This window comes from Ornithodoros turicata, chromosome 1 (assembly GCF_037126465.1).
Source record: "Ornithodoros turicata isolate Travis chromosome 1, ASM3712646v1, whole genome shotgun sequence".
Lineage (NCBI taxonomy): Eukaryota > Metazoa > Arthropoda > Arachnida > Ixodida > Argasidae > Ornithodoros > Ornithodoros turicata.
In genome coordinates this window covers 190,745,746-190,806,693 of record NC_088201.1, presented here as the reverse complement: position 1 = coordinate 190,806,693, position 60,948 = coordinate 190,745,746, and the positions used below count along the sequence as shown (strand labels likewise).

Sequence of the window (60,948 nt, the reverse complement as noted above, 5' to 3'; positions counted from 1 at the left end):
TTGCTTTGTTCGCGCGAACTTACTTCGAAATGCTCTTCTCTACTTAATTGTGGCTCATCTTCCTTATTACCTGCCTGGTTCCCAGGGGCCGATGAAGCCTCCCTTTGTTTTGAAGGGACGTGAACGTGGAGGACATGCGCTGATTTCTCTGTGCTTTGGACACCAGTCTCCAATATTCAGCACAAAGTTGCAGAAAACTTACCCGTCACGAAGTGTTTGCATACATTTTACATACTGTTAAGAGCTTAGCCGAATCCTGGCGTCAGCATGCAACAATGAAGAACGATCACGTGAGAGGAGAGCGATCATCGCGATCGGCAGGACGCCGACATGCAACACACTTTCGTGACGCATATGTAACTGAAGAATTCATTGTAACGTGAGACGATTAAACTTTTCTATTTTCCCAACGACCATGGACGGCTAACATGGCGACGGGGATTACGAATCACAATGGTGAGAACAACGGCAACATCGATACGACTCAAGTCCAAACCGAGAAGGCATGGTCGGACACCACGAGGAGCGACACCATGGACGACGCACCGTTCTTACGACCGCCACACCAAGTAAACAACGAAATTCCGGCATCGCAAGTCATGGCTACCCTCGCAGCGTCAATGAACATGATTGCCCGTCTACTAGAACGGCAAATCACGCCGATAAACGTAACCACGGCTCACGATATGACATCGACGCTGCCATTGTACAGCGGAACGCACAACGACAACTTTGGCGAGTGGTGCAACGCTGTCGAATCAATGCGAAACCGTTCTTCATGGAGTGAGACAGCCACTTTGAGCGCGGCCATATCGCGTCTGAGGGGAAGAGCGTTGGAATGGCACCGTACAGAAGGGATGCAGATCGCAGGTTGGGACAAATGGAAATCGGCGCTGAAGAGTGAGTTCGACAGGCCTTTACTCTTTCGACAGTGGGTCGAGCACCTAAATTCACGACGGCAACGCCCAAACGAGGACATGGTGGACTACATGTACTCAAGGCTACAATGGATAAAGCGGGGAAAATACGCATTGTCCGACGCTGACATTGTCGACTGGCTTATCGAGGGGATTTCAGGAACAGCCTACAAGCCAATGCTGTCTGCATTTCATGATCTCAGGAAAGGCACTGTTTCTGATTTCCTACAATATGCAAGACAACTCGATCGCCAAGATGGTAACCCTACAAACAACGTGGTCAAGCCTTCATCCGCCGCAGCGACACCACAGCAGAAAAACACAGCGACGAAACCACCAACCTGATTGTCACCAGACACCTGTGCCAGATGCTATACCGCAGGCCACAGGGCGAAGGATTGCACACAGCCTGACCTACGCTCTGAAGAACAGAAGGCAGCAGCAGCACTCCGCAGGCAATATCGGCCTCCGCATAAACCTCAGAGTATGCCACAAAACGAACAGAAGGTGCACAACATCGTGGCCACATGCCAAGAATCACCAGTGAGAACGATAATGTTACCGGCAAGAGTAAACGGCGTCACGACACCTGCGTTGTGGGACACAGGATCAGCAGCTACACTTATAGCTGAAAGTTCCGCATTGGAGCATAATTTCGAAATCGTTAAGGATCAGGACACCGTTCTCAAAGGTCCATTTGGCTAGGCACGTCAACCTGTCGGATGCACACAAGTCACAGTCACGATCAGCAGAGCCACAGCGACCATCGAAGCACGAGTTGTTGGCAACCTGCAATACTCAGTTATTGTGGGACTGGACTGGCGCGAATGCATTGCATTCACAGAGGGCACAATTCAACAATTCACAGAGGGCAACCACTCGTTTCAATGGATTCTCAGGCAACAAACGGCAAAGGGAGATGGAGAAACCAGATGGAGAACTCGGTCTGTGCTCTACGGTCAAGCACACCATCGTGTTGACAGACGACAGTCCTGTAAGAATGCAACCGTACTCCACAAGCGAAATGAACAAGAAGTTCATAAAGGACCAAGTGGACGACTGGTTAGCAAAAGGAATAATCAGGAAATCTAAGTCACCGTACGCGTCACCTGTAATTGTGGTGGACCAACCACAGCACGAAACGACTCCACGAAGGCTATGCGTGGATTATCGCTTTCTGAATGCGAAAACTCTCAAGACAACCTACCCAATGCCAAAGATCGACAACTCGATCAGACAAGCCTCGGGGTTCAAATTTTACTCGAAACCCGACGTAAACAAGACATTCTTGAACATCCCAATCCGAGAAGAGGATGTACCCAAGGCAGCATTCATCACAGACCATGGACATTATGAACCTCTGCGAATGTTGTTCGTGTTGTGCACAGCACCAGCCATGATGCAGTATGCCATGAATGAGTGCCTGAATGAACTGATCGACAGCGGCAAGGCCACCTTGTATATAGATGACATCTGCATTTTCACAAACACAGTGGAGAAACACTTCTTGATGTTGGACAAAACGTTGCAATCTCTACTACATATAGGACTCCGTATCAACCTCAGGAAATGTGTCTTCGCTGTTCCCAAGATCGACTTCCTTGTCGTCATAATCTCAAGCGATGGGATAACCCCAGATCCACGTCGCACAGCGGCCATCGATAACTACAGCGCTCCGACAACAAAAACTCAACTTCAATCATTTCTTAAACTGGCATCGTACCACAGGAAATACGTGAGAAATTTCTCACAGATCGCACGTCCATCCCTGCAGGGGGCATCAGCGTACGCTGATGTTTGGTGAGTGGCGCCACCACGGACCCTAGCCCCCAGTCCCAAGGTGTTATCCGTACCGTGCCGAGGGGATGAAAGGCCAAGGGTAGAAGCCTTGAACGGTGGCGGTCAGGGTCTCGGTCAGGCCCTGGCCGATGGGTTTTCTGAAAACTCCGGGACCTTCCCACATGTATGGGCATGAAGTGTGGGTGACCTTGAGGAATGCCTAGTTATCAAACCCGTATGGTTAAATATTTCTCTTCTTCTACGATCGGGGCCGGCAAACGTCCCCGGACCGAACTTTCCAAACCAAATGAACAATTTTTCATGTCCAAATACATCGTGTTATCTTCCACTTCCTCGGAAGAAGAAAAACGTGTGCCACTTGGGAAAATTTCACCCTTCTTCATTGAGAAGGCGGTGTCTTCCCTATCGAAAAACATCACCGAAATAAAAAAACTGCGATCTGGTGACCTTCTTATCAAGTGTACGTCAGAGGCTGATTGCAAAAAGATCCTGAACACAAGAGAAATGCTTGATGTTCCGATATCTGCTTCTCTGCATAAGACCCTCAATACGTGTCGTGGTGTGGTAGCTATCGCAGAGTTGATCGATGTCCCAGTAGAGGAGATCCTTATGAACCTAAAGGAACAGGCTGTAATTGATGTTCGCCGTGGGTCACCATGCTGTGCTCGTTGTGGCCAGCAGGGACATGATACTAAAGAGTAGAGGGCCTGATTGTTCTGTTAACTGCACTAGTGATCACCCCTCTTAGTCGAGATCCTGCCCTAAGTGGAAATTAGAGAAAGAGATTCTACGCATCAAAGTTACTGAAAACATCAGCTACCCCGAAGCAAGGAAGAGAGTATCCCCTTTCATCACACAGAGCCTTCTCGGCAGTGCTTCAACAGAAACCAAAGATGGTAACTGTAGACACGCAAACAGATGTTCCACATAGTAACTAGAGCCTGAAGTTTTCGGGAAATATTTTTTTCTAAATTCGGGGAGTAAAAATCGGGTAAATAAACATGGGCTCTAAATTCATGCAAATTCGGGTGGAAAAACTTCGAGTACACTAAATTCTGGGACAAATCGGGCTCAGTTACTCAAACTAACTGAATTAGTTCCGTAGAAATGGTGATGTAACTGCATTTGCTGCCAAACAAGTTAGTGTGCATTCCTACAGACATCTCAGTGAGGGCAATTTGCCGGGTAAAAATCGGGTTTCACCCTAAAGAGGCAAACTTCAATTCGGGGTGCAAGTTCGGGGAAGAATCGGGTTAAACCCTAAAACTTCAGGCTCTAATAGTAACCAACTATCAGCAAGTGAAGATGGGGTAAAAACGAAGCCCCAAGATGAAACTACGGTAGTGACTGCGACAGCAGTCCTACCCTTATCATCACCCTCCATGGAGACGGGCTCTATGCAGTGTGACGATGATTCGAGCTCGGAGCTCTCCTTGGGGAGCACGAGCTCACCATTTCTGACACCCGCAAGAGGAAACCTCTCGAGGAGTGGTTCTCTCCCCGAGATATCGGAGAAGGATTTGGAGGAGGTCAGAAGAAAACCCCAGAAGCCAAGGATTACTCCTCCCCAGAGGAGTCAGACCTAGGAGCCATAGGTAATTGAAATCCTTCTTTCTGGTCGACATAACAAATAGTTGGACGCACTTTTTCTCAGTTCAGTACTTCTGATGGGCCACACAATCCTCCAATGGAATTGTCGCGGGTTGCTTTCCAACTTGGACGATATTCATGATCTTTTTGGAAAGTACAATGCAACATGCTTTTGTGTCCAAGAAACATACCTATATGCACATACACAAAATCCATTTCGAAGGTATAACATTTTCCGGAAAGATCGAACTGACACAACCCGTGCATCTGGTGGAGTAGCCATCATTACCCGTGGGGTTGTTCCAGCAAAAGAGGTCCCTTTGGTGACAGATCTGGAAGCTGTTGCAGTACAAATTTGCCTCGATAGAATTTTAACAATATGTTCGATTTATCTCGCACCTGCAACAGCAATTACGCAAACACACATTGAAAACTTGCGTGGCCAGCTTCCGTCTCCTTTTATTCTTGCTGGTGATTTTAATGCTCATAACCCCCTTTGGGGTGGTACCAGAGTTGATACCAGAGGAAAGATATTAGAAAGGATTCTATTCTCATCAGCGCTTTGTCTACTGAACACAGGTTTACATACCTATGTACCGCATTTGCACGATTCTAACGCGCACTTTTTTCGGCAAAATTGGTGCTCAAAACCAGGTGCGCGTTACAATCGGGTGCCAAGAACTGGCGCCTAAGTCAAATGCTAACGAGTACTCGGTGAAGGGCGGATGGCCCATCGTCATCGGCACAACCACCTGGTCACATGATCACGCGTTAGCTGATATCGGATATCTGTTACACGTGGTTTCGGACGTGTGACAACGTGCTCCACGGTGCCACAGCACCGCCGTCATTATCAAGCTTGTTTCAAGCGAAAAGTAATCCAGTCCGCAGAAGAGGATGGAAATCGAGCAGCTTCACGTCTCTTCAGTGTTCCGGAAACGTGCGTCCGTGAGTGGAGGAAACAAAAGGACAGGATTTTCAACTGCAAATCTACGAGGAAAGGTTTTAATGGGCCAAGACAAGGTCGGTTTCCCCAGCTGGAAGACGCTCTTGCGGATTACATCAAGGAATTACGGCTAGGTCAACGTCCCGTCTCGACGGAGATCATAAAAGTGAAAGCGCTCCAACTGGCACGCTCATACGAGATTCCGCCATCTTGCTTTCGAGCCAGCCGGAGCTGGATCTCGAAGTTCATGAAACGAAAAGGGTTTTCGCTGAGGCGAAGGACGAGCATCTGCCAAAGGCTTCCCGAGGAATATGAGGAGAAGTTGACTGCGTTCGAGCAGTTTGTTATCCGACTTCGCAGGGCAAACGACTACATGCCGGGTCAGATTGGAAACGCTGACCAAACGCCAATATTTTTTTATATGCCGTCGAACTACAGTGTGGACACAAAAGGTGCAAAGCAAGTGCGGCTCCTTTCGTCCGGAAACGAAAAGAGCAGGATCACTGCGATGTTGTGTTGCACGGCGGTCGGGCAGAAGCTCAAGCCCTTCTAAATTTTCAAAAGAAAGACTCTGCCTAAGGATATGACGTTTCTTGAAGACGTGGAGGTCAGAGTCCATCCGAAAGGTTGGATGGATAACGATTTGGGCATTGACTGGATCGACTCCGTGTGGCGGAAGAGGCCTGAAGCCGAACTGGGCGTGCGCCCAATGCTGGTTTTGGATTCTTTCCGGTGTCACATTAGTGATCGTGTCAAAGACAAGTTGGCTGCCTGCCGCATGGACCTCGTAATCATCCCTGGAGGGATGACTTCTCAACTCCAGCCACTGGATGTTTGTTTAAATAAGCCCATTAAAGATAACGTGCGTGCAGCGTACAACGAGTGGCTTCTTGGTGATGACCACGCGTTAACCCTGGCAGGAAGAATGAAGAAGGCCACAATCGGCAAGCTCATAAGGTGGGTGTGTGGTGCCTGGAAGTCACTGCCGACCTCCATGGTTGCAAAAGCATTTAAAAAGCAATGAAGACTTGTCTGGCACCGAGAGCGAAACTGAATGATCTGATAACTATCTTTTTACTTCTAGTCATATAGTACTCATCTTGCTTTTTCACTGTATGTGCCGGTCATATTCTCATCTGATTTTCACCATGTAACTGCATCTTCTTGTCATAAATGTGTTTTTGAAGAGTTATGTAGCATTTTTGGCATAGTTTTTGATTTTTTCTCAGCTAAATTCACCTGCGCATTAGAATCGGGGGCACGTTAGAATCGTGCAAATACGGTACTCCCTATATCCATATTTTAGTCCATCATGCTTCCGTAAAGTTCGGACAGTTTGGACAACATGAAAAGTTCGCATCCTTCTCGAGTCACGGGATGAAAAAGAGAAACGCCTTGAAGAAAATTCATCACACGAAATCGAACAACTGGTACCCGGCGGCCGACGCTCTGAGACTAGGGAAGAGGGCAGAAAATGTGACCTGCACCAGAACACTGCGTACGTATGTGAAGCAAGACGATGATTATTGGCACAGCGGAATTCAAGGATCTCAGAAAAAAAAGGTTTCGATCAGCAGCGGAACGTCCAGTACTACAAAGATTGCAGACGCCAAACACCATGAGCTCTGGGGAAATTAGAACGGAACTGCGCGCACTTGGTATCGTCACCACGTTTAAGAACAAAACAAAACTAGAAACAATGTTGCGAACGAAGAAAAGTAAGAGAGCAAAAACGACAATGTAAAACAGTACAGAATTCGTTTTTTGTACAGTGTATATGCGCTCGTTCTGCTTACTGCGCATACGCGCGTAGCTGCGGTGCGCGACGTCTACAAGGAGATGGACCCGTCGTTCAACAAAAATGTGACTGTGGTGTACGACGGGACTTGGATGACCCGCGGACATACATCCCACATTGGAGTACGCACAATCATCGAGTATTACACCGGGCTCGTCATTGATTCTGTTGTGCTGTCAAATTACTGCCACGGATGTACTCTTAGGCCCAAGGAGGGGGACGATGAGTACAATGAGTGGAAGGTGGGACATGTTTGCCAAAAGAATACTGATGCCAACTCTGCAAGAATGGAAGTGGAAGCGGCCTTGTTGATGTTTAGACGCTCGCTGTCTAAAAATGACCTGCGCTACACGAACATCGTCTGTGATGGTGACAGCCGTACCTACCTCGCCCTTTGCGAAGATCAGACCTATGGGTTTATACCACTTACCAAAGAGGATTGTATAAACCACGTGCAAAAGAGAATGGGGTCTGCCCTGAGATCCCTTGTTGCCAAAAGCAAAAAGGATTCAATCGCTCGTACGTTCTGAACGGGAGCACCGAGCACCATCTATGAGTTCCGTGTCTGCGACAGAACGGAAGTTGAAAGAAACGAAAGTTGAGGAATACGAGGAGAAGTTGACTGCGTTCCAGCAGTTTGTTATCCGACTTCGTAGGGCAAACGACTACACGCCAGGTCAGGTTGGAAACGCTGACCACGCCAATATTTTTTTACATGCCGTCGAACTACAGTGTGGACACAAAAGGTGCAAAGCAAGTGCGGCTCCTTTCGTCCAGAAACGAAAAGAGCAGGATCACTGCCAGGTTGTGTTGCACGGCGGACGGGCAGAAGCTCAAGCCCTTCTTAATTTTTAAAAGAAAGACTCTGCCTAAGGATATGACATTTCCTGCAGACGTGGAGGTCAGAGTCCATCCGAAAGGTTGGATGGATAACGATTTGGTCATTGACTGGATCGACTCCGTGTGGCGGAAGAGGCCTGGAGCCGAACTGGGCGTGCGCTCAATGCTAGTTTTGGATACTTTCCGGTGTCACATTAGTGAACGTGTTAAAGACAAGTTGGCTGCCTGCCGCACGGACCTCGTAATCATCCCTGGAGGGATGACTTCCCAACTCCAGCCACTGGATGTTTGTTTAAATAAGCCCATTAAAGATAACGTGTGTGCAGCGTACAACGAGTGGCTTCTTGGTGACGACCACGCGTTAACCCTGGCAGGAAGAATAAAGAAGGCCACAATCGGCGAACTCATAAGGTGGGTGTATGGTGCCTGGAAGTCACTGCCGACCTCCATGGTTGCAAAAGCATTTAAAAAATGCGGTATTTCTGTTGTGACTGACACGACAAACAGGTCAGGAGATGAAGTAGCCTTTTTAATGTGTCGGTGGTCCTAAAGCCAGGGCCGAACTAACTGCTCTCGCGCCGGTGGCGCGTAGCTTGAACCGACGGCGCGGGACGAGAGTTGGCAATGGTGCTGCCACATCACTCCCCCTCCCCCATAGAAGAGAAGCCTGGGCGATAAGAACGGCGTAGAATGGGGCTCCAGGATACCGTTTTGGGAGGAACGAGAGCAGGGGTAGTAGCCGTTGCGACGCTTTGCGGATGGGTGGGGGTGTCAGGGCCCAGGTCACCTGGCAGGGTGAAAGTGGCCAGTGACGACGCGTCGACGTGGGCCGGTTTGAGACGGTCGAGAGATACTGTGTCCGGGCGGCCCTGGATGGACAGTCGGTACCACTTAGGGTGCCGTTCCAGGACGAGGTAGGGGCCGTCGTAGTGTGGTTGCAATGCGCGTCGGACGGAGTCGCGCCGAACGAAAACGTGCGTTGACGTCGCGAGGTCCGGTGCGACGAACGTATGGCTTCGAAGATGACGGCGGGTCGGGGAGGGCCGGATTCGGGACATGGTCGCACGAAGCTTTGCAAGAAAAGAAGACGCATCCGACAGATCGGGAGAAGCGGCAGGCTCGAAGAATTCAGATGGAAGCCGAAGTGGAGTGCCGTACACAAGCTCCGCGCTGGAGGTACCCAGGTCTTGCTTGAAGGCGGTGCGGATTCCGAGAAGGGCAGTTGCCAGGGCATCGAACCAGGATGCGCGGTCTTGAATACACGAGAGAGCGGCCTTCAGATGACGATGAAAACGTTCGACTAAGCCATTTGCTTGCGGATGGTAAGCGGTAGTTCGTATGCGATGTGTTCCCAGAAGGTGCAGGAGGTCCGCGAAGAGGTGGGATTCGAACTGTCGTCCACGGTCAGTAGAAATGGTAGCTGGCACGCCGAAGCGGGCTACCCAACCGTGGAGAAAGGCTCTTGCGACAGTCTCAGCTGTGATGTCGATGATGGGTATTGCTTCCGGCCGTCGGGAGAAGCGATCGACGCACGTCAGGATGTACGAGTGGCCGCGTGATGGTGGTAGAGGTCCTACGATGTCAATATGGACATGAGAAAAGCGGGCATCGGGAAGAGGGAAAGCGGTGAAAGGCGTTGTGGTGTGCCGCTGCACCTTGACACGCTGGCAGATGAGACAACAGCGGGCCCAAGCCCGCACGTCGGCATTCATGGCCGGCCACACGAAGCGTGCGGTGATGAGCTTTTGGGACGCGCGAATTCCAGGGTGGGCGAGGGAATGAATGCTGTCGAAAATTTGCCGTCTGAAGGATGATGGAACGAAAGGTCTTTCTCTACCAGCTGAGGTATCGCAGATCAACTTGCGGGGGGAACCGTGAAGTGGGACTTCCGCAAAAGAAAGGGACGTGGAAGAGCTGCGAAGCTGGCGAAGCTCTTCATCAGATTCTTGCTCCTCAGCCATTCGGACGTAATCAATGTCCAGACGAGGAAGCGAGGTAGCATTGACGTCCATTCGAGAAGGTGCATCGGCAACTGGGTTGTCCGCGCCCTTGACATGACGGATGTCGACGGTAAATTCGCTGATGAAAGAGAGTTGCCGGGCCTCTCGGGGTGTATATCCGTTTGCTCCTTTGGAGAGAAAGGCGAAAGTGAGCGGCTTGTGGTCCGTGAGGACGTGAAATGGCCGGCCTTCCAAAAAGTAGCAGGAAGTGACGGATGGCGAGATAAACCGCTAGCAGCTCACGGCCGAAAGTGCTGTAGCGAGCCTGCTGCGGCGAAAGCTTCTGTGAGAAAAAGGCAAGTGGCTTCCATTGGTTGTCCACGAACTGTTGCAGAACGCCGCCGACAGCAATGTCCGAGGCATCAACCATAACGTTGGTGGGAGCGCCGTGCTTCGGGAACATCAGCACTGAGGCATCTGCCAACGCTTCTTTCACCTTGACGAAAGCAGCGTTAGCGTCCTGGGACCAAGAAAAAACAGCACTTTTCTTCTGAGGCGTTCGCAGCATATCCGTCAGAGGTCGTAACGCGTGGGCGCATGATGGGATGAAACGCCGGTAAAAATTAATCATCCCCAAGAATTCTCGCAGTTGGCGGAAAGACGTTGGCGCTGGGAAATTCCGTACGGCTTCAACCTTCTTGTCCAGGGGACGAATACCTTCGCTGGTGATGAGGTGGCCGAGGAACTCCAGGGATGCCTTGCCGAATTCACATTTAGCTGCATTGATGACGATTCCGTACTTCTCCAGCCGAGAGAAAACTGCGCGGAGATGAGTCTCGTGTTCTTCCGGTGAAGTACTGGCAACCAGTATGTCATCAATATAGGCGAACGCAAATGGAAGTCCTCGCAAAACCTGATCTATGAAACGCTGGAAGGTTTGCGCAGCGTTACGCAGACCGAAGGGCATCCGAAGGTATTCAAACATACCGAAGGGTGTTACAATGGCAGTTTTCGGGATGTGTGAGGGCTCGACCGGAATTTGATGATATGCCTTGACGAGGTCTATCTTGGAGAAAAGGCATGTTCCGTGCAGATTACAGGCAAAATCGTGAATGTGCGGAATGGGGTACCGGTCAGGGATGGTAACTTTGTTCAGCGCCCGGTAATCCCCACAGGGCCTCCAGTCGCCCGTCTTTTTCGGCACCATGTGCAGTGCAGACGACCAGTCGCTAGAGGAAGGACGAACAATACCGAGTTGGAGCATGTGCTCAAATTCCTTTTTTGCGATAGCGAGGCGCTCTGGTGCGAGACGACGGAGTCGAGCGTGCACGGGAGGTCCAGTGGTCTCGATGAAATGAGTCACACTATGGCCAATTGGATGTTCTGTGTTGCACGGCCGCAGGAGAGATGTGAACTCCAGTAGGATACCATCGTATCGGTTGGAGGGACTCTTGAAGAGAGAGACACGATTGGGAACTTCTTGATGGCACGGGAGTCCGTTGACGTGAAGCTTGGTCTCTGCGTCCCACAACACTCGCTTCTTCATGTTGACCAAGAGGCCAAAGTGGCTCAGGAAGTCCGCTCCCAGAATGGGGTACTGGAGGTCGGCAACCAAGAACACCCAAGCAAAAGTCCTTCGAAGTCCGAGGTTCAAAGTAAGGGAGTGCTCTCCGTACGTAGCAATGGGCGTTGCATTCACGGCTTGCAGAGTGCGGGAAGTTCGTTGCCGACGACGGTGGAAGAATGAAGATGGCAAAACGCTCACGTCAGCACCAGTGTCCACTAAAAATTTGAGACCGGAGTTTTTGTCGTTGACAAAGAAGAGGCGGGTAGGCGATGCGCCAGTGTCACCAGCCGCCATCTCTAGTGACTGGCGCTGTCGTTTTCCGAAAATGTGCAAGGTGGAACGCACTTGCGAGCTCTTGCACGAAAACGGTAGTGGTACCAGCACATGCCAGCTGGGGATGGGGAGCGGCGGCGATGCGATGATTGCGAGCGCTGCGGGGAGCGGGAAGACCGTCGGAGGGCTGCGACTTCGAGCTGAAGCGCCGCAATCTGGTCGGCGAGCACGGAAAGATCGACTGGTTGTGCCGAGCTGGTGGTGTCGGTATGGGGTGTACGGAGCTCGGAATGTCGTGGCGGAGCTACGGCAGCAATCTGAGGTGGTGCCATCTCCAGAACTCGGTCGGCGAGATTGGCCAGGTCATTGAGGCTCATGTTGTCGGCAGCAGCCAGAACCATGCAGACATTCGCGGGCAACCTTTGCAAAAAGAGCTGGCGAAGGAGCGAGTCGTCCAGGGCGTCGGGTCGGTCGCCCAAAAGTTGACGCATGTGGCGGAGGAGCTGCGATGGGGTGCGATCTCCAAGTTCTTCTTGCGTCAACAGTCTTTGATACCGCCTCTGCTCCGACATTGAGGTCCGACGAATGAGCTCAGCCTTGAGGGTGTCATACGGCGTATGCGCTGGAGGGGAGGCGACCAGATCTCTGACTTCAGTTGCTTCTGTTGGAGAGAGCGCCGCGACGACATGGTAAAACTTCGTCAGTTGGTTGGTAATGCCTCTGAGAGCAAACTGCGCTTCCGCTTGCCCAAACCAGACCACCGGTTCCGCGGGCCAGAAAGAGGGCAGCTTGAGTGACACGGCAGCGACGTGGAGTGGGGCCGGAGCTGAAGAAGGAAGTGCAGTCTGGGAAACGGCGTAATGGAACGCTGGATTCGCAAGGGCTGGCGAAGGGGCCTGTCCAGGAACCTGAGGTGGCGGTGACCGGGGGACGGCTAGGGTAGGAGGAGATGCTGGGGCGGGAGGTGTTCCGGTAGCCATCCTACCGAAAAAATTCTGTGCCGCAAAGGTTCAGAAGTCGTCCAGATCACGTTCGGGTCACCAGTTGTTGTGACTGACACGACAAACAGGTCAGGAGAGGAAGTAGCCTTTTTAATGTGTCGGTGGTCCTAAAGCCAGGGCCGAACTAACTGCTCTCGCGCCGGTGGCGCGTAGCTTGAACCGACGGCGCGGGACGAGAGTTGGCAATGGTGCTGCCACATTTCCAACGCTTTGGATGGAAGGGAGGACGACTACTTGTGGTCGCTCGACAGCGACAAAGAAAACTCGTCCGTCTCCGAGAGCGAAACTGAATGATCTGATAACTATCTTTTTACTTCTAGTCATATAGTACTCATTTTGCTTTTTCATTGTATGTGCTGGTCATATTCTCACCTGATTTTCACCATGTAACTGCATCTTTTGGTCATAAATGTGTTTTTGAAGAGTTTTGTAGCATTTTTGGCAAGTTTTTGATTTTTCTCAGATAAAATCACCTGCGCGTTAGAATCGGGGGCGCGTTAGAATCGTGCAAATACGGTACACTCTGCAACACAATCCTTTTCCTCTCTCTGGATCTTAGCTTCTGCAGTCCATCCCTCCTCCAAGATCTGACATGGACTGTAGAGGATAACCCTCACGGGAGTGACCATTTCCCTGTGGTTATGAAATTTTTGCATGCGGTAAATTATTTAAACAGTCGACCTCCCAGATGAAACTTCCACATGCTGATTGGGGAAAGTTTTCAGAAAATTGTGACCTATCCTTAATTCCTTTTGATGAGATAAGAATTGAGGAAGCCAGTAACTTAATCACGAACATCATCCAACATGCAGCTACTCAATCTATACCACGAACGTCCCACCATCTACCACGACGACCAAAGCCGTGGTGGACGAGTGAGTGTGAGGAGACTCGAAAACTTCAAAACCGCGCATGGAATAGATTTCGGAGGTACCTCACAACCCAAAACCTTCTACTCTTCAAAAGAGCAAGAGCAAAAGCCAGATGGACAAGGAAACAAGCAAAGCGGTCCTCTTGGCAAAACTTTGTATCATCTTTATCCCGCGATACCCCATCCAAGGTGGTTTGGGACAGGCTCGGAAAAATTAAAGGTGAATACGCACATTTTTTCATTCCATTGCTGCAAATCAATGGCCGTCCATGTGAAAGCTTAGAAGAACAAGCAAATGTGCTTGGTCAACAGTTTGAGAGCGTTTCGGGTTCTTCGCATTATAGTTCAGACTTCCTTAAACACAAAACCATTGCCGAGAAACAGAAAATTAGAATGAATGTTAGTGATGACCATTCATATAATCAGTCGTTCAGCATGGTGGAGCTTCTGCGAGCTTTATCCTCTGCAAAGGCGACTGCACCTGGCCCAGCTAATGTCATGTACCCTATGCTTCACCATCTGTCGGACGAGTCAAAGGCAATTTTGTTACACTTTTTCAATGGGGTGTGGGTAGAAGGGACATTACCATTGTCTTGGAAAATCGCTACGGTTATTCCACTTCTAAAACCTGGCAAGGAACCATCTTGTCGGAGCAGTTACAGACCTATCGCTCTAACGAGCTGTATAGGCAAGACCTTTGAACGAATGGTCAATGGTCGCCTTGTCCATTTTCTTGAGGAAAACAAATGTCTATCAACACTGCAATTTGGTTTCAGGGTGGGGCGTTCCACAATGGATCATCTCATTCGTTTAGAAACGACCATTCGTGAAGCGTTTGTTAGAAGGCAGCACAGTTTAAAGTCTTTTTTTATTTAGAAAAGGCGTATGACACTGCATGGAGGTATGGTATTCTTCAGGACATCTATTCTTTCGGCATAAGGGGACGCCTACTTAGATGCATTGCCGATTTACTTCAAAACAGAAAATTCATGGTCCGGCTGGGCACTGTGTTGTCTGGTCCTTTCTGTCAGGAGAACGGAGTCCCGCAGGGATCTGTTCTCAGTGTTACCTTATTTTTAGTCAAAATCAACTCAGTGGCATACGCCATCCCACCTTCGATATCGTATTCTCTCTATGTACAAATATCTTGTTGTTCTGCAAACTTGACAATATGCGAGCGACAAGTGCAGCTAGCAATAAATAGGCTCAACAAGTGGTCATCTGAAAACGAGTTTAAATTTTCGGCTGAAAAAACTGTGTCAGTCCTGTTTTCGAGGGTGAGAGGAATGTTCCCACCACCGTCTTTAAATCGCGATATCCAGGTAAAATCCGAACACAAATTTCTTGGGGTTACCTTTGACAGTAAGCTTACCTTCCTACCACATATTAAAAATCTCAAGACCAAATGCATGAAGTCTCTGAACCTCCTAAAGATACTATCTCACAGATCCTGGGGAGCAGATCGAGACACATTACGCAAGATTTATGTTTCCACAGTACTCTCTTGCCCGCCAATCTGTACTAAAAATTCTTGATCCGTTGCAACATCAAGCGCTGCGTTTGATAATTGGCGCTTTCCGCACGACACCGGTTGAAAGCCTTTATGTTGAAGGGAATGAGTGGTCCTTGGAGATACGGAGGATGTACCTTTCAATATCGTATGCACTCACAGTAAGGGGTTACCCGAACCATCCAGCTCTGCCTTGTGTGAAGGAAACACGGTTCATACAGCTTTTTCTTAGCAAGCCCAGTGCTGTCCCTCCTTTTAACGTGCGTCTGTAGGTAATTGAGGCTTGTGGGTTTCCTGAGTATCACACTCCAGTTCTCGAAGTGGATGAAAGAGTTCCGCCATGGCAACCACCTCCACAGTCCGACTACTCTCTGATGAAATATAGGAAGCAGGATACTCCTCCCTGTGTTCTCCAACAGGACTTCACGTATCTTGTTGGCACTTTTGGAGAGCATACAGCTTTTTATACAGATGGCTCGAAAACAGCTACTGCTGTTTCCTGTGCAATGGTAACTGGATCTTGTACAAAATCCTGTCGATTCATGAACCTTGTGTCAATTTTTAGTGCTGAGGTCTATGCAATTATCTTGGCGGTTAACTATATTCTGGAACAGCAGATTCGATCTTCAGTTATCTACAGTGACTCCCTCAGCTCCCTCCAAGCTATCTGTAGCTTACACGAACAGAAGAACCACCTGGTCTTGACTGCACAATGCTTAGTGAACACAGCATTGCGCAAAGGTCTTCGTTTGTCCTTCTGTTGGGTACAAAGCCATGTTGGGATACCTGGGAATGAACATGCAGATGCTGCTGCGACAGCCGCACTTTCCTCTTACATTAGCTCATTTGATGTCCCTGTTCAGGACCTTCGCAGGGTCTTGAGGACGAAAATAAACAGCACATGGCAGCAACACTGGGACACCCAGCATCACAATAAGCTTAGGCTCATTAAGCAGTCAATCGGATACTCATATTGTAATGTCGAAAACCACCTACAGGGGATCAGTTTAAGTCGTTTAAGGCTTGGTCATACACATCTGACACACGGTTTTTTGTTGCGTGGCGAAGGGCCACCAGAATGCATTCATTGTGGGGTACAGCTTACTGTACTCCACCTACTCATTACATGCCCACTTTACGAGGTAGAGCGTTATCGTTTTTTTTCTGAATTTTACCGGTTTCATTTGCCAATTCATCCTTGTCTTTTGCTGGGGGATGAATCTCTCTTACCCATCGTACGTGTTTTTAAGTCTCTAAAGGACATCGGTCAACTGCATAATCTGTAATCCATCCCATTTCTTTCACTATGCCTTTTTGATTTCTGTCTGGTTTTAATATAATCATTATAATTTTAGTCTAAGTACATGCTCAACATGTGTCTTGGCGCATTATGGCCTAAGCTGCCCTTGCGCCATTAAACTCCGAATCATCATCATCATCATCAATTCTGCCTCTCTTCCACTCTCTCGGATATCTCCCCTGGTAGAGGCATGCATTCATCAGCATTAGTACGAAGTTCTCGTGTTCCGTCGTTAGGCAGCGAGTGAGCAGATAGTTGATTCCATCTGGGCCTGTGGCCGTGTTTGCTGCTGTCCTCATCGTTGCTCTCCTCAGTCCGTGGGGTGTGATGTCTGGTTCCTGTGGCCCTGGGCTGTTTTCTATTTCGGTTGTTGGGGTGGCCGTAGGTGGCCGTGGGTCCCCGAAGGTCGAGCGGTATATTTGGTGGAGTGATTCCTCCACTGTTCTTGTCATTTCTCCTAGGTTGTTTTTAACTGGCAGGATATTCGGCAGGAGCCGCGATTCTGTTTTGGCCATTTTATATGCTTCTCCGAATGGGTTTTTGGCGATTAATTGTGCCAGTTTTGCTTGTTTCGCTTTTTTTGCTTTTTTTTTTTGCTTGAATGATATTGTTGTTGTAAACTTCTACTGCTCGTTTGTAGAGCAGGAGGGAGGGGGGTGAGGGCGTGGCATGTGTTTTCTTCTCCTGTTGTAGCTGTCGTCTGTGCTTTCTCACTTCTTTCCGTTGTTCATCTAGCTCTGTTGTCCACCAGTCGTTTGTGTGGTGGTGCATTTTGATTCTTCTCGTTGCTGCCTCTTTGTAAGCTGCGATTCGTTTTCTTAGAGCGTAGAGGGTGGCGTCGGGGTTAAGGGTAGCTGGGCTGTAGTGTCCGGTGATCCAATTAAACCAGGTGTCTCTTTTGATTTCTTCCAGCATGTGTTCCCTGCTCTTTTTTGTTGTTTTATATATGTATTTGCTGGGTTTTGAGAAAATGTCGAAGGAGACATAGCGCTGGTCGCTGCAGGAGAATGCGTCGAGGATCTGCCAGCCGTGATACTCTTCCCTATGATCCTCATTGACCACCGCGATATCTATCCATGAGGTCCCTCGTGGGCCGTCAAAGCTGGGAGGGCTGTTCCTGTCGTTGAGGGGCATGAGTCCGTTCAGGAAGAGGAAGTCCACGATTGTGTCTCCTCTGTGGTCTGCTGCTGTTCCTCCCCAAAGCGGGTTTTTCGCATTGAAATCTCCCATTATGAGGATGTTTTCCTTCGGGTGTTTGTCTATGTGCTGTTGCAGTTTCTGGAGAGAGTTAAGGTCGTTGCTGGGTGCCAAATATATGTTTGCTATTGTTATTCTCTTTTCCTTGCTCCGTAGGTTTGTGATGCTTAGTTCTTTGTAGGACAGAATGGGGAAGACATCGTAGTTGTCTGTCTCTATGAGAGTCACCACATCTGTTCCGTCTTTGTTTGCTATCATTGTGTAGCCTACTTGGGCTAGTATCTGGTCATTTTGTAGGAGTCTCATGTATGGTTCTTGGATTGCCACTATGTTGGGGCGGGAAGTGCGGATCCTATCCAACAGGGTAAGGCCTTCGATTTGTTCAGGTTGATTTGTAGGGCAGTCAGTCCTTGTCTTGTCCGAGGCATTTGGGTGTTAGTAGGTTAGTGCGGTTTTGTTTTCTATTTACAAGTGTTGTTGTGGGGATCTTTGCTGGGCGTTCCAGTGTAGTTTATTGAAGCTGGGCTCTTGCTTGGTCGGCAGCCTCCCTATACACTGGGCATTGCCTGTCGAAGAAGTGGTGTCTTGGGTCAAAGCTGGTCTTTCTGTGGTAGTTGGTCGCCAAACAGGCCCTGCAGGATGGGTGTTTGGTACATTCCCCTTCGTGGTGGTTCCCACAGTTCGGGCAGCGGTTTCCCTGGTCTTGCTCCCCGCAGAACTTTCTGGAGTGGCCGTATAGGAGGCAGGCCGTGCAACGTCTGATGTTGAGTGCCTCCTCGACAATGCATCGGTTCCAGCCGATCTTCATATTACCTCTCTGCAGCAGGGGGGAGTAGTGTTTTCTTGTAGGAGTAGTGTTTCCATAGACATAAAGATCAGAAAAAAGATACGTACAAAAAAATACAAAGACTGCCCCCTCCGCACCACACAAGGTATCGCAGAGGGAACAGCCAAGAAAGAGTAAAAGCAAAAGAGACAAAAAAAAGTGAAGACAGAAAGACAGACAGAGCCCCCACCCACCCGAGTTAAAAAGGAAATCAGAAAATAGAAAAGAATTGTTAATTACCCTAGCGAAACCACAGCCAAGCGAACGGGCCAAGCAATCCAACGGCTTTTATTGAAAACACACACACAAAAAAAACCAGGAAAGCCCCCGACAGTAAAAGCAAAAAAAAAAATTCATAATTCCGCCACTTGACTGACAAAATAAGTTCAAGGACGAGCTCCAGCCTCCAGTTCCAATCCAGATACCAGCTCCGGAGTACCTTCAACTCGAAGTCCCAGTCCATCGCCACACACTACCAAGGTAACGTATGCACACGAGCACCTGTCTAACAAAACTAGAAATACCATTAGTAGTACAACCAAACACCTTTGACACCCGTCAACATCAATAGAACCACCTGATCACCGTGGGCAAGAGAGAAGAAAAAAAAATGGAGGATGCCCCCGAGCAAACCCCCATCAGAAAAAAATAAAAAATAAAAAAATAATAATAACAATACCTAGAAGACATAATATATGTATATAATAATAATGTAAAAAAAAAAGAAAGAAAACTCCTCATAGCCGATAGCAATATGAAATCCCGCAAGAACACCGGCCACACACTGTAACCGAGGCAATGTCCTCCAATGCGGCCACACACACCACCACCCGAACATATACAGCTGGCAAGATCGTGAATGGGAGAGAGAAAAACAACACGAAAAGGAGAGAGAAAAAAAAACACATGTCCAAACAAAAAAAAAAGACGAAAAAAAAACTACCCCGCGGACAGGCAACCCCCTCGGCAGAAAGAAAAATAACAATAAAAATAAAATAAAAAAATAAAAATAAAATCAAAAAGCACCACCGAAATACCAGAGCTCCCATAATCCCTACCAGACCACGGGCCAGCCACACCTGCGTATCAGGCAGCCAGTAATAGAACCTGTGTATTTCACCCTACCAAGAACGCCCCCCCTCCCAAGGAGAGGCCCCCAACCTGCAGTACGCAGCACAACCAAAAGTAAAAAATAAATAAATAAAAATGATAGAGACCAACGGTTCGCATGGACGTGAAAGACTACGACTACTGTGTTTCCATAGACATTACTTTCAGAAAGAGAAGGGAGAGAGAGACCCAGGCCCGCACCACACAAGGTATCGCAGGCCTGGGCCTCAGATAGAAAAGAGACAGCTAAGGATGGTGAAAGAATGTGAGCAAGGGTTAGTATAGCCGGAAATAAGACGAATACAGAAAGAAGGAGATTGGTTGGGAGTCGCGAAACCACAGCCAGGGGAACGGGGAACAGGCAAAAGACAGCAGCTTTTATAATTCACTCATCATATCATAATATCACATCAACATATCACACAATGTACACTAAGTACCAAGACAACTTACATTGCATCCCCGGAGGCTGTCTCAGTCCGGATAAAGTAACAAACACACACACACACACACACACAAAGGTTTTAATTATTACATATCATAACGTCATGTCCATGCCGAACCCAGAAAGCAACGCGCACCACCCCAGTCATACCAAGTCCGTCCCAGCTGTAGGGCACACCTCCAGACCACAAGAGTCTCAATCCGACTTGTCCACTGCCCTCACGACACCACACACCACCCTGCCAAGTTCAAAGTCCTCACCAGGTGCCACGTCTGTTCAAGACACCTGTGCCTCCTCCTCAACCTCTGGCACCACCTGGCCCAACTTCTTCTTTAACTTGGGTATAGCACCACTCTTGTCTGGGATATCTGGGATGCCTGGGCCGACTTCCCGTCCTGCTCTCACGTTCGTCTCTTCAGCTCTCTGCCGCCCACATCACCTCCTGGGCCGGCTTCCTCGCCGTAGACGTATCCATCGACACCGTTGTTCCGCGTCCGCTCCCATGACACTCCCATGACACTTATGGTTAACACCCAAAAACTACGCACCAACTAATTAGAAATGCACCGAACTGGCACAATACTACAAAACGAAGTCTGCCACGCATGAATGGTACAACACCTACGATAAAAGTCAATATGCCGGCAAGAGAAAGCGGGACCACCATTGGACCCCGCCAGTGGGGGGCTGCAGCTCGCGCGTAACCACCCCCCACCGACGGAAAACAACCCTACGTGCAGTACGCCAAAATAACAAAACATAAACGCACCACCACCGGAGCATTCGGCCCCACCCCACCCCACCCCAGCCCCCCCGCGGAGAAGCGGCTGCAGCAGAGCGTAACCCCCCCCCCCCCCACGGGAAGGCCAGGAAAAGGTCGAGTGGAGCAAAAAAAAAAAAAAGGAGGAAGTCCACAGGAGTCGCCACCTGCCTCATTACTTGCCACAACCCATAAACGAACCGCGATTCCCCTACAACCTGCATTTAGCTTGGGTGCAGCTAGTGCTGATGCCATCAGAGGAGGAAACGGGATTCGCCACTTGCCTCATTACATGCCAAAACCCAGAAACAAACAGAGATTACCATACAGTCTGCATTTAACTTGGTGCCCGCTAGTGACAAATGCCCTCCGAGGGAGAAACGGGTGGGCACAACCACAGTACCGCCACCGGCCCCCATCCAGTCTACTACCAAGGACCATCTGTTACCGACAACTACCACTGGCCAAGGGGGAGCCTGAACAAACCAACCCGCACCCTACCCCTACAGAAGGACCAGTCGAGGCGTAACTAACCAGACTACAGACGAGGCCCAAACGGAGCACCGAGGCCCCCCCCCCCCCCCCCACCCCAGGCCGCCCAAACTCCGGACCCGCACCTCCACCTGGCCGAACGATCTCGTCGGGGATACCCGGCCATCAGACGCCTACCACTCACGTGGCAGACCCGGCTCCGAGCCACCCGACTCCACCGCTCCACCTTCCGTTCTATGCTATCCCGTAAGCCCTCGAGGTCGGCCCCCAGCGCCCCAGGCGAACCCCAGCAGCCCACGACTGTCTCCGAGCTGTTTCTAGAGCAAAAAAAAAAAGAGAGAGAACTTGACATGTATGAAAAAAAAAAAAAAAAATCCAACCAACATCGGGGTTGATCGCTATGCCTAAATGTACGACCTTCGCCATGAGGGGAGCGCCTCACTCAGGGAGTGAAGGGAGGAGGCCCCTTGGGCGTGTCTCACACCAACATATGGTCGTTCAGGTTTACCAGACAACAGCCTAGACATTTTACCCAGCTACAGATACTTGGGTAGTTATTTTCCATTTTTTTGTCCTCAAAGGATGATGTATTGTTCTACTACTTGTGCCCCGCATGCGAACACGCAGAGGCTTGCAAAAGTTCTGGCCTGACTGACACCTCCCCTCCCCCCCCCCCATGGCGTGCCCTGGCCCTGTATTCAATCAGAGCCCCGCCCCGGTCCCCCCGGAAACCGGAAACGGCTGACTGGGGCCTCAACCCCGGTAATGGCTAGAAAATATACACTGTTTATACCATATACATACATACATGTGTATACCATATATATATTGTCGTGAAGATAATGAAGACGATGCCCTGATCGTGCTCGCATCTGAATGATCGCGCGTGCCTGCTTCTTCTTGGTGGTCAGAATAAACCTCTCGGTTGTCCCGCTGAGTTGCTCCCTCTTAATCCCCGACATAACTGGTGGAGGTGCGGGGTGGAGGTGCGGGAGGTCGGAGATGAAGTTCTCCTGTGGACACCAACACGTCTGCCTGGCCGTTCCACGAAGCTCTTGAAGCGCTACGTTGACCCGTATCGCGTGACTAGGCAGCTCTCCCCTCTCAACTACGAGGTCACACCCCTTCTACCGCCGCCTGACCGCCGCTCACGTGGAACAGAAGTTGTTGACGTGTTGCGTATGAAGCCTTTCGTCCGGCCGGCCGAACCCCCAGCCCAGCCTTCCGAAGGAGGGGGGGTAATGTCGTGAAGATAATGAAGACGATGCCCTGATCGTGCTCGCATCTGAATGATCGCGCGTGCCTGCTTCTTCTTGGTGGTCAGAATAAACCTCTCGGTTGTCCCGCTGAGTTGCTCCCTCTTAATCCCCGACATAACTGGTGGAGGTGCGGGGTGGAGGTGCGGGAGGTCGGAGATGAAGTTCTCCTGTGGACACCAACACGTCTGCCTGGCCGTTCCACGAAGCTCTTGAAGCGCTACGTTGACCCGTATCGCGTGACTAGGCAGCTCTCCCCTCTCAACTACGAGGTCACACCCCTTCTACCGCCGCCTGACCGCCGCTCACGTGGAACAGAAGTTGTTGACGTGTTGCGTATGAAGCCTTTCGTCCGGCCGGCCGAACCCCCAGCCCAGCCTTCCGAAGGAGGGGGGGTAATGTCGTGAAGATAATGAAGACGATGCCCTGATCGTGCTCGCATCTGAATGATCGCGCGTGCCTGCTTCTTCTTGCTGGTCAGAATAAACCTCTCGGTTGTCCCGCTGAGTTGCTCCCTCTTAATCCCCGACAATATATATGTAATATACCACTGTTTCCATAGACAGATGGGTGAAATAGAGGTTGGTTGGGGGGGAGTATAGTAATGGGACGAAGGAAGTGATTTCAGCAACTCCGTACCACCATAAGGTATAGCAGAGTTACTGAAAGGAGTAGGAAGAATTTGGGAAAAAGAGGAGGGAGAGTAGGGGGATAAGAGGAGAAAGATATAGAGAGAGGAGAGTTATCCAGCGAAACCACCGTTCGGGAACAGGCCATGGCATAAAAAAAAAATTGGGAGTTTATTGTCTTTGGATACATTGGTTGATATATTTGGAAAATTATACAATTGTTATGTTACAGGTGGGGAGGCTTCTCCCGAGGGTGGGTTCTGGTGTGGGTAGATGCTGGTTGTCTTGAATTTGTCTTGATGTGTCTTGTCTTCGTGCTCAGGGTCTTCTATCTTCTGTCTTGTAGTATAGTTAAATGTATTAAGAGTAGAACTGGCGGAAGAAGTACGGATGGATATTAATCCATTTAGGTAGGTCCGTCTTCTCCGCCATTTCCCTCATTAGATATCGTAGTTTATTTCTTCTATGACATATTTTGCTAGTTTAAAGAATAATATTTTCATATTAGCATCTTTCAAAATAATTGATACTGTTTGTTGATTTAGAGGTTTTTTCATGATTTTTATTATTTTATCTCTTAGGTGGTTGGTAAGTGTACAATCCAGTAGATAATGCCAATTGTTGGCGCCTGCTGTTCCACATTTACAGTGATCATTGTTTTTTAAATTGAATCTTTTAAGGTAACTAGGGAATTTACCATGGCCTGTGATAAATTGTGAGATATAATGATTTCCTATGAAATTTTTTGGTGGGGATCATATGTCAGGAATCCAGTATTTTATGTCGTTTTCTTGTTCTTGGAACCAGGTGGTCCGATATAATCTTTTGTTTACTTCGTTGAGTTGTTTTTTTATGTATTTTTTAGATTTAGGTATGGGAACAAGAGTGTCAGAGTATCTGGCTTTATTTGCCAGGTAATCTGCGATATCATTCCCTTCTATATCAATGTGGGAATGAATGAAATGAAATTTCAAGATAAAGTCTTTTTGTTTTAATTTTTCTATTAAATCGTATAATATTTTAATTCTGGGGTTTTTGTGGTTATGTTTTTTCAGGGCTTTTAAAACTGATAAGCTGTCCGAGTATATATTTGTTTGAACAAGGTTATTATTGTTAATATAATCACAGGCCTTGGTGAGTGCTAAAAGTTCCGGGTCAAATATGGATGAGTGAGAGGGTAATTTATATTTTTCGGAGTGAGTAAGTACTTGGTTTTCTAGGATGCAGAATGCTGCCCCAACCGTTTGATCGCATTTTGAGCCGTCAGTGTAAATTGTTATGTTTTTGTGAGTTATAGAGTTAGGGCAGTCGTATATAAATTCATGTGGAAGAGCAGGATGTTTGGCCCAAAAATCCACCGGCTGTTCTATTTCAGTCGGATTTATTGTAAGAGATTCGTAGGTGACATTGTTTTTAAGTTCAAAAATTTGAAAAAGGTAGTATTCTTTAGTAGCCTGGAGGTTAATGGGTAATACATTGCATAAAGGGGGTAGAGTAGAGTTAGGGGTAGTTTTATAGGCTTTACATATTTTTAAAAGTGGTAATCTTTGAATTGATGTTAATTTTCGTGTTAAATGCGAGTTTGGGGTTGGAGACCACCAAACTGGCGCGGCGTATAGTATAATTTTTTCTATTACTGCAATGTAAAGTTTTCTTAGTACGTATGGGTTGACGGTTTTTGTGGCCCTAGTGAGATTGGATAGTGTGTGAGTGGCTTTTATTACTTTGTTTTTAACGTCTTCTAGGTGTGGTAAGAAAGATAGTTTAGAATCTATTGTTAATCCTAATATTTTAATGGTTTGGACGTGTTTAATGTTGGAGTTGTTAAATTTAATGGTTGGTGGTCTTATGATGTCGAGTTTTCCAGATGGTATGGTGATCTGGTAACATTTTTGTGGATTAAATGTTAAGCCAGTATTGGTGGCCCATTCCTGAATTCTAGCAAGTAATAAATTTGCTTTGAATTCAATATTGTGTCTGGAAGGACCGGAAATTAGGACCACTATATCGTCAGCATAGGTTATAATTTGGGTATTTTCTAGGAGTGGAATTGAAAAGATGGAATTAGTTGTAAGATTCCAAAGTGTAGGGCTTAAAGGGGAGCCTTGTGGGCAACCTACTTTTATTGGGAATCTTTTGAATTGTGTTTTAGTTGTTACAATGACGGAGCGGAGTTTTAGGAAGTTTTGTATTAAATCTTTGAGGTTTTGGGGGCAGCCGATATTGTTTAGAGTTTTGATAATGCTCCAGTGTTGGAGCGCGTTAAAGGCTCCCTCAACATCTAGGGAAATTAATGAGGTATGAAGTTTTTGGGCTTTTGCTTGCTTTATTGTGTTGATTATTTTATATAAAGCTATAGTGGTAGAGTCGTTATGTCGGAATCCAAATTGATTTTCATGAAATAAGTTGTTGGTGTGGGCGTAATGATAAAGTCTGTTGTTAATAATTTTTTCAAATAGTCTACTGAATAGAGAAAGAATGGTAATAGGCCGATATGAGCTGGGCAGTTTAGGGTCTTTGTTATCTTTAGGAATTAGGGTTACTTTGCCGGATTTCCAAGTGTATGGGAATATTCCTTGTTGTAAGGCAGCGTTGAGAAGTAATGTAGTAAATTTTATATGATGGGTTGTGAAGATTACAAGAATGTCATAGTCAATGTGATCCAAACCAGGGGCTGATTGGGTGTTGATGTTTTTCATTGTTTGAGTGATTTCATGTTCTGTGATAGCCGAGTCGTTTGTTTCTCGGTGTGCCTCTTTAGAGGGAGAAGGATCTTTTGTTTCTTTGTTACCAAAAAGATATTCCATTATGGAGTCTAAGGATCCTTCCAATGTTTTTGTAGGCTTCCCTTCTTGATTTAGTACAGTTCCTATGTCTTTATTTTTACCACGTTTTTTTGATTTCCAAAAAGGAGAGTTGAAGATGTTTCTGCCAGTTATGTTTTCTATGGTTTTCTTTATCCATGTATCTTTTGCGGTAAATATGGTACGCTTATATATAGCAAATTGTTTGTGATAGATGGTTCTATGAGTTTTTTCTTCTGTTGACCCTTTATATTTTTGGTAGGTTCTTCTATGTTTTCTTATATTTTTACGTAAGGTTTCAATTTCTTCAGACCACCAAGGTACAGTGGTACCGCTTTCTTGTACTTTTCTGAGACAAATTTGTCGGTAGGTTTTAATTTTGTGTGTAAGTATTTTGATGGTTTGGTCTATGTCTAAGTTATCTGTGGTAAAAAGTTCGTTTATTGTTCGAAACCAAGGATCTGTTCTTATATATTCAAGAAGTAAAAGCTTTGATTTTCTTGTTATTTTATAGATAGGTGTGGAATTTTCATTTATACTATAGGTGATGTATTTATAGACATAGACATAGACATTACTTTCAGGGAAGAGAGAGAAGAGAGAGAGAGAGACCCAGACCCACACCACACAAGGTATCGCAGGCCTGGGCCTCAAATAGAAAAGAGAAAGCTAAGGAAAGAGAAAGCAAATGAGAGAGGGTTAGTATAGGCAGGAAATAAGACGAATACGGAAAAAGAGAGAATAGTTGGGAGTCGCGAAACCACAGCCAGGGGAACGGGCACCAGCAAAGACAGCAGCTTTTATACACAAGTCCTCAACACAATATCTCATACATATATCAAACATTGTACAGAAAATTCCAAACTTACATGACGTCCCTGGAGGCAACTCCGTCCAGATAAATAAACACTATAAAAAAAAATTTAATTATACATATCCATACTCATGTCAACTACCAAGCGCACCACCACAGAATCACAGTCCAAATTGTCCACCGCCCCAAGGCCACCCAGGACCACTCTACCAGGCACACAGTCCCCGCACAGGTCCTATTTCTCAGGCACGGGTCTGTCACCACCCTCTGGCACCACCTGTCTCGATTTCTTTTTCTTGGGGCACCCCTCTCATCCAGGATATGTGTGCTCCGTGGACCAACTTGATGTCCTGATGACCCCGACGTATCTTGGGCTTTGTGGTCCGGGCACGTTGCTCCTGAGGGTTGCTCGGGGGGCCAGGGGAAGGCCGAGCAAAGCACAAACAAAAAAAAATCCCACCAGGAGCCGCCACGTGCCCCCTTCCGTGCCACAACCACGCGGACAGCTTTCGCCTAACCCTGCCTTACGACTGGGTGCAGCTACTACCTATGTCATCCGAGGAGAGAGCGGGATCCACCATTGCCACATAACAAACAAACCCAATAAAGAAAATATAACCTACAGTTTGGATTAAACCTGGTGAGAAATGACCTACGAGGGGGAAGCGGGTGGACACAACCACCGCACCGGCATCAAACCCCATCCAGACTACCACCAAGAACATCCATTAATGAGAACAGCCAGTATCAGAGGCGGAGCCTGGAGATATCCAGCCGCACAACACCCTCACCGGAAAGCCAGGAGAGAGCATCCGAACGAACTGGCCACTAGGCACGACGGTGAACAGAGGCCCCCCGCCCCACCCAGGACACCAAAAACCCCCGGACCCAGCCCGCCGACTGGTCGAACGAACTCGTCGGGGATACCCGGCCATCGGACGCCTACCACTCACGTGGCAGACCCGGCTCCGAGCCCCCCGACTCCTCCGCTCGGCCTTCCATGCTATACTATCCCAGAAGCCCTCGGGACCGGCACCCGAGCGCCCCAGTTGAGCCCCAGCAGCCCACGACCGTCTCTGAGCTGTTTCGTGAGTATATATATAAAAAAAAAAAAAACTGACATGTACAAAGAAAAAAAAAAAAAAAAACAACCAACGTCGGGGTTGATCGCTATTACTCGATTTACGAACGTTCGCCATGAGGGGAGCGCCTCACTCGGGGGGTGAAGGGAGGAGGCCCCTTGGGTGTGTCTCCACCAACTTATTGTTGTTCCGTTTTACCAGAAACTAGCGTTTTTCCCTACTACAGGTACTGGGAAGTTGGTTCCATTTCCCCTTTTGAATTCCTCAAAAGGTACTGTTATTATTCTAGTACTTAAAACTTAAGGCCCGCATGCGAGCATGCAGGGGCTTGCGAAGTTCCATCTTAACCAACACCACCCTCCCCCCCCCATGGCGCGCCCTGGCCCTGTATACAATCAGTGCCCCGCCCCGGCACCCCCGAAAACCGGAGACGGCTGACTGGGGCCTCAACCCCGGTAATGGCTGGAAAATACGTATATAACAAAAAAAAAAACAAAAAAAAACTACATGTCATTTGCTCGTTCAACTATCGCTCTAAGCTGCGGCAAAGCACCGCGCCTATTTATCAGGAAGACAAGTCGATCAGCCACCAGCGGCCCCCCCAGGACACCCTCAAGCACCTCCCTCGGACCCCGGGTCTCAGAGCACTGAAACAAATAATGCTCCACGTCGGCATTCTCGTTGCCGCATCCACACCGGGCAGAATCTCGGAGGCCAAAGCGCTCAAGGTAGGCCGGGAACCCCCCATGCCCCGTCAGCGCCTGTGTAATGTAGTAGTCTGGCGTCGGAGGCACGTCCTTTCGGACACTCCTTATCCAGTTTCTACACCAATGCTGACCCCTGTCCCAGCTTTCCTGCCACTTTGTCATAACCTGCTCATATATAATATGTTTAATGGATGTTTTGGAATAGGGTACCGGCCGGTCCACCCGACCTCCCCTCGCCTCGTTTGCAAATATGTCGGCAATGTCATTACCAAAAATTCCTGTGTGACCATAAACGAAGTGAAAACAAAATTTTAAACCAGGTTCGGCAGCTTTAATGGTTTCCTTTAAGTTCTGTATCCTTACATTAGTGTGGACCGGGTTATTGAGGGCCTGTAAAAGGGATAGGCTGTCTGTGTATGTGTGCACCGTCCCTCTGTATTGACTTTGAATGACGTCGTTAATACCCATAACCATAGCGGCCAGTTCGGCCTCAAAGATAGACGCATAACCCGGCAGAGCGGCCTTCCCATATCTCTCCACCCGTCCCCCCTCAATGACACAGTATGCCGCACCCACTTTACCCTGTCCTTTGGAACCGTCCGTGTACAGTTGCCAACCTTGCGGCACTACTTGTTCCTTTCTGTCAAAGGTCAACGCTATACGTTGCAACGGGTGCAACGCCCAAACTGGAAAATCTTCGTCAACCTCGTCTGGCCTAATGAGAATATCGCCAATCAGTATTTCTTTCTGGGCCTGACGAATCTTGAAAAACACCCATTCGGCCCAGGCTTTATAGATAATGGGAATAACACCACAAACCACCGGCAAAGTATCGTTAGACACAGTGCTGTACCCCCTACACATTTTCAATAACGGAATTCGCTGTATGCTCTCTAATTTTCTTTTCATATGTGTATTACTGACGTCTTTATACCAGGCCCCCACACCATATAGCATTATTCTCTCAATGCACTTTTTATAAATTGAGTGAAACAATCTGAAACGTTCGCCTCTGTGCCTTGCGCACAGCCTGTTTACTTTTAAGGTTAAATCCCCTACCGTGTTCTTTACTTTATCCAAGTGTGGAATAAAACTTAAAGTACTATCAATTATTACTCCTAAAACCGTTACCTGATTAGAAAATGCTATCGACCTGGCTCCCATTTTAACTACCGGTGGGCGTCCGACGTACTTAGTGCCCTTGGCCACCATGACCGCCTTAGTTTTTTTTGGGTTAAACTCAATTTTGACATTCTCTCCCCACTGAAGAACCGAATCGATCACTTCCTGTGACTTAGTCTCGACCTCCTTACGGGTGTGCCCCTCCACTATAATGGTAATATCATCAGCATATGCAAGTATAGCAACACCCTCCGGCATGTCTCTAGACAGTAAATCGTTGATGACGACATTCCACAATATTGGACTTAGTGGCGACCCCTGGGGACATCCCGATGCTTCCTTCAAGCCCACGTTACCGTGGGTAGTCATTACCATATAACTTCTGTTTTGTGAAAAATCGCACAAAGTTGAAAGTAAATTTCTAGGAAAATTCATACCAGCCAAATTATTAATTATATGCTGAGGTCGTACTGAAGTAAACGCATTTGATACGTCCAGTGCATACAAGGCTGCGCACTGTCCTTGGTGTCTCACACGGATCAGGGAGGAAATCATGCGATCCAGCGCCAGTGTACATGATCTTTTATGATAGAAACCGTATTGATTATCTGAAAAAAACTTATTTCTGTACAGATAGGACTCGAGCCTACCGTGTAATAATCTTTCGTAAACTTTACCCATACCCATTGATATGCTGATTGGACGGAAGTCACTCGGACTTAACTGACCTGCCTCCTTTTTTGGTAACAATATGACCTTGCACTGTTTCCATGCTTGTGGAAAAATGCCAAATACGTACGCTTTGTTAAGAATCCATGTCAAAAAATTACCATGTATGTCCTGTAAAATTTCTAACATATCTACATTTACGAAATCTAATCCTTTATCGGCTCGCCTGTTTAACAATTTGATCACGTGGTTAACTTCTTGTACTCCAAATGGCTTATCTATCTCATTTATAGGTTGCGAAAAACTGCTATCACCAAGTAAATGTGGTACTACCGAATGCGTATTATGGTTAACACCATATATGGCTTCCAAAATTGCCACACATGTCTCCGCATAATCCTTTGTAATGGTTCCGTCCGAGCGGATAACGGCTGGTATCATGATCCTATGTCTGGATTTTTCCATAAATTCTTTATAATTGTGCCCAAAGGGCATCACAGGGCTCATGCTGCTGATTTTCCTGTTAACTAAGTCTGTTTTTGCTTTGTTAATCATAGCTTTATATTCATTAAAAAGTTGGAAATACTTGTCTTTAAATTCAGCTCTCCTGTCTCCCCGTGCCTTCTGAAATAAACGGCGCATAGCGCGCACTCTTTTGCGAAATGCGGTTAAATCATCCGACCACCACTCAACATTTTTATTTCTTTTCTTCACAAATCTTAAATGCCTGAGTCTATAATTTTCAATTCGTTGCTGTAAAATGGTAATTATCGCTTCCAAGTCTTTAACTGTCCTAATACTCTGCCATCTAATTAATGCTATCCATTGATCCCCCATTATATCGTTAATCCACCTTTTTCTTCCCGTTGCAGTTAATTGGATTCTTCCAGGGTTTTTATCTTGAAAACACGTAAATGTAATATACCTGTGATCACTTGCTGTAGGTAAATCATGAACATTCCATTTACTAATTTTATCGAAATCTTTTTCCGTTACCAAGGTTACATCGATCCAAGAATCACCATTCCTTGAATGGAATGTGGACAGTGAGTTTGGGTTGTTTACTATTGCCATATCATTGGTAAGATGTAGTTAAATAGCTCTTCGCCCCTGTCATCGTCTTTAATACCGCCCCATAATTGATGTTTCGCATTAAAGTCTCCTACAACCATTAACATTTTGTTCTGAAATGTACGATTAATTCTATTAAGATCATGCAACACTGCCGCCATGTCCGTTGTTGGACTAATGTATAGGTTAACAAAAATGCACGCAACCTTCCCAATTGAAATGACCACCACAATGAGATCCTCCCTGACCATGTAAGGCATTACATCCGCATGGATGTCAAATATGATTACACAAACTTTTGCTCCGGTGATGGAACGTATCATCGCTGTACCATGTGGCAGAAATGCCTCCGAAGAAATAAAAGGCTCCTGCACGAGTGCAACCTGCACCTGATACTCCGTACAAAACTGTATCATAGCGTCCATGGCCGCTCTACCCCTACCGGCATTAAACTGCAAAATGTTAAGCTGTACTTGATCCATTAATGATGATTATTGCCAATTCCATGTACTGTACCACATTTTTACCTATGCAATTAAATTTTGTTCTCAACATTATTACGTATTCTGTGTAAGGCCCTTTGGTACAAAGGGCACCTAGAGGTGCCAAATGAGTGGTCCACCCCGAGAGCAGCACCACGAAGTACGTTCTCCCTCTGACAAGCGGCACACATGTCGGAACCCCGCGCGCGGGCACACTGACGTGCCAGGTGCCCCACGTCACCACACCTAAAACATCTGACATTCTGCTCGGTACATGCCCGAGAGCCATGCTGATACGATAGGCACCTGTAACACGCTTTGATGTTATAAATTTCCTGTACCCGACACGAGGCCCAACCCGTACGTAACCGTCCTTTGCTTATCATCAGTGCTGCCTTCTCGGGGGAGACCTCCACCAGATAGTTCTTGTAAGCTCCCTGCTTAACCTGACTGATGACTTTAAATTCCTCTTCCGTTATATTCAAATCATTTTTTATATTAATGACTTCCCTAAGGATGTCCGCTTCTATCCTGCTTTCGACCCCCCAGAGCTTTAGTCTAATGTTCCTCACCCTTGGGAACGAGCTTTTGACCATGGTGTCTAGTTCCTTGTCCGTACCCATGGCTTCTGCCATAGCCTTAAGGCCTTCCAATGTCTGTGCCTTTACAAGTAAACCACCGCTCTTTATGTCTCGGAGCTCTACCTCCGGGATACCAAGGGACACCGGGTCTAACTTATCCTGGATCTTAAGTTTTATGTCTTCATTCCTCACACCTTCCCTAGGGTGTACGAACATGACGTGTTCCTTTTTCTGTAGCGGGACGCTCGTGCGGGTTACGCCTTCCCTCGCAGTCTGTGCGTATGAGGGTCTCTGATTTTCTAGTTTCTCCGTGAGCCTTTTTACTTCGGTTCTCCGCTCCTCTACTTCCTCAGAAACTACCTGTAGCCCCACTCTTGTCTCACAGACTATACGTTCCAGGTCCGTATTCCTGTTCTGTAACTCGTCGATACGCTCCTTAGCATCCTCAAACATTAAAACATGAATTCTTTTGTTTTCTTCCTTAGTTGCACAATCTTCAATTAATTTCTCATTTATTTCATTAAGATGTATAACAGCCTGGTCCGCCTCCCTCTTAAAGTCCAGAGTGATGTTGGCCCTTGTTACGGCCTCCACAAGTTTCAATTCCGTCTCCCGGATTATGCGCTCGTGCTCGAGAAATATATTGCCTAGACCAACTCTAACGGGCTTTGTGAGGTTTGCCTCTAGTTTAAGGAATTCCGCCTTCAGCTCTGTCAACTTCATATTTATAACTCTACTACCTCCCTTTAAACTTTCTGAGCTTAACTGTTGTGGCTGTGACGCTCCCGCCTGCCTCTCTAACGCTACTGCCTGAGACATTCTCTTTTTGGTTTCACCTGTGCCTTCCTCCACCTTAACAGGCGATCTGGCTAACTTATTAACAGGGGTGAAGGGAAACCCCTCCGTAGCCTCATCTGCAGAACTCATAACAGATGCTAACAATGAAACACAAACGCAGTTCTCATACTTATTATGTACTGTAAACGCGGGTATACACTTGTAACAGCGTTACCCGGAACCTATACTAAAGCGGTGTAACAAAGAACGCACTACTAGTGCTAACAGCGGCGGAACACGTGTGAATCAAAATACGTAAAAGTAGTTAATCAATAAGGAAACAGGTGCTCTGACACGCAATAATGTTTACTACGGCGTAACTATTCGGTTGCAACTGACCTTTGACTGTTTTTACGTGTGAAATACACTTATAATGAAAAAGTACAATGGATTTACGAAACACGCAAATCTGCAACACGCAAACTTATTTGCGCAACACGACGATAAAGAAAAACAACGGTTCTTTCGAACTGACTACTAACACAATTAGCTAACACGTGGGAAACGTGTATCGCTCACAAAACGTGCAAAACTTCAGAAATACTAACTACCCAGAAACAAAAAACGATTCAAACACCTTAGAAAAGACCCCCCGACCCCCCGAAAATAACCATAACGTTATGTTTGTATCCACCCTAAAGTTATACAAAAACAAAGTATTCGTGGCGGGCAGGAGCCCGCCCCAGCCGCTAAGTTAGGCCTAAATCGGAATCAACAAACACCCCTTTGTGTGTGCCTGTAAACCTACGTAAAAACCCCCCAAAAATAAAGAAAAATGTAACTTACTGTGCTTAGCCGAATACCAGTTGATAGATTTTGGACCGCAGCCTTAAGGAACACCAGGCACACACAAAAACCGACCCAACGACGAAGCAGGCAAGCCGCTCGGCGAGGAAGGGGCGTAGAATCCGAGAGCAGCTGGAGGAGCGTCCGCTCACCACGAAATCAGTCGCGACTGTCTTAGACAGGAAGATCATCCCCGATCAAACCAATGGGGGGACATTCCCATAGACTCCAATGCAGAGCACTAGAAAAACAAGTTTCAGAGTACCGCCAGCCTTTTCCCCTCGCCGCCGCGATGCCTATTGGCCGGCTTTGCTGACGTGACTCCCGGCGTCCACATCCCTTGCAAAATCGGAGTCTGCGAGCTGGTCTACGCTGGTGTTTTTGCTACGCGACCGTGATTTGCTTCAGAATAGACGAACAGGCACGTGAAAAATGCCTGGCTGCTGCGCGTACAAGTGCAGCAACAGGTCAGAGAAGGGAAAGCTTTATTTTGCATCCCAGAAGGCAAGAATGACGGTGAACGCCAGCGAGTGTGGCTGCATAGGATCGGAAGAAAGGATTTCGTCCATCGAAAAACACCCGTCTTTGCGAGGTAATCACTGCTAATCAGTACGCTGTACGGTCTTAAAATCATTGTGTCAGCTGTTGTTGGTTGTTTCCAATTGCTGTTTGAGAGATTGCCTCGGATTGCGATACACAGGTGGGAGCCGCCGTATATGTGCAATCTTCTTTTTTATAGTGCATAAGAGCATTTGTAACACTTTCGTTGTGTTTCTCTAGTGCTCTACTCCAATGGGGACGGTTTTTAGGGCAGCAGCAGCGCCAAACACGGCCCCAGCGGTTGCGACAGCAATTCTGCGCATGCGCATTCGCTATGATTTTGGATAGGGCGGCGAGCGTCGCATTCGTCCGATGATGCTGTTTTTCATGCTTATCCAACATGGCGGAGCGCGCTACGGTTCTGTGCCTTTCATTGATTATTCTACTGGTTTACTAGCCGGACGTCAGAAAGTGACAAACACAGATATTGCAACGGAAAAACTGTATTGATCAACCTTATTCAAATATGGTCTCACTACTTTTCTCGAAGTAGCTGCACAGGCGTTGCGAAAAGTATAATTACATAGTTAACATCAGTGTTGTACCCGCTACCCGAAAAAGGTAGCGCAATACCGATACGCGCTACCTGAGCAGAAAGTAACGAAATCCCTGATATCGTTACACGTTCCTAAAAGTAGCTGAATACCGCTACCGTTACTCGTAAAAAGTAACGCAATACTTCCTGCGTTACTTTTTAGGAGAGATACGAACAACATCGTTGATGACGTACTTCAAACGTCTCAAAATAATAAATCACGTAGGTCGCCTGAAGGCTGTAATTTGCAAGATCATTCTTACAGATTTACTGAAGCCGCTTCCGCAGATATCCCGTATGTCTTTTTCTGTTCTTGTTTTTTGTCTTTTCACCATAGCTTTGACGCACTATGACCCTAGTTGTCCGTGCGCCATAAAAACCTGAATAATCATCATCATCTTTTTCTGTTCCCCTAAAGCAAATAAAGCAGAAAAAATAGCCTACCACTAAAAACCTCTACAGCGTTGTTACAAAAAGACCTCGGCTTGCCCGGAACGAGAAGTTAGTAAGCATACCTTGGTGTGCTTCTTCAAATTGGACTTGGACTTCCTTGACGCACAGATAAGCTTTCCCACCGAGGCGCATCAAAGACATCGAAACACCACGCCACCCTTTTCTTTCTCCTCCGTATACTCAGAGATACTTGCTGTAGCAGGCGATGGTCCCTCCATTGCAGCGGACAGGAAATGTCAACACTCAATCACCTAAGCGTATGTGCTGTAATGTGGTGTATGTGGACACAACCCTGTGTTAGAAGTGGTAGTTCCATGACTTATAGCTAGCGGGGAGGGCTCCACAACGCAGTAGGAGTGACCTCAGTTTGCGGACAACTCCAACCATACACTAAGAAGGTTAATCCCAAATAGGGAACACGTGGAGGGCATAGCCTCTTTGTAAGATAACGACCTCCGTGCCCTCCTTTCGAGCTACCTGCGTGGTCTTCGCAGAATGGGCCGTGATATTGGGCAGATTGTTCGAAGGCAGGCAGAGTGGAGGCTTCATGATCGATCGAAGTCGAGCTATCGCGAACCTGCGATCGGGAAGTAGCGGTAGCGGTAGCGCTCAAAGATTGCACTACCGCAAATTTGTAACTGAAATACTTCCTACGCTACCTATTTAAAAAAGTAGCGCGATATCTACTCTGCTACCGAAAAAACTAACGGATACGGTAGCGCCGCTACTAACGGCGCAACCTACCACACTGGTTAACAGACATATCACAGGGTCTCTTCGCAACAAGCCTCTTAAGGAGGAGGCATGCTTTGTGACGTGCTTTCCAGTATCATGAAACTTTTATTTCAGGCGGTCTTTATATATTTGCGCGGTTCCTTGGCATTTCAGTGTGGATTTCCGTACGTACACAACGCTTACGGGAAAGCAATTTCGGTGTCCAGCACCTCGGAGGACCTCAAAATAATTGATGAAATGTGAATCCTGCAATTCCGGTTTCTGCACGTACTAACTACCTTCGCAGAAATGGGAGTATTCTTGTTCTTACCAGTGCGCTCTTGCTTGGCGTATATCCGAGTATCCGGAACTGGTGTCTATAACATCTGTGCAATACAAGATCGCACATCAGTTCACGCACTCATCCAAGCACATTCATCATAACTCATACGATTGGTTACTTTCAAAAATACAGGTTGATACAAAGCATACATTAACGCACCAGCTTGCACCTTCCGCTGGTTCCACTCCAATGGCTAACGGTTCAAAGCTCGCTGCCAAAGTTTCAGATAGCTTTGTATCGCAAACTGATGCTGATGAAACACCTATGAGAGAGGTGCCCATCTCCTATAATTTAGCCCATCCGTTTCCAATGACAGCTACCACCAACTCATTCCCCTGTCGTTTGCGACCGGGTCTCCGAAGATTCCCGTTGCTGTTTTCACACTTGGAAAGGTTCACTAATTACCCCATTAACCACGACCGAACTAGTCGGATTTTTATACAATGTTCTAATGGCTGCTATCAAAGTCGGGTCTATTCCTTCATTCTGTAGCTCCCCAAATAAAAACTCGTGTTCTGTTCTATCGAAAGCATTTCTCTGATCAACCGCTATTAATAACCCTTCGATTTTCCTGTCGGCCGTCCATGTTATGATGTCTCTGAGCTCAGTATTTTGCCTATTGATATTCCTACCTGGCACTGAGGCACCTTGGAAACTGGAAATCTCATGCTCTATACCAACCGAAAGTCTGTTGGCTAAGGGCTTTACTCAGTATTTTTAAATACCCGCTGAGTAGCGTTATGGGTCTCCAGGCATCCAAATGATCCTTTCTGTTTTCGTATTTACCAGTGCTGCGGATTTGAGTCCACGAGTTTGATTTAAATCCACCGGAGGGCTGGTGGATTTGATTTGCGATTTCATTTCTGCAAAAAAGTATGGGCAGGATTTGGATTTGGATTGAATCACATTTTCCACTAATGATTTGGATTTGGATTCAATCGCATATTCCAGGTATGATTTGGATTTGAATTGAATCGTCCCTTTTTCAGCGGCTTTGCGCGTGGATTTCGCCAAGCTCCCTCACAAGATGCGCCGTTTCGCATTCTACGCGAATTGATGTGACCTTGTCTGAAATCTGCACACGCACTAGCGGCGTCCTCTCTCCAGAGCGACAGGAGTAGCCGTTTTGTTGCAATCACTTCCCCTCACCGCACCGTGGGAACACCAGGTGCAGTTCTTCGAACGCAGTTAACTGTCTGTCGATTCTGTCGATTGGACGGCACCTTTCCCGTGGACCTCTAGCTGAATCTTCATGCACGACTCTTTCAAGCTTGCCACATCATGTTGCGAAATTGTTGGTCTTCGCCATCATATTGAACGCATATAGGTACACGCATTCACGTCAAAACAAAGTAAAAACGAACAATAAATATATCACATCCTATCATTTCATGATTTTGGGAAGGCAAGCCTTTCCTACTCCCACGGACAATCATAGCAAGATGTGCCACTCTTCATCGCATACCCCCCTTTTTTTTCTTGATTACAACAGTCTGTACTGCGCGAGGAAAATTTTTACAAAGCCCCGAAACATCAGCATTAAAATAGACCCATGGGCTACATGTTTAGTATAATTATTCGTAACATGTCCCATGATTTATTAACGATCCATTTAATTGTGACCTCCAGGGTATAGTAACCAACGACCTGTGGTCTTTTCAGTACTGATGGTAGAAATCGACGCCCCGACATCGGGAAATTGGCGCCCCCATCGCCCGGCAGCAGCCGCAGTAGCCCCCTCCTGCACTCACGGTTGGGTCGCCGCAGGAGGGAGACCCCCACGTATAGCTGTGCGTGGCTTTCCCGTGTCTGGGGAAAGGGGGATCCTGGCAGCCAATCAGCCAGGGAGAGGCCGCTACAACCTCAAAGGAGGTTGTCGCATCTCCCTCCGTTTGGGACGGGATTGCCAAGGGCTCGTCCCAAAGTACAAGTCAAGACATGGATGTCGATGATGACGACTGCTTATCGCAGAAGTCGTCATCGAGTCTTCCAAGTACTACTTCGTCCTTGGGCAAAGAGCAGAGAAAGAAAAGCACTGGCAGAGGACGGGGTCTGAAAGGCCAAGAACAGCAAAAGGTTCCTCCACCAAGGATACAGGCTCCTTGATTCTCCACATTCATGTTTCCACATTTCACAGGGTCTTCACGTTTTCAGGATGCATTTCAGTCCTTGCTGATTCCCTTCCTCTACTTACTCCTAATGAGTTCCAGTTGCAAGAGTATCATTCAGTGGAACTGTCGTGGTCTTCTGGGGAATCTTGATGACATCGATGATATATCAGACAGACACAGTGCTGTCTGTTTCTGTATTCAAGAAACTAATCTGAACTTTGAAAAACCATGCCACCTCCGACGGTGGAACATATACAGAAAAGACCGAACGAATGCTGCACGTGCTTCTGGAGGTGTGGCCATCCTCACGGCGAGAGCACTCCCCACGAGAGATGTCCAACTTTCTACAAATCTTGAGGCTGTTGCAGTGCAGATTTGCACTGACCGTGTGATGACTGTGTGTTCTTTGTACATGCCACCATCAGCTAAGGTTGAAGAAAAGCAACTTCAAGACCTTCTCAGACAGCTGCCACAGCCTTTTCTGCTGCTTGGTGATTTTAATGCACACCATCTTCTGTGGGGTTGCTCAAAGGTTGACACACGAGGTAGGATGTTTGAGAAAATGCTAACATCTTTGCCAGTCTGCCTTCTCAACACAGGGAGTGCAACACATGTCAATTCGGCTTCACAGACTTTCTCAGCTATTGACATTTCACTATGCAGTCCATCTGTATTTCAAGACATTTCATGGACAGTTGCCGACAGTCCTTACAGTAGCGACCACTTCCCTCTTGTATTAAAACTTAATCAATTAGCAGCTACCCTCACTACCCGACCACCGCGTTGGAAAACACAATTTGCCGATTGGGGCTCCTTTAAACAAGAAGCCATTCTGCCAGCAGAATCACTTCATGGACTCGGCATTAATGAAGCAAATGACATTATTACAGACATTATTATTAACGCAGCCACTAAATCCATTCCGCAATTTTCAGGTCGTCTTCCTAGACGCTGCAAGCCCTGGTGGACGAGTGATTGTGCGAACACCAGACGGGAACAGAACCGTGCATGGGGTAAGTTTAGACGATACCCAACCCCAGCAAACTTACTCGCTTTTAAAAGAGCCCGTGCGAAAGCAAGGTGGACACGGCAACAAGCGAAACTGCAATCTTGGGAAAATTTCGTATCCACCTTAAATAGTAGCATTCCATCCAAGTTTGTATGGGACAGACTGAAAAAAATCAGAGGCGACTACAGGAGCTTCTCTGTTCCACTTCTGCAAATAAATGGAAGCACGTGTCAGAGCATCGAAGACCAGGCTGACGCCTTAGGTGAACATTTCCAAAACGTTTCCTCTTCCGCTCATTACACACGGGAGTTCTTGAAGATCAAGGATTCTGCCGAGAAGTGCACCCTGTCATGTGGTACTGGCGACAACTACGCTTACAATAGGCCTTTTAACATGACAGAACTTTTAAGAGCACTGAGCGTTTCAAAACAGACAGCTCCAGGGCCAGATCGCATGACGTACTCTATGCTGCAGCATTTAACACCTTCATCGCTAGAAACTCTTCTATGCTTCTTTAACTCTGTCTGGAATGAGGGCTGCCTCCCGTCCCGCCGGAAAGAGGCGATCATCATTCCACTACTAAAACCAGGGAAAAGTCCTTCCAGTTCAAGCAGTTACAGGCCTATTGCCCTTACGAGTTGCTTAGGAAAAACTTTTGAACGTATGGTGAACTGCAGGCTTATGTACTACCTTGAAGAAAATGAATGCCTAGACCGATATCAGTGTGGCTTTAGAACTGCATGCTCAACAACAGACCAGCTATTGCGTTTGGAGACTGTTATTAGGGAGGCCTTTGTCCGACGGCAGCATTGTGTATCCATCTTTTTCGACCTCGAAAAGGCGTACGATACCGCCTGGCGGTATGGCATCCTTCGTGACCTACACTCTTTTGGTATACGTGGTCGGCTCTTCCGTTGCGTTGCAAACTTTCTTCAGGGAGAACATTTAGGGTGCAGTTGGGAACTGTACAGTCCCGCCTGTTCACACAAGAGAATGGAGTCCCGCAGGGGTCTGTTCTAAGTGTAACACTCTTTATTGTAAAGATAAACTCTGTCGTCCATACAATTCCACCGTCTGTCACGTACTCCTTATATGTGGATGACATTCAAATATCCTGTTCTTCCACAAGCGTTTCTAGGTGTGAGAGACAGCTCCAACTCACCATAAACAAACTTTCAGACTGGTCCACCAAAAACGGTTTCAAGTTTTCCCCTGAGAAAACTGTTTTCTCAAGAGTGAGGGGTGTGTTTCCTGAGCCCACACTCAGAATGAATGGCCAGGATATTACTGTCATGCCTGAACACAAATTCCTTGGTGTCATCCTTGACCAAAAGCTCAATTTCGTGTCTCACATAAAAAATCTCAGAGTCAAGTCAATGAAGGCCTTAAATATACTCAAGATCTTGTCGCACAGGTCTTGGGGTGCAGACCGTGAAGTCCTGCGTCGTATTTATATTTCCGTCATTCGCTCAAAGCTTGGCTACGGGTCCTTGGTTTATGGCTCTGCACGGAGGTCTGCCCTGGCGATTTTAGACCCAGTTCACCACCAGGGTCTCCGTCTGGTGTTGGGAGCTTTTCGAACATCTCCAGTTGAAAGCTTGTATGCAGAGTGCAATGAATGGTCGCTGGAAAAACGGAGATTTTACCTTACCTCTACATATGCAATGAAGGTGAGATCTTACCCGCAGCACCCTGTCCTAGCCTGTGCCACAGAAACCCGTTTCCAGCAGCTGTTTTTGAACAGACCTTCTGTCATCCCTCCTTTTAGTATGCGACTGTCCCAGGAAATGGAAGCTTACGGCTTCCCTGACCAGGGCAGGGTGACTCTAGTAGCAAGTGGTGGGAGGCTTCCCCCATGGCAACCACCACCAACACACAACACATCGTTATTAAAATATAAAAAGCAAGAAACTTCTACAGTTGTGCTCCAGCAGGAGTTCTTATCATTAAAGGACAGTTTTGGAGACCATGTCGCCCTTTACACGGATGGCTCTAAAACGGGCTCAAAGGTTTCATGTGCAATGGTCACAGGCACGCCGTCTGCCAAACACTTTTTCCATTTTCAGTGCAGAGGTATATGCTGTGATCCTTGCTTTTAATCATGTGTTACACTCTCACATTGATACGTCAGTCGTGTACATTGATTCCCTGAGCTGTCTACAAGCTATATGTAGCTTACGGAAACAAAAGAACCCGTTTGTACAACAGGCCCAGCATTTATTCAGCCAAATTACAAACAAAGGTTTCTCTCTAACACTCTGCTGGGTGCCAAGTCACGTAGGTATACGTGGCAATGAGCAAGCCGACCAGGCCGCTGTCGAGGCACTGTCCGGCGTCCTCGCAATTACAGAAGTGGCAGCTGAAGACTTGCGCTCAGTCATACGAAAGACGATTAATGAGAAATGGCAAAAACAATGGAACACACAGAACACTAATAAACTCCATCTAATCAAACATGACATAGGCAAGCCCACACATGCTTTCAGTAACCGGCTTCACGAAATTCTGTCAGCTCGGTTACGTATTGGCCACACCTACCTGACACACGGATTCCTTTTACGGGAGGAGGACCCACCCCAGTGTGTGCCATGCAGGGAACCGCTTTCTGTTTTGCATATTCTGATAATGTGCCCACTGCACGAAGCACACCGTCGCCGCCACTTTCCCGTCTTTTACAAATATAACATTTCCTTCCATCCCGCACTTTTGCTGGGTGATGAGCCCCTGGTTACTTTTAATTGTGTATACAATTTTTTAAACGATGTTGGTTGCATCAAGTACCTTTAAACTGAATTTTAACTGAATTATTCCCCCTTTTTAAATAGATAACATTTTATCATTGTCTTGGCGCATAATAGCCCTAGTCGCTCATGCGCCAGAAATACCTCAATCACTCACTCACTATGTCGTACCTCATCGAGGTGCTGATTAAACGTCAACCTATAATCGATGGTCACCCCTAAAACCATAATAGTACTAGAAAACCCTACACTACGTCCCAACACACGGATAGTTGGCGGCCGGCTCTGGTACTTATCACCCTTAGCCACTACAAGTCCCCTTGTTTTATTCGGATTGAGTGCCACTCCAACTGATGCACCGCAGTCCAGAAGCTGGTTCACAGCCATCTGCCCCCTCGACTCAGCTCCCGCTCGTGCCGTGTCCTCGACTATCAAATTAATGCCTTCTGCGTACAAGTACGCAGTGACCCCAGGCGGAAACTGAATGTCTAAGGCTCAATTCGCAACCACATTCTAGATAAGGGGACTCAGGGGTGACGCCTGCGGACAACCCACCACTGGACCAACGACAACAGCCCCACCAGCCGTCCGAACCGCATACCTTCTGTCTATGAGGAACCTCCCAATCGTAGAAGCCAAGTTCATTGGACATCCCCAATCAATCAGCTCTCTCATTACAAAAACAATATACCAGGACAAGGAAATCCCCCACGCCCCCCGCCAACCCCACTCCGTCCGGCGCAGCAACTTTGTCGAATTAGTACTATAAGGGTAGCAAAAGGGGCAGCCCGGCCATCGGACATCCCACATTCACGTGCAGGACCCGGCTCCGAACCACCCCGCTTCCCCAACTTTGATAGCAATAACGAGGAATCCTGGGACCCCACGTAATGGGACCGGGACATCCCGCAGAGGACCCGAGCAACCCGTCGCTGACCCAAGACAGAGCAATTAAGGGGAAAAGAACACGGCCTTATTGAAAAAAAAAAATATGGAAAAATGGATTATGGAAAAAAAAAAGTCAACGTCGGGGTCGATCTCTATCGCACAAGGTGCACCATTGATAGGCATGGGGGGAGCGCCTCACTCTAGGGGAAAGGAGGAGGCCCCTCGGGCGTGCCTCATACCAACAGACCAAGATACACCTACTTGGTTTTCTTTTGTTTATTACCATTTCTACTTTGTCATTGTTGTAGATATCTTGAGGGTAATGCACTGAGTGCCAGCGTACACAAGCTTAACGGTCTGTCCACCAGACGGCACGGACCCTCCTCCCCCCCATGCCCCGCCCTGGCCCTGCTCACAACCAGAGCCCCGTCCGGTCCCCCAAAACCGAAACGGCTGGTTGAGGCCTCGACCCCAGTAATGACAAAAAAACAAAACAAAAAACTACATGTCATTTGCTATGGCCGCCATCGCTCTAAGGGGCGGTAGGACACCGCCCTTCTTCAGCAGAAATGCCAGTCTATCGGGCGCCAAGCCCCCCCCCCCCCCCCAGGACACGCCCCAGCACCGACCGGGGGACCCGGGTCTCAGGACATACAAATATGAAGTGCTCAACGTCTGCGCCATCCATACCACAAGCACACCGTGCCGACTCTCGGAGGGAAAATCGACGGAGGTACGCGGGGAAGCCCCCATGCCCCGTCAACATTTGCGTGACGTAATAATCTGGTTCTGGAGGGAGATCTTTCTTTAAGTTCCGAAACCACAGTACAGTACAGTATATAAAAGTTGTTATACAATACATAAAAGTATACAAGTTACATGTGTTGCTCGCAGAGTCTACAGGGAGGTACGCTGGGGTGGCTCCGGGATCGCTCTTGTAGCATCGGGGTGCTGGGGCACGCTTGGGCCTTTATCTGCTGATGGCGCTGATGGAGTCTTGCCCGGCTGTAGTCCGGTGTGTCTCCTTAAGTGCGGCTGTGGTCCGGTGTGTTGCCTTGTACCCGTCTGTCTGGTGAGTTGTCTTGGGCCCGGTTATGGTCCGGTGTGTTCCCACGGGCTCGGCTGTAGTTCGGTGGGCTGCCTTGAGCCCGGCTACGGGGTTGCCTTAGGCTCGGCTGTGGTTCGGTCAATTGTAGGCGTAAGGTTGCGAAGTTCTCGTTGATTGTTCTTCTGCAGGGGTTCTGTCTGGTCAGGTGTGAGTTGGTGATGGGTGCTTTGTTGAGTGCGGTGAGTGTATGTATTGAGTACGTGTTTTGCATGAGGTGGAGTGTTAAAGTTGTGGTGGAGTGTTTGGGGGGTTTGAGTGAGGGTGTGCGTGGAAGCCGGGTGCTCGATGGCCATAAGGGAGGGTCCCTGCCCAGGTTTGGGTTGTTGTGGCCATCTGCCCTCTTCCGCTAGCAATCTCAAAAGTCTAGAAGGAGGTGATTGCATACGTATGTGGCTAGATGTTGAAGTACGGTGAGAGCTTTTTCATTTGGTGGTGAAAAGTGATAGTTTTGACGTGCAGAAGTTGTGTCCGAGGATCTTTAGGAGTTGGTGTCTATATTTGTCGGTGAGTTGGCAGTGGAAGATGTAATGTAGGTTGTTGGTGTTGGTTTCGCCGCATTTACATTTTTGGGCGGAACGTATGTTGAACCTTGTGAAGTAAGATGGGAATTTTCCGTTTCCAGTGATGGGTTGGCGTAGGTTATGATTTGCAGGGAAGGATTTGGGAAGGTTCAAGACTGTGGGTAGGAACTTTGTGGTGGTGGATTCCCTGTCCGTTACTGATGTCCACTCCGTCTGCCATGTGAGTTTAAGGTGTTGTTCTATGGTTTTCTTTGCATACCGTTTCGATTGTGGGCAGTACGTAGGTGCTCCGTCGATGCGTGCCTTGTTTGCTACTTGGTCTGCTAGGTCGTTGCCAAAGATGTTTGTGTGGGTGTCTACAAAGTGGAACGTTGGTTTGTGCGTGTGGGTTAGTGTTTTCATGAGTTGTCTGAGAGCGTTTATTCTGGGGTTCTTGTGGAGTAAGTTCTGTGTTGCCTTTAAGGCTGTCTGTGTAGATATCTACTGGTGTGAAGGTGTTGAGAGTGGTTGCGAATTTGGATGCTTCCGTTAGTGCGTGAAGTTCTGCATCGAAGATGGAGGCGTGTTCGGGTAGTTTGAATTTCTTGGGGTCTATAAGTTGACCGTTTTTGAGTGTAATGTACCCCGCTCCGACCGTGTTTGTACATTTTGATCCGTCTGTGAATATTGTGAGGTTTGAATAGTCGATGTGTTTGGCTTCTGTAAAATTGTATTCGAACTCTTCCGCTGAGTGGTTGTTCCAGTAGTCGAATGGAGTTTAGATTTCTTCCGGGGGTATGGTGGTGTGTCCAAAAGTGATTGTTTTTCCTTGCTCGAAAAGCATCGAGAGAAGTACTTCCTTGTTGGCTTTTAAGGGGATTGGTAAGACACCGCAGAGCACTGGGAGGTCTGCGTTTGCCGTTGTGTGGTATGCCTTGCAGAGTTTCAGTAGTGCTATTCTTTGAATGCAGGTTAGTTTTCGGTGCATAGCTGTGTTTTCAGATGTTTCCCACCAAGCCGGGGCAGCATATAGAATCATTTTTTCTAGGATTGTGCGATAGAGTTTTTTGTGGTAAGGTCAGTTCCTATTCAATTTTGCCGCTTAGCATAACATAGCGTCGCACCTGTGGCATATACGCAGCATTTTGACAGGTAGAATTTTTGGTTTTCACGTTTCTGAACCCTATCTTTCTTGTTCAGGCATAAGCACACAACTCATATCTGCTTCAGAATAGCATCTGCATGGATACAGTAGAATGGATAAGACACTTCACTGGATGGATGGAGTGGTTGGATCATTATCTTTCGGCATAGCAGCTTCACAATTTCCTTTGTGACGGGTCAACCAGGCGCCTATACACAAGCAGCAAAGGGAGATATGGACACGTTCTCTGTCATGCTGGATCTGTGAATGTGTGTGTCTGTGCAGCCAATATACTGTTGTTCTACTGTGAAATCTTCCACGTGAGACATCGGCTATCAGTGAATGCAAAGTTGCTTCGGCATTTCATTCGAACTTCATGTTCATATCATGTTCGTGTTTTGCACAGCTACATCAGACTTCATATTTGTGCTTTGGAAATACCTATCCCGGAAAATAAAGCACTTTGTGTAACAGAAACAGCCAACGCTTCCGCATTTTGTTATTTATTTCACTCGACGCGAACGGAGATCCACAACCACCCAGAACTGCCCAGAACAGCCAAAGCGGGGGAGAGGGAGAGAACAGATGGGAAAGGGAAAGCCCCGCCAGCGTCACAGGTCACCCAGGGAGACAAAAAAAAAGCAAAGCAAAAAACTACTCAACCGGCGTCCAACGACTGCCCCAACGCTTGAGGTCACGTGAGTTTTTCCCAACAATATAATTATACTACACGTTCATTCCCCTGGCGTGGCTGTTTAGAAGGAGGGGGGGGGGGGGGCTGCGGGGTTCTGTGGGGTGGGAACCTTTGCATGCTCAGCGTTTTTGGTATTGCTATGACCCTCGACAATCTTGCTGTACGAGACGGTCTTCAAAGTGCCAGCGTCCTGTTTGATTACCCTGCCTGCTATTTTGTGGAGGGAGCGTCCTTGGCTGGGTTGCTGAAGTTTTGTTGTCTGTGTTTTGTTGTTGTGAGGCCGTGGGTGTTGATGCGGGGGCTGAAGTCTTGCGCTGCTGAAGTAACTTTCGTGCTCTGCTTGTGGGGATCTGTTTCTTTACACTGAGGCGCAGTGCAGCAGTCTCCAGTTGTTTGACGAAGCAAGACTTGTCCAAAGCAGAGTGGTCTTTTCCACAGTTAGCGCACTTTGTCGCCGATTTGTGGGGCACTCACTCGCGTCGTGGTTTGACGCGCACATGAGACACTTAGCTGGTCGCGGGCACGTGGCGCCGACGTGTCCAAACCGTCCACATTTATAGCACTGCGTGGGCTTTAGTCTAAACTCACTGACAGGAAATTTTGCCGCACCAACATGCACGGAGCGGGGCATGGGCCCTGTGGCGAACACAAGTTTTACTGAGCCACTTTTTCCCAGACGTTTCACCCTGGTGACAGTCATCCCCGAGCGAAGACGCTGCGCCGAATCGGCGTCACTGAGAGACGTATCCGAAACACTAATGACGCCCGCTTAGGCCTGTTTGGCGGCCGGTAGAAAAGCACTGACAGGTGTGGCACAGAGACGCGAGAGTCCAAGGAGTTTGTTTACGCCTCCCGGGGTTTTCACATCGACTGCTATTATGTTCTTAGCGCTTTCTGAGAGCTCATTGGGAGCTTCAGATGCGGTGAATTCTTCTAGCTGTGCGAGACGGAAAGAAGAAACGCTGCTCTGCTTACCGATGGGCCGGAAAAGCACAGTTAATCCGTGATCGACACGTCGGGTTGACACTCTGTTGACACTTTTTACAGTGTCGTCGCTTGAGCCACTAAACCGGCGAGCTGCCCTTCGTCGTCGTTTCTGTACCCGGGAAGGGAGAACAAAACCGTCTTCGTCATCCGCTAGTTTACGGTCAGTCGATTCGGCGAAGCTGTTGTTGTCTTGGATGCTACAGACGCGGCATCCGATGCAGAATGCCGATTGCTGTTTGGTGCCTCTATGTCGACGATATCCATGCACCATGAGGGGTTGATTTCTTCGCTGTCGGATGCAGTGGTGATGCCATCCGCGTTGCCTTGGAGCATTGATGAGCCATCTTTAGGCCATTCCAGCGGCGATGTATGATGTCTGGAAGTTCGCTGGACGATGCCGAACGACGATGCTCCTGGTACTGCATACAGGAACCACATGCGAAGCTCTTAAAAGAGCTGTTGAAGCTCCGGGGATAACCCATCCGCCGGAAGCTGCCATTTACGCAATGGTCCAGGGAGAATGGCGGGCGCCCGAACCACGTGATCCCCAGGGGCCACTCACAGCGTCTCCGCTGGAAAGCACGGGAAAAAAGCTGGGGCCCATTGCGCATGCGCAGACCGACCTCCTTTCCCAACCTCCTTCCCCTTCTCTCCTCGGGGTTTTCGTCTCTCCTCTCGTCCCCCCCCCCCCCCCCCCCAGCCTCGTCCGTTTGTCTTCGGCGCTTGCTGTCTTGCTGTAGAGCAACGATCATGCTGTCCCAAAGCAGACAATCAAAAAGCGATGGTGTATGACAAATCAACTTTATTTGTCCTCGGGAACTGCCTCGAAAAAGCTACAGTACATATCTTTTTACGTCTTGTAGCAGACTTCACTGGAGCTTTAGGTGCTTCGACATCGAAGGGCAGTTCAAAAGCCAATGCTGAGCTATGTGCGTCGTTGTTGCCGATTGCTACGGGACAACTAAAACAGAACAAAAAATATATTGATGATCCGTAACTTTGCACGAAAATCACTGCTATAATAGGCAATCGATCTTTATTTCGTATTTGAACACCAAGGCATTTGTCACGAATGTTCGTAGATCACAGTGAATGAACGGCTGCGACGCGCATGAAGGGCAACTAGCATAACCACACATAATTTGATTAACGGCATATCAGAAACGTACAAGTTTCGGCAATGCACTGCACAATGAAACGCCGCTAACGTACCGAGTGACTCGCAAAATGTTGTACGTAAGACACTTAACGTGATAAACCTGCATTACTTCCTTCAGTCACAAAAAAGTAATCAAACTTGTCTTACCGTTCACCTGCAGTACGTCGGAAAGAGTGCAGACTTCCTCTCTGACTTTTCTGCGTCCTTTGGAGGTGCATGGATTCCATGTCATGTTCGTCTTCCCGCTGTTTTGATGATGAGGTGGATGTGCCATTGCGTTCTCACATTAGCAGTTCGCCACAATCTAAACCTAAAGCATTCAAAACCCTCAAACTACCCTCTACCGTCTGCGTGCACAACAGTTGCAGTCCGAGAGAGCAGGCGTGGCCGGACCGGGCAACGCCGCTGGGGATAATAAGACGAGGATCATCCCCCATCGCCGCCCCGGGCTGGCCGTTGTCTGCTGTCAGTTTGTCTTTATCCTCCCCAGCATGAACATATCAAATCGTGAAAAACCTGGCACTACCGAGTGAAAGAGGAAGACACGATCCATCAGAGAAATGCACGAGTTCGCCCTCGGTCGTACTTAACGCGTCCTACCCAAGGCCAATTTTGCGAAGCGTCTGGTAGCAGGCGCCCCAGTTTATGTCGTAGCCGTGCTCGAATTCCTCGTCTCTGAAGTGCTCCAGTCGGCGGGCAACGCCGCTAGGGATAATAAGACGAGGATCATCCAGGATCAACCATGTAAGCTGCAAGATTGCCCATCCAGTAGATTCCACAAGATTCCTGCACTTTTTGTCAGACTTCCCCCACCTCCTCAAGTGCATACGGGATGCATTCTGGGATCCCAATCCCGAATCCCACGTGGGTGCAACCGTGCAACGCACTTCAGTAGCTGGCACCTCATATGAAACTACTGGAGAAAGCCCGAGCGAAGGGGGTACAACGGCAACAGCTAGACAAGAATCGAATGCAACGCCAAGCACAAAAAAGAAGAGGTCGTCGGGTGTGGATAACTTTAAAGCAGCACTGCTGCAGTAACACAGGCTTCCCAGGAAAAGCCTTGAGCAGGTTCGCATAAGAGAATATGAGCAAAGGGAGCGGCGAATAAAATATCAGGAACTACTTGTGTCAGCACTGACAGCTTTATAGCTAGAGCAAATTTGCAGCTGGCATGACTGATAATGTAACGTAATATGTTTCGACACTTCACATGACTTCCCCAGAATCTAGTTGTTGGGTGTGGCGGACAACAGAAATTGGAAAACATGAAGCATAACTGTAATGGAAAAAAAACAAGCTGTCTGTCGGTGTCCATCCTTCATCAGGTGAACAATTCTTCAAACAGTTGGTATATATATATGTATCATTCTTAACATGAACATATGAGAGATCAAATTAATTCGCAATGCAAGTGAGGCACACTCAACATCAGGATTAAATAACAGAGTTCCAGCAACGAAGTTCCTTCTTTTTTCATTCTGATGTGTCGCCTCCCTTGCATCACGAATTTCTTCCTTCCCTCTTATGTTTATATTAAGAATGATATACATGCCAACTGTTTCCAAAATTGATCACCTGATGAGTGACAGACTCTGTCCAAAAGCTTGTTTCCCCATTAAAGTTTTACTTCATCCTTTAGAATTTTTCGTGTTTGCCTCTTTCAGAAAAAATATAACAAAAGCTAGCTTAAAGACACTAGCTACAAATCTACATTGACTAGATATCAGATATTAAGTTTAAAACAAGAATCAAAGGTACAAGGTTGAAAGGCTCAATTAGCCATGTGGTTTTACACACGTGGCTCTTGCACGCGAGAGAGCTGTGTTGTCTTTTACATGACAGGTACACTGTAGTTATATCACAGCAGTCACAAAAGTTCCAATCCTCCCCATAACTGTGCGGAAGGTTGCACTGATGATGAAAGAAGGCGTTCCACTACTCGTTGCCCTTTGACCTCATGGCGTGATGTGGACTTTCTCTGGCCATGTAAGCTGTGGGTCCTGTGAAGAGGATGCTAATATGCAAAGGTTTCCTGGAGAAATAACACAATTACCTACATCAGCCGCTGGTCTTCTGCCTCAGTCTCCTGTCCTTTGCATGTCGTAGCCACCCTTTAATATCTGACTCAACTTCAAAATCTGTTGCATTGGCCAAAGTCTTGCTAGAATGAACAGCACCTGCACAATCAAATTGCGCTTAATTATTTAAATTATCAAAAAGCACCTTGTTGCATGTCATGACTATGTGCTCTGTGTTTTAACATGTGCATGCTGAGAACATGTGCAAGCATATCAGAACTGAGAATAAAACTGCTCCTAGTTTATAAAAGCAACTAACTTTTGAAATATTACTGTTATTGAGGATCCCCTACTGTGCGGATAACACTGCTACATGCATCTGAAATGAATGGTTATCTGCAAAGCAAGCCTGATTATGCCCAGTAGGACATGGATGTTTGTGTACTCAAAAATTGTTTCGACACCCACAAATGGCAGACATGATCTGTACAAAGATGTGGGCGTAAGCAGCTGTAGCACTTTTCTCCTGTTTGAGCATAGCAATAAATTAAACTTGATTTAGCTTCATTCAGTTACGCATGATGATGCCAGGAAACTTAAATTCCTTGAAGACTAGCTTCCCTTTTTTACCTTCCCAGCTGAATTTCTCCGCCACATCATCAGTGAAAAGGTGACACATGATTCTCTTTACTGCCGTTTTTACCGAACTTCCACCAAGGACGGCAAGCTCTCTGTACTGCAAATATATTAGATTCCTCCACATTTTCAGACATCGCTGCATGTACGAATTATGGGGCAAATTTCGGTAGTAGTCACATCAAACCGCACAGAGGTTGCTTCACACTTAGACCTCTGCATTTTAATGTGACTAATACCATAATTCAGAATATTGTACTGTATTGTAGTACTTGACAAGAATCATACACTCAATTTAGTAAATATTTCAATGGATATATACAGGACAGAGTGAAAGGTAAGCATGCGATGCATGTGTAATACTTCCAAATATTGGTCTGCTGGAAAGTAAACATTTCCATGAAACACTTGCAAAGAGTTTCTAAAGAGATGGGTTGCTCACCAACTGCTCCTCCTTCTGATTTGTTAAGTGGTGTTGAAAGCTTTCCAGCAGCTCTACAGAATGAAATGGCTCAGTCACAACTAGAGGTGCAGCTGGTGACGAGGCCTGGAGTGGGACAAGGCTTGAGATCAAGTCTCCTTGCTGCTGTAGGTTCATGCGGAGAATATTCAGGCTTTTCAAAACCTGCCGCTGGAATTCTGAAAATGTTTTACCAATAAGTATGGTGCATCCTAATATTGATTTCACATAGAATGGCAAAACCATTTGATGACATCTGCAAGTACCTCCAAAAGGTACTCACCATACTCTGGGATGAGTACGTATACAATCAGCCGTTCACGATGGTGGAGCTTCACCGATCTCTTTTCGCTGCTAAAGCCACTGCCCCGGGCCCAGACAGAGTAACCTACTCTATGCTGTGCCACTTGTCTGATGACTCAAAAAAATTGTTGCTCCTTTTCTTTAACCGCGTTTGGGCAGAGGGAACGTTACCATTATTATGGAAGACTGCGACTGTCATTCCCCTTCTCAAGCCGAGAAAGGAAGCATCGAATCCAGCCAGTTACAGACCTATCGCCCTTACGAGTTGTATTGGGAAGACGTTTGAGCGAATGGTCAATAACCGGCTGGTTCATCATCTGGAAGAAAATAATTGCCTTTCTGAATTTCAATGTGGTTTTCGAACAGGGTGCTCCACTGTGGATCACCTTGTTCGGCTAGAAACCACTATCCGTGAAGCCTTCGTCAGAAGACAACATTGCTTATCCGTTTTCTTTGATTTAGAGAAAGCGTATGACACCGCGTGGCGACACGGTATTCTGCAGGATCTTTACTCTTTTGGCGTGGAGGGCAGACTCCTTAGATGCATTTCAAACTTTCTCCAGCACAGATCCTTTAGAGTGCGTCTGGGAGCCACTCTATCCCGCCCCTTCGTACAGGAGAATGGTGTCCCGCAGGGATCCGTTCTCAGTGTTGTTTTATTTATTGTGAAAATCAATTCAGTGACCAATGTCATCCCACCCTCCATATCTTTCTCCTTGTACGTGGATGACATTCAAATATCTTGTTGCTCCACGAACCTGTCAATATGCGAACGACAGATGCAGGTGGCCATCAACAATATGGCCAAGTGGTCTTCATCAAATGGATTTCAATTTTCAGCTGAAAAAACTGTCTGTGTGCATTTCTCTAGGATTAGAGGACTGCTTTCACCACCTACGCTCCAGCTTAACCGACAAGATATCCTTGTTCAACCAGAAGCCAAATTTCTTGGCATTACTTTCGACTCGAAGCTGACCTTCAAGGCTCATATCCAAAACCTAAAGATAAAGTGTGTCAAGTCACTAAACATTTTAAAAATCATTTCTCACAGATCTTGGGGTGCAGACCAGGAAACACTTCACAAAGTGTACACTGCATGTATTCGTTCCAAAATGGATTATGGGTCCTTTGTCTACGGTTCTGCTCGCGAGTCCGTGTTGAAAGCCCTGGACCCTGTCCATCACCAGGGGCTCAGGCTCGTGCTTGGCGCCTTCCGTACGTCTCCAGTACAGAGTCTATATGTTGAATCCAAGGAATGCTCCTTGAAAAGACGGCGTTCTTATCTCGGTACGTCGTACGCACTTAGAATAAATAGTCAACCCCAAAATCCAGCCTCGACTTGCGTCAAGCACACACGCTTTAAACAGCTGTTCATCAACAAGCCCTCTGTCGTCCCTCCATTCTCTTTGCGAATTGCACCAGAGTTTGATTGCCACAGTTTCTCGTCCTGTGACCTACAAGTTGTAGAGTGTAGCAGAAAGCTCCCACCCTGGGAACCACCTCCAAGGTCTGACATCTCTTTGGCAAAATACAAGAAACAAGACAGTGCGTCATCAGTACTTCAACAAGAGTTTGCACACTTGAAAGACAGCTTTGATAACCATACTGAGATTTACACAGATGGCTCCAAGTCTAGTGCAGGAGTGACTTGTGCCATGATTTGTGGCGCGCACACAAGGTCTCATCGTATAAAAACATTTGCATCAATTTTTACTGCTGAGGTTTACGCCATTATCTTGGCTCTCAACTACATCCTTCAAGATTCCATAAAGTCTTCTGTTATATATACAGACTCCTTGAGTTCCATTAACGCAATTTGTAGTCAGCACACAACAAAGAACTTGCTTGTGCAGCGAGCAAGATCTTTAGCCAGTTTGATAAGAACAAAGGGGTACTCCCTCATCCTATGCTGGGTGCCCAGCCACGTAGGCATCAAAGGCAATGAGTTGGCAGATCAAGCAGCTGCAGCTGCTCTCCAAAATGACGTCACACCTTTTGAGATGTCCGTGCAAGACATGAGATCGGCACTCAAGAAATCACTGCACAGATTGTGGCAAGCCTTTTGGAACACACAGACAAATAATAAGCTCCACTTGGTTAAACCTCACATTCAGGATGCAGGAGACCGGCTGGAAAACCGCCTGTTGTGCACTTTACGAGCAAGGCTACGTATAGGCCATACTTACCTTACACACGGTTTCTTACTTCGGGGAGAGGAGCCACCTCAGTGTGCGCACTGTGGTCAGCTCCTGTCTGTCGTACACATACTCATCACATGCACACATCATGAAATACATCGCAAACATCACTTCAAGGTATTTTATAAATACTTCTTACCTCTTCACCCAGCCCTATTGCTTGGTGAAGAGGCTCTCGTCCCTTTTACAAGCGTCTTTGATTTCCTGAGAGACGTTGGCGTTATTAGCCTTTTATAGTCGCAGAGTAATGTTTTACACGTATACACTCATCTTTTATTAGTCATCGTGTTTACTCTTAAATAACGATATCATCACCACTGTCTCAATCATACCTCAGTTTGTGGCGCATTATGATCTTCGTTGTCAATGCGCCATTAAACTCCAATCATCATCATCATCATCATCACCATACTCTGGCAGTGGCTGCTCAAGTGATGAATTTCCTGTCGGTGCGCTCATTCCCCTGGCACGAAAATTCCATACAGAAATGAGAAAAGTGAAGCCTTCGATACATGGAGACAAAGGCATTGACCGCCTCTGCATGCCAAAGAGACCATGACATCAATCATTACCAACTTCCATGTGAATTTCCAATGCTTGGGATGCTGAATCATCTGGGCAAGAGAATACCATATGAACAGAGGAAAATTTAGGCACTACAGGGTACACAACCATCCACCACTACCCAACCATATTACGTTGGCTTACATACCAGGCTCGTTGCAAATAGTGGTGTCCAGCAAGCTTGGTAGAATTGGCTCTGTAATATTTTGAAATCATGCATTCAGCAAAATGTGTGGTGGGCAAATGGCAACATATCTGCAAACAGCAGCAGCTGAGGAGTATATGAAAAAGTGAAAAAAGGCTACGTGTCATTGTTCAATCTTTCGCACGTTTGAAGCCAAGCCACAGGAGCTGGCTGGTATTTTGAGAGAAACCCAGCAAATAACTTACGGTTCCCCCTGGCAGGTTGGGTGCACGATTCCTGGAATCGCGTAGTGGTGTCGAGGCAAGAAGCAGTTAAAGCAGACCCAGGGCGACGTGCATCTTGTGAAGAGGCACAAGGTATTTCTTTACTGTAAGATGGTGTGGGAGAGCAGCTACGCTGGTTGGAACCTAGCAGAGACGCAGCAGGAGAAAATTATAGCAAGATTTTCCTTACAGGACAACATTTAGTGCTCATGAACATCTGCAGTTAGATTTGATTACCTGTGCTACTCCTCCTGGACTGGCACGAGGATGGAGATTTTCCAGAATAACCAGCTGTAAAATGTAACAATTTGCATAAAAACTTCTAGAAATGTTCAAACAGCACAAAAGCTCGTTGTGCTTCAACCAATGCTCACAGCAATGGTGCTTTAACAATGTCTTTGGTAACATATCGAATTAACAACGACGTAGCGGTAACCACCAGGGGATACACATACATTTTGCGAAGCTGTCAGGTACAGCAGGGAATGCGTCATCTTCATCACTGTCAAATGTGCGAGCACGTCGTATTCTCTTAGGTGGCAACTCCTTTGCACCGCTGAAGTCAGAAGTGTACTCAGAGACTGCCAGATTCTCTCGCGCTTTTTCGTAGGTTGCTGTCGAATTAGAATTGCTACCATGAGGAAGGAACATACAGTTCTCAACAAGAAAACTTACGGAATATTCCTTTCATGTCCACTTTGTAGTTATCGTAGCTGTGGCCTGGGAGATATCCCTTTTTGATCATGGCACGAACTTTGTTTGTGGGGAGTCTCGGCCACTTGCAAAAACTTCCAGATATCCACGAGCATGGAACCACCTCCACTTCATCATGCTCGACACAGTGTGCAATTGTATACTGCACCTTAAAAGAAAGCTTAAAATTCTTGAGGTAGAAACAAAGCCTACGGAACACGCAGCTGGTATAATTCCCACTGAAAAGGTTGTTCCAGTGGCTGGAGGGTTGCAGGCGACTGTGAAACAAAATCAGGGGTGGGCGAGTTCTACAGCTGGCTAACCTTTTCAGTGAATTTAATCTTTCATCATCTTTCAAGGGTGGACTGTTTTGATCTTCGCTTAGCCACTACTGTCCAGCCAATGGAATATCACATTTGGGGGAAGTTACACCGGCGGCATGTTCCGTAGGCTTTCTGATCACACGATACGTCTTACAAAGTGTAATTATATTTCGATAACACTGTTCTAATGAGTCAGTTCACCTGAGCTGTTTTCATGACATGCTGACTTTATATGCATAAAAAAATCACTTGTTTAGATGAATATCACCAATGATATCAGCAGCAATGCAAGCACATGCCCAGCGATGTCTTACTGCAAATGCAGAAGAGGCATTGCAACCAAATTTGTTCCATGTGGCAGACACAAAACCTTCGAGACCTGTGCAAGTGGCCAGACCCTGAGATCTGCCTTTCGAGAGACAACAGAGATTCCAGTTAATGAGGAAGGAAACGGTTTCACGTAGAAATCAGGCTCCCGCACAAGTTCATAGCCGATGACACAAGGCTCCTCAGACAGTCTGCACACTGCAAAGTTGTGTGCCTCAACTATTGTGCCATTTACTGAACAATATCTGTCAGGGCCCTTCGTCTTTAAGGTGAAGTCATGGGAAGCAAACGTTGCGTACTGGGGCTGCCTACATTGGGAGGGAAGTGGGCCGGAATTGTGAGGATCACAAAAGCCAGTCTTTTTGCCTTTTTTTCTCATGCCTCACATCAGTAAGCAGATACTCACAGTGCCGGTCATAGAGCTGCGTTAACGTTGCCCCTGGTTTCTTTAGCTGCCTCTTCAGTGCCTTCATATTATTCTCAAACGGGAAGGCACTGAAGGAATCTAAGGGACCACGGTTTCTCACATCATCTGCCAAGTGCAGAAGACCATGCATTTTGTATGAAACAAAATGCTCCCCAAAAATGTCAGCAAAGGTTTGAACAAAGTGTGCCAACAAAGCAGCAGCATAGTCTGTCTGTGCATGGCAGAGCTCAGCTTTCTTAAGAATGGATATAGCACAGTGTAAAGTGATGAAGTTCAGGTATGCTGCCTGTGGGAGCAAGCCATAAAGAATGATCGGGCCGGTGTACAGGAGGAAGAGCCGAAACTCTGTCGCCTTCCACCGGTCCACTTCATCCAATCCTCTTGACTTCCGAGCAAATTCACAAGGAATACTTCCTTGAAGTTCACCACTTCTTGTTGTGAAGCTATTTCTGTCACTAGGACCCATGCGCACTGACAGTGGCCCGTTCACCCATAGCAAGATCATTTTCCTTACAACACCAAGACAGACAAGGTGCATGTAATCCAGAGGACCACTATGCACCATATCGATTGGTAGTTCAGTCAAAATTGTTGTTTCTTTGTGATGTTCTGAGTCAACCTGTGCACGAAAGCTTTCATCTGTCCTTAGCGTCGCAGTACTTGTGGCATAGTGCATCCGACTGTTGTCATACTCGTCCTCATCCATGCATTTGGGACAGGCAGAGTGTCCAGTGTGCGCTTTTGTACAGAAAATATAGGAGCGGGCTGGTGCATCGCATATTATTGAGTCAACCTCTACCCTTATGACCGTCTCATTTATTGTGAGTCCACTCTGCAGAAGTGCATTTAGTTCGTCAACAAATTTCCTTAAAGGGACTATGAAATTTCCCCCCGAACCCCCATACATTTTTTCGCTGGAAACTGTTCTTCCCGCCGAGAAACTAATATGCCACAAATTTTTCCGGACGAAATCGCTCCACTCTGCGAGGAGCGTGCGCTCGAAATGTCTCTTCCGCGTTCCTCCTCTCCCGCGCACATTCTCCCGTCGACGGTGTAACTGTACGGACCGCACTTCTGTTCCCCGTTACGTCACCGGTGTTGCGCAATGTCAAGTAATGCTGTGGCTGGCGCCGTTCAGTCGCGCATAGAAGGTCACAAGGTCTCTGGTCGCGTCTGAGGGTTGAAGCAGGCTCCAACAGCTCCCCATAGAGCCCATAGTTTGAGATAATTCACACAACACTGGGCACACGACCAATGACAGTGCAACGTTGTAGAAATTATGCAATGCCCGTCGGCCAATCAGGAGCCTTAACTTTGGCTGACCATTCGACCGGTTCTGGCTACCATCGACTTCTACCGGATTTCACGTCTACCGCCGTTACCCGATATTCAAAATAACAGAAGCTTCTTTTGGCTAAAATAAATATTTATTTGACACAAAGCACTGATTCAAAGATCTGATACATGGGTGCACTGTGAATACAAAGTCCACTGCGTTGCTGACGCACTGTAACAAAGTTCGACCTTGAAGCAAAACGAACACAGCTCTCGAAATCCGACAGGGCCCGAGGCTTGTTCTTCACTCTCCAACCGCTCCAACTCACGAAGCATTCCAGTTCAGGAGCTGATAGACTGTTCGTGGGATAATAGTCGTGTCCAGGAACAGCACAACACACGTTGAATCACATCGACGCATGAATAAACCAGCGAACACTTCTACAAACTGTTCTGCCGATTGACATCACCGAAACACGGAACACAAGAGGACGCCTTGCCGGCCGATTTTATGATAAGCATCTTCTTTTGTTGTTTCCAGAGCAGAAAAGACGTTTGTGTTGCACGTAATCGTAATCCTGTCTTTGTTGTCAGGCCTCAAAATCCGACGGCGCCCGAACGCGTTCTTCACGCTCCAACCGCACCAGCCCACGAAGCATTCCAGTTCCGTAGTTGATAGACTGTACGTAGGATATTAGTCGTGTCCAGGAACAGCACAACACGCGTAGAATCACAAACTGTTCTGCCGATTGACATCACCGAAACACGGAACACAAGAGGACGGACGCCGTGCCGACCGATGCGAGCTATCTCGAAACTATGCTGAAACTGCTGAAACGGCCGCCGGGACGCTGCACCGCACACACATGCGCGCGTACAAAATGCGATTTCAAAACGTTGTCGACCAATCGGAGCGCGCACACAGTCTGGGCCAATGATCTTGCAACGTTGTAGATTGGCGCAGTGGTACATACTCTACAGCCGCATCCTCGGTTACCTGAAGAGGACTGGTTGAAGTTGGAGCATTACGTTTTCTTGCTTGGAGGCGTTCGGATAGCACGCTATAATGAACAGCTTTTTGCGTGTGAATCGTTTGCTACAGTTGAGCTGGCAAGTATGACATGTGAGCTGTACTTTTCCATCGAATGTATTCGTCCTATGCTCTGCGGCCGTTCACAACAAGGAGCTCAAGTACCACCGTGTCTTTGAGAGTTTTGCTGACGAGTTACGTGGGCCTCTAGCGATTCACCGCAACGTGTATTGGTTGTATCGCCGTCACCAATTGAAGGTCTCTGGTGGTTGCTTGGCGTTGCAGTTATATTTACGTCAGTTGCAGTTATGTTTACGTGTTGACAATCTGAACAAATGAAGTGCGTTGTGAAGTGTGACTGTGATATTTGGAAGATGCCCCCTTTGTTGCTCAATTTGTTTGCACAAATTATCGTAAAAGACTGGGTGGTCTAATGTTTTGTTTTACTTTGTTTCAACTCGTGTTCTTCGTCATCATTACTGTTATTATTCAAAGCAGCTTCGCGCCTTCAGGCGATTTTTATTTACTCTGCAGTTATTGTTCTACAGATGGCTGTATTTCCTTCTGCCGAAGCACTTCTTGTTTGCCTAAGATTATGTTTCATACAAGAATTTATTTATGAGCACGTCACGGATTATGTATTCAATGTTGAGCACGTCGTAAATCTGAACATTTAGCATTGCCAACCACCATGACTACAAAGCTCAGCTGTAGCGTATTGTGTAAGAGTATTCGGCGCTTCTGACAAGTGTTTGTCGTTTAACAAATTTATTGTTCAACCATGGTTCCAATACTGTGTAATACATCCCTAAGACTGGGGGACACAATCTCACGACACCGGTTCGCCTGCTTCATGCCCTCTTATATTATTGTGTTACGTAAGCTTGAAGTAACCAGTTGAGGTAACTGGAAAGAAACAAAAAAAAAAAAAACCCAGTACTGACGTAGCATGCCCAATATTTTGCAATTAGGAAAACGACAAGTAATTGGTACTATTTCAAGAAAACTGCTTGTTGGTCTTCTAGCGGAAATCTGCTTTCTTTGTGAAAGAACTGTTCCATTTGCCACTGGGACAGAGTCCACGTTATGCAGGCTCCTCCGAGGGTGTGGGCACACTTGTATGTGCGTAGGGCATCAGGCTCAAACAGCTGAAATGTTGACATTTCGCTCAAATAGTACAATAACTAAGACCTAACATCTACATATACACGTTATATGCTATACATGCATAATTTTTATTTTTAATAGAACACAGGATATGTTCTATTTTACAC

The 60,948-nt window shown here is 47.2% G+C and overlaps 2 protein-coding genes across 2 annotated transcripts; both read right to left on the bottom strand.

Moving 5' to 3' along the window:
- Positions 1 to 8,529: 8,529 nt before the first annotated feature.
- On the bottom strand, positions 8,530 to 11,692 carry LOC135392545 (uncharacterized protein K02A2.6-like). Its single transcript, XM_064623254.1, has 2 exons — positions 10,135 to 11,692; positions 8,530 to 10,019 (listed from the first exon to the last, which is right to left on the bottom strand). The coding sequence occupies exons 1-2, from the start codon at positions 11,690 to 11,692 to the stop codon at positions 8,530 to 8,532; spliced, it is 3,048 nt and encodes a 1,015-aa protein (XP_064479324.1).
- Positions 11,693 to 11,694: 2 nt separating this feature from the next.
- Positions 11,695 to 12,651, bottom strand: LOC135392539 (uncharacterized). The gene has a single exon (XM_064623248.1). The coding sequence runs from the start codon at positions 12,649 to 12,651 to the stop codon at positions 11,695 to 11,697; it is 957 nt and encodes a 318-aa protein (XP_064479318.1).
- Positions 12,652 to 60,948: the final 48,297 nt, after the last annotated feature.

What these genes read in the sequence shown, in the direction of transcription:
- LOC135392545 (XM_064623254.1), bottom strand. Translation starts at nt 11,692, where the DNA reads ATGGCGGCTGGTGACACTGGCGCATCGCCTACCCGCCTCTTCTTTGTC. An exon ending in TCGCTACAGCACTTTCGGCC is followed by an intron (nt 10,020 to 10,134) that starts GTGAGCTGCTAG and finishes TTCTCTCCAAAG; the next exon opens with GAGCAAACGGATATACACCC.
- LOC135392539 (XM_064623248.1), bottom strand. Translation starts at nt 12,651, where the DNA reads ATGGCTACCGGAACACCTCCCGCCCCAGCATCTCCTCCTACCCTAGCC.